At 39.1% G+C, this 72089-nt stretch overlaps 1 pseudogene across 1 annotated transcript; it reads left to right on the top strand.

The window, feature by feature from the left end:
- The first annotated feature begins 46458 nt into the window (after window positions 1–46458).
- On the top strand, window positions 46459–46945 carry LOC122425561 (annotated as a pseudogene). Its single transcript, XR_006264901.1, has one exon. The product of XR_006264901.1 is annotated as a protein S100-A11-like (transcript).
- The last annotated feature ends 25144 nt before the right edge of the window (window positions 46946–72089 follow it).

Here is a 72089-nt window from a genome sequence, read left to right as displayed (position 1 = left end):
AGCTAGAGAGGAAATGAATAGTGTGAATCTTATCTTTAGAGTCACTGAACTAGATGTTAATCTCTATAAAGTTTGGTATTAATGAGGACAGTTAGAAGGACTTCTCAAATTTAAAAACTAAGGTATACTGAAAAACTGTACATTTTTCCTCTCCATGGTTTGGACAGCAAGTTTATCATTATGACATTGGATAAAAAATTCAGAATTCAAATAGTTTTAATCTTATTCTAAGATAGTTCCCCACATTGGAACAAAGGGTCCTGTCTTGAAGCTAGAAGCAAAAGAGACAGTCCTCATTATATGTATTCAATATAGTTTTAGGACTTCAGTGGGACAATTGGCAAGCAACTGGGACCAAAGAACCCATTTATATGTTCTCAGGGATTACATTATCAAAGATCCTAAAGAATTATCTAGTTTCCTAAGAAAACTTCTTTTCCTCTGAGAGTGAGGAAACAGTCTTCCCTTTCCTCTGCCTGTCAGTTTCTCAGCTTGGCTCAGGGCTTATAATTATTGGCACCTCAGTCTCTATCACATGAAGATGAACCATGGAGGGACAGGGGCATAATTTCCTTGGGTGGCTCTTCCATTTAAGATTTCTAAGTCTTTGGATTCTAACTCAAGAACTTCTATTGACTCATCCAGGGTCATGGATTGATTAACCCATTGATATATGTCCTGGTTATGTGATAGGGGATACACAGGGCTATCCGCACATGGTTTCATCATTTCACAGTGGTGAACCTGATGGGATTAGAGATTTTAAAACCTCATTGTTAATACTTTAAAAGATAGTACACCAATAAGTAAATATCAGATAACTTATGCAAAGCACTGTTGAATGATCAGTGATTGCCTGTGGGAAATAAAGAAAAGCTTAAGCTAGAACACATCCATTTGATCCTGAGTCAAATGATTAAATAGATTGAGTAAAATCATAGGGTATTGGGAAATGAGAACCTAGTCTACATGGAAATCTTATTTTACAGAGTGGGTAGTAGAATTTGGGAAATTTTTTCCCTTGTATAAGGAACAAGCTATGTGGAATAGATCTATTGGGAAATCAGAGATGCTTAGTATACGTACATATCCTGACATATGTAAGCATGATGACAAAGAGTGAATACTAGCCTGAAATCAGAAGATTTATAGTCTTGGTTCTGAGATTTCTTAGCTGTATATTCTTGAGCAAGATGCCCCCTCTTTGAATTATGGTTTATTTACATATAAATCATATGTAAACTTTGGGCACCTGATACGAAGAGCCGACTCATTGCAAAAGACCCTGATGCTGGGAAAGATTGACAGCAAAAGGAGAAGTGGGCAGCAGAGGATGAGATAGTTACATACCATGACTGACTCCATGGACATGAATTTGAGCAAACTCCAGGAGACAGTGAAGGACAGGGAAGCCTGGTCTGTTGCAGTTTGAGGGGCCGCAAAGAGTCGAATGCAAATTAGTGATTGAATAACAACAATAACAACACAAATAAGAGGTTTAAATTAAATATAATTATTTTCTGAATTATTATTACTTTTATGATTCCAAATCAATCTAATTTTCAGACCTGAATTTAAACTATTAAGTACCTAAATTTATGCTAAGAATTTTACATAAATTATCTGACTCTTACAGTAATATTCTGAAGATTGTATTAATTATCTCATTATAAAAATAAGAAAATTAAGCCTCAAAAAGAATAAGTGACAGATACAAGGTCACACAGCTAATATGAGATTAAGCTGGGATTCAAATTCACTTTTGACTCCAAGTCCCATGCTCTTAGCCTTCATGTAATAAGGATTCTCCTGTGGGAATATATGAATCTTTAGAAATTATAGCCACAAGCAGCATATTTCTTGGTTCTTGTTGCATTCAGAGATTAGCTGGAGATATTTTGTCCTTTAAACAAGAATTTTCTTAAGGGTGGAAAGTTTGTTCTTTGAACTTATGCCGATCCTTTGCATCATCACAATTTAGAATACCTCTTGACTTCCCTGGTAGCTCAGACAGTAAAGAATCTGCCTGTAATGTAAGAGACATAGGTTCCATCCTTGGGTTGGGAAGATCTCCTGGAGAAGGGCATGACAACCCACTCCAGTATTCTTGCTTGGAGAATTCCATGGACAGGGGATCCTGGGGGGCTACAGTTCATAGAGACACAAAGAATCAGACAGACTGAGTGACTTTCCTGGTAGCTCAGTTGGTAAACAATCCGCCTGCAATGCAGGAGATTCCGGTTCAGTCCCTAGGTTGGGAAGATCCCCCAGAGAAGAGAACATCTACCCACTCCAGTATTCTGGCCTGGAGAATTACATGGACTGTATCGGCCATGGGGTCATAAAGAATTGGACACAAGTGACTGACTTTCAGTTTCACTCTTAGATTACCATGCCACTATGCCACCCCCTTTTTTCTCCCAAAGAAGTTTCCTCTAGTGAACATCCTAGCCATAGAAAGGCCATCATCTGGTCAACTTTAAATTGCTCCCAGTCATTATTCAGTTTCTATTATACCCAAAAGGAAGGTCAAGGGAGGCTGTTGTTGTCACTCTTTTCCTATGCCCCTTAATTGGAAGGGGATGACGGTTCCAAAAGAGCCTAATCTTCTCTTAAGAGTTTGTTATGAGTTTGTAAGCTGTGACTACCTCTACACTTTTGTATATATCTATCTGTATCACATAAACTGAGGCTTAGAATAGTTTGGGTAAAATGACTTGCTAATCTGAAATTTGTTTGCCCTATGAACTAGTCACCTTAATTAAAAGATGATACTGTTTATAAACCAGACACCTCATATCTTGCTTTACAAAAATCACAAGTTGGAATGAGAACACCTGGTTTCCATTCACAGCCTAGCTAGAGTGTCTGTCACATTTCACAAGCCAAAGTCTCTCAGAATGATGGAATGTTAATTTGGAAATAGCCTTAAAGATCTTCTACTCCAACTTTCCATTATCTTCTGCCTCAGAGGTGTTCTCTTTTATGCTTTTATAAATGGAACCTAACCCACCTGGCCCTCCCTAGGGAAACTGTGGGCTTTGAGTTGGGCTTCTGTTTTGGTATTGGTGACAGTGCCCACTTAGTATACAATTTGGAAGGAAATAGATGTGATCAGCAGTGAAAAGTACAAATTAGATTTTGGCTTTCAGAACACTGTAAGTTTTAGAACCAGAGAAGTATAAAACAAATATTATTTTAAGTCTAGTAAAAATTATTAATATTATGTTCAGGAGAAAAAAAATTTTCTGGTGATTGATTCAGATAACTTTTTCTAGATATAAAATTAGATATAGAATGTTCTAATAATGCTAATTTCTCCAAAGTAACACTATACATCATTTTATTCACAATCTCCCTCTTTTTTTCTTATACCCTCCCATGGAGACTGAGAGATAGGGGTGCTGTTTATTTCAGTGTTTATGTTTCAAGGAGGTGGTTCACCTGTCCTTGAGAAAGACATTTCCTGGATTGCAAAACTGGCAAGAGACTGGGAGAAGATATTCCAGACAAAGCTTGCAGCAGGTACAAATATTATAAAATAAAAACATGCTTATCATGTCTAAAGAACAGGGAGGAAGCTAACGTTTTGAGATTGGGGACAGAAGAGTAACTACTGACAAAGAAGGACTAATCATTTCCCCCAGCTTAACTAAATTTTGGACAGGCTTCTTTCTGACTCTAAGTCCCTGATCTCCCTTTTCTAAAAGCATTTTTTTAGAAAACTCACAATTGTAAATTCTTTCTGTTCTTCTTTGAAATATATGTAAATCTTCTCCCTCCTTTTTAAACACAGATTTCTCCAGAATTAGAAGCATGAATTCGATGAATTCACTTTATAATAGCTACATGACCTAACGTAGCTAACTGAAAGCTGCTTGAGAGAGTAGGAATATTTTTCTTCATATTTACATCATCTTCCATGTAGTACAGTGCCTGGAACTCAGTAGGAGCATAAAGCATGCTTGTAGAATGAGTGGATAATCAGAAAATTTATGTACTGATAATAGAAGTTAATGACAGTTGCCTTTTGCTATGTGCTCATATGGCCTTTCCTTGGTGTGTGTGCAGGGAGAGGAAAGACCTGGCATCTTTTTGTCTTTTTCTTTTATTGGGGTACAGTTTCTTTCCAATGTTGTGTTAGCTTCTGCTATATGGCAAAATGAATCAGATACACACACACACACACACACACACACACACACACATACCTTCCCAGGTGGCACTAGTGGTAAAAATCCACCTGCCAATGCAGGAGATACAAGAGATGTGGGTTCAATACCTGGGTTGGGAACATCCCCTGGAGTAGGAATTGGCAACCTACTCCAGTATTTGTGCCTGGAAAATTCCATGAACAGAGGAGTTCCCTGTGTTATACAATCAATTCTCATCGATTATCTATTTTGTACATAGTAGTATACATATGTGACCATCCAAGGTCAGGGGCGGCGGCCTAGAGGAGCTACCACACGCCCGAGGTCAGGGGCAGCGGACGAGACGAGCTACCCCACATCCAAGGAGCAGTGGCTGCGCTGGGCACAGGAGGGCTGAGAGGAGCTACTCCACGTTCGAGGTCAGGCAGGGAGGCTGTGAGGAGATACCTCTCGTCCAAGGTAAGGAGCAGTGGCTGCGCTTTGCTGGAGCAGCCATGAAGAGATACCCCACGTCCAAGGTAAGAGAAACCCAAGTAAGATGGTAGGTGTTGCGAGAGGGCATCAGACGGCAGAAACAATGAAACCATAATCACAGAAAACTAGCCAGTCTGATCACATGGACCACAGTCTGGTCTAACTCAACGAAACTAAGCCATGCCGTGTGGGGCCACCCAAGTTGGATGGGTCATGGTGGAGAGGTCTGACAGAATGTGGTCCACTGGAGAAGGGAATGGCAAACCACTTCAGTATTCTTGCCTTGAGAACCCCATGAACAGTATGAAAAGGCAAAATGATAGGATACTGAAAGAGGAACTTCCCAGGTGGGTAGGTGCCCAAAATGCTACTGGAGATCAGTGGAGAAATAACTCCAGAAAGAATGAAGGGATGGAACCAAAGCAAAAACAATACCCAGTTGTGGATGTGACTGGTGATAGAAACAAGGTCTGATGCTGTAAAGAGCAATGTTGCATAGGAACCTGGAATGTTAGGTCCATGAATCAAGGCAAATTGGAAGTGGTAAAACAGGAGATGGCAAGAGTGAATGTCAACACTCTAGGAATCAGCGAACTAAAACGGACTGGAATGTGTGAGTTTAACTCAGATGACCATTAAATCTACTACTGTGGGCAGGAATCCCTTAGAAGAAATGGAGTAGTCATCATGGTCAACAAGAGTCCTAAATGTAGTACTTGGATGCAATCTCAAAAATGACAGAATGATCTCTGTTCATTTCCAACACAAACCATTCAGTATCACAGTAATCCAAAGCCAATGCCCTAATGAGTAACGCTGAAGAAGCTGAAGTTGAACGGTTCTATGAAGACCTACAAGACCTTTTAGAACTAACACCCAAAAAAGATGTCCTTTTCATTATAGGGGACTGGAATGCAAACGTAGGAAGTCAAGAAACACCTGGAGTAACAGGCAAATTTGGCCTTGGAGTACAGAATGAAGCAGGGCAAAGTCCAATAGAGTTTTGCCAAGAGAACACACTGGTCATACCAAACACCCTCTTCCAACAACACAAGAGAAGACTCTACACATGGACGTCACCAGATGGTCAACACTGAAATCAGATTGATTATATTCTTTGCATCCAAAGATGGAGAAGCTCTATATAGTCAGCAAAAACAAGACCAGGAGCTGACTGTGGCTCAGATCATGAACTCCTTATTGCCAAATTCAGACTTAAACTGAAGAAAGTAGAGAAAACCACTAGACCATTCAGGTATGACCTAAATCAAATCCCTTATGACTATACAGTGGAAGTGAGAAATAGATTTAAGGGACTAGATCTGATAGACAAGAGTGCCTGAAGAACTATGTACGGAGGTTCGTGACATTGTACAGGAGACAGGGATCAAGACCATCCCCATGGAAAAGAAATGCAAAAAGGCAAAATGGTTGTCTGAGGAGGTCTTACAAATAGCTGTGAAAAGAATAGAAGTGAGAAGAAAAGGAAAGATATTCCCATTTGAATGCAGAGTTCCAATGAAGAACAAGGAGAGATAAGAAAGCCTTCCTCAGCTATCAATGCAAAGAAATAGAGGAAAACAACAGAATGGGAAAGACTAGAGATATCTTCAAGAAAATTAGAGATACCAAAGGAACATTTCATGCAAAGATGGGTTTGATAAAGGACAGAAATGGTATGGACCTAACAGAAGCAGAAGATATTAAGAAGAGGTGGCAAGAATACACAGAAGAACTGTACAAAAAAGATCTTCATGACCCAGATAATCATGATGGTGTGATCACTCACCTAGAGCCAGACATCCCAGAACGTGAAGTCAAGTGGGCCTTAGAAAGCATCACTACAAACAAAGCTAGTAGAGGTGATGGAATTCCAGTTGAGATATTTCAAATACTAAAAGATGATGTAAAAATGCTGCACGCAACATGCCAGCAAATTTGGAAAACTCAGCAGTGGCCACAGGACTGGAAAAGGTCAGTTTTCATTCCAATCCCTAAGAAAGGCAGTCACAAAGAATGCTCAAACTACTGCACAATTGCACTCATCTCACACGCTAGTAAAGTAATGCTCAAAATTCTCCAAGCCAGGCTTCAGGAATATATGAACCGTGAACCTCCAGATGTTCAAGCTGGTTTTAGAAAAGGCAGAGGAACCAGAGATCAAATTGCCAACATCCATTGGATCATCAAAAAAGCAAGAGAGTTCCAGAAAAACATAATTTCTGCTTTATTGACTATGCCAAAGCCTTTGACTGTGTGTATCACAATAAACTGTGGAAAATTCTAGAAAGAGATGGGAATACCAGACCACCCTACCTGCCTCTTGAGAGACCTGTATGCAGATCAGGAAGCAACAATTAGAACTGGATATGGAACAACAGACTGGTTCCAAATAGGAAAAGGAGTACGTCAAGGCTGTATATTGTCACCCTGCTTATTTAGCTTCTATGCAGAGTACATCATGAGAAACGCTGGGCTGGATGAAACACAAGCTGGAATCAAGATTGGCGGGAGAAATATCAATAACCTCAGATATGCAGATGACACCACCCTTACGGCAGAAAGTGAAGAGGAACTAAAAAGCCTCTTGATGAAAGTGAAAGAGGAGAGTGAAAAAGTTGGCTTAAAACTCAACATTCAGAAAACTAAGATCATGGTATCCGGTCCCATCACTTCATGGCAAATAGATGGAGAAACAGTGGAAACAGTGTTGGAGTTTATTTTTTTGGCCTCCAAAATCATTGCAGATGGTGATTGCAGCCATGAAATTAAAAGATGCTTACTCCTTGGAAGGAAAGTTATGGCCAACCTAGACAGCATAATAAAAAGCAGAGACATTACTTTGCCAACAAAAGGTCCGTCTGGTCAAAGCTATGGTTTTTCCAGTGTCAGGTATGGATGTGAGAGTTGGACTGTGAAGAAAGCTGAGCACCGAAGAATTGATGCTTTTGAACTATGGTGTTGGAGAAGACTCTTGAGAGTCCCTTGGGCTACAAGGAGATCAAACCAGTCCATCCTAAAGGAGATCAGTCCTGGGTGCTCATTGGAAGGACTGATGCTGAAGCTGAAACTTCAGTACTTTGGCCACCTCATGGGACGTGTTGACTCATTGGAAAAGACCCTGATGCTGGGAGTGACTGGGGGAAGGACGAGAAGGGGATGACAGAGAATGAGAGGGCTGGATGGCATCACTGACTCGATGGACATGGGTCTGAGTAAACTCCAGGAGTTGGTGATGGACAGGGAGGCCTGGCGTGCTGCGGTTCATGGGGTCGCAAAGAGTCAGACACAACTGAGCGACTGAACTGAACTGAACTGAACTGAAGCATGTTAATGTAGGATATCTCAGGTAATTCTGCAATAAGCTAGAGAGGTAAGCAGGAATAACAACTTTATCCTATTTTAGATATGGAGAAACTGTGTCTCAGAGGAACCATATGAATTACCCAAGGTAATTTACAAATCAGTGGATCTAGGAGTTTAATCCAGATTTCCTGTTTCTAGCTTTCAGGTTGTTCTGAGATCAGTCTAGATAAGGAAAGCAAAACTCAACCAACAAACCAATTAATCAGGTCCATCAAAAAGGGATAATGACTAATAAGACATTATTTTCTAAGTTAAAGAGACTGTTATAGAATGGAAATTTTTTGCTTTGACTGTTGAAAATTTTAAAATAGGCTAAAAAACTCTTTTAAATGTAACAGGAATTTCTGACTAGACTCATGAAAACTCAAAGCTCAAATAAATTCAGCCTCTCATTCACCTTCTGTTGAATATTGGAAACTAAGTGGAATTTAATTTATGGTTTAAGATAGTATATTTCTATTAAAAATCCTTATGTTTCATACTTCCATCTTTTCTTATTTTGGCCACACTTTACAGAAAAATAGTACATATACTTCTTTGCTTGGAGAAACTGACACTGTGCAATGTCTAATTTATTGTTAGAAATAAATGTGAAATATAATACAGAAGAAACAGTTCAGGATTTTTGCTTTAACCAGTTAGGAAGATGAACAATTTTTAGTCAGTCATTTCAGTTACTCAGTCCTGTCTGACTCTCTGTGACCTCATGGACTGCAGCATGCCAGGCTTCCCTGTCCATCACCAACTCCTGGGGTTTGCTCAAACTCATGTCCATTGAGTCGGTGATGCCATCCCACCATCTCATCCTCTGTGATCCCCTTCTCCTCCCACCTTCAATCTTTCCCAGCATCTAGGTCTTTCCCAGTGAGTCAGTTCTTCACATCAGGTGGTCAAAATATTGGAGTTTCAGCTTCAACATCAGTCCTTCAAATGAATATTCAGGACTGATTTCCCTTAAGATTGACTGGTTGGATCTCCTTGCAGTCCAAGGGACTCTCAAGAGTATCCTCCAACACTACAGTTCAAAAGCAGCAATTCTTCGGCGCTCAGCTTTCTTTATAGTCCAACTCTCACATCCATACATGACTACTGGAAAACCATATCTTTGACTAGATGGGCCTTTGTTGGCAAAGTAATGTCTCTGCTTTTTCATATGCTGTCTAGGTTGGTTTTAGCTTTTCTTCCAAGGAACAAGCATCTTTTAATTTCATGGCTGCAGTCACCATCTGCAGTGATTTTGGAGTCCAAAAAAATAAAGTCTCTCATTGTTTCCATTATTTCCCCATCTATTTGCCATGAAGTGATGGGACCAGATGCCATGATCCTTAGTTTTCTGAATGTTGAGTTTTAAGTCAACTTTTTCATTCTCCTCTTTCACTTTCATCAAGAGGCTCTTTAGTTCCTCTTCGCTTTCTGCCAAAAAGGTGGTGTCATCTGCATATCTGAGGTTATTGGTATTTTTCCCAGCAATTTTGATTCCAGCTTGTGCTTCATCCAGCCTGGCATTTTGCATTATTTGCTCTACATATAAGTTAAATAAGCAGGGTGACTATATACAGCCTTGACATACTCCTTTCTCGATTTGGAACCAGTCTGTTGTTCCATGTCCAGTTCTGTTGCTTCTTGACCTTCATACAGATTTTCAGGAGGCAGGTCAGGTGGTCTGGTATTCCCATCTCTTGAAAAATTTTCCAGTTTGTTGTGATCCACACAGTCAAAGCCTTTGATGTAGTCATTAAAGCAGAAGTGACCCCCACAAGAGACTGACCCAGACTTGCCCATGAGTGTCCAGGAGTCTCTGGTGGAGGCGTGGGTCAAGAGTGGCCTGCTGCAGGGTTGGGGGCACTGAGTGGGGCAGTGCATGCATGGGATGTTTTGAAGGAGGACTCCATTATCTTCATTACCTCCACCATAGTTTGGCCTTAGGTCAAACAATAGGGAGGGAACACAGCCCTGCCCATCAACAGAAAATTGGATTAAAGATTTACAAGCATGGCCCTGACTATAAAAACAAGACCCAGTTTCCCCCTCAGTTAGTCTCTCCCATCAGGAAGCTTCCATAAGCCTCTTATCAGCATAGGACAGACAGAATGAAAACCACAATCACAGAAAACTAACCAAACTGATCACATGGGCCACAGCCTTGTCTAATTCCATGAAACTATGAGCCATGCCATCTTGTGCCACCCAAGGTGGGTGGGTCATGGTGGAGACTTCTGACAAAACATTGTCCACTGGAAAAGAGAATGGCAAACCACTTCAGTATTCTTGCCTTGAGAACCCCATAAACAGCATGAAAAGGCAAAAAAAGATGAACAGTTCTGTGATGGCCTAATTCTTCTGATGTAGGTTAAATTCTAAGTGGAATTTTATTGTGAATGAGTCTGTTTAAGATAGAAAAGTAGGCCAGATGATGATTGAGAAGACTTTCTGTATAAAAGTCCAGATAATATGGTTTTGATGAAAAATCCTGATCAATTCAGATTAGAAAGGACTGGCTCCAACTGCCAGTTAAGACAACTCCCTTCCTTCCTTCCTTCTATTACCATATGTCAAGAACAATTCTAGACACTGAATTTTCAGAAATAAGTCATTTCTTCACAAAATCAACAATTTCAATTTGTATAGCTCCATGTATTAGAAAGTTCTCACTTATACACAGCAAAATGGTTATGTCCACAGTTTCTAACAAGTGAACTTGGTTAGGTCTTTTGAAGTCACAGACAACATCTCTTTTTTTTCCTCTCCCCTACAAGAGCCATTTTATTATTTCTATCCTCCAGTCTAGAAATCCCTGTTTATAGGTCTCACTTGACAAGAGTTTTAGACTTTTTGTAGTCTTGCTTGGTCAGTTAAAACCAGATATATCCTGTCATCACAGTAGAGTCAATTTAGATTGTCTCATGATGTTGGCTTCATAGATATATAAATGTGACTGATCTAATTTTGTGTTAGCTTTTGAAACACCCATAGCTTGTGGTCAGTTAATACTGTCACATATTTTGCAGGTGAGTATTATCAAAACAAGCATCACATTCTATTTAAAAAATTGGTATTTTTATCCTAAGTGTATGACTTTATTCTGCTGAAATACATCTTGTTGGCTTTGACCCCAGTGACAAGGTCACTATTAGCTAGTCACCTATGCAGAGGAAATTTAAGAAATTTAAAGCTACCTTGGGATTCCCTGGTGGCTCAGCAGTAAAGAATCTGCCTTCAGTGAAGTAGCTGAAGGAGACATGGGTTCAATCCCTGGGTTGGGAAGATCCCCCCTGGAGAAGGGCATGGCAACCCACTCCAGTATTCCTGCCTGGAAAATCCCATGAATAGAGGAAACTGGTGAGCAACCGTCCATAGGGTCGCAAAGAGTCAGACTTTACTGAAGGGACTTAGTATGCACGCATAGATGTTTTTAAACCTAAACTTTCTCTCCTACTGGCTTTCTACCAGCTTAGATTTACCAGTATTATAATTTTTAAGACTATTAAGATTAAATATACTCTTAAGGGTAAGATATCCTAGTAAGATATGCTAGTTTAACATGGAAATATTTAATTACAGAGGAGTGATCTGTTAAAACACCAGAATGAAAAGTTATGTTATTAGATAAATGCTGGACCCTAAGAGGATGACAAAGGAGAAAGTTACTTTATAATAGAAGAATGGAATTAAAAAGGTTTAGAGCAATAGGCTTTCTTGGGGATGACAGATCTGTTTCCCTAGGGAAAAAACTCAGATGTTATTTTAGATGAAAGCCTATTAATACTTAGATTAAAAATATATACATATATAGCTGAAAATGATGTATAAAAATGTTTCCACTACAACATACAAAAATGTAGAGTAAGCACTGTTACTGAAATTTTACAGGTGAAGAAACCGAGACTTAAAGGAAGTAATTTGTCCAAAATTGTAGGATTTGGAGGTGACAGTTCAGTTCAGTTCAGTTCAGTCACTCAGTCGTGTCCGACTCTTAGTGACACCATGAACTGCAGCACGCCAGGCCTCCCTGTCCATCACCAACTCCCGGAGTCCACCCAAACCCATGGTCATCAAGTCAATGATGCCATCCAACTGTCTCATCCTCTGTCGTCCCCTTCTCCTCCTGCCCTCAATCTTTCCCAGCATCAGGGTCTTTTCCAATGAGTCAGCTCTTTGCATCAGGTGACCAACGTATTGGAGTTTCAGCTTCAACATCAGTCCTTCCAATGAACACCCAGGACTGATCTCCTTTAGGATGGACTGGTTGGATCTCCTTGCAGTCCAAGGGACTCTCAAGAGTCTTCTCCAACACCACAATTCAAAAGCACCAATTCTTAAAAAAAAAAAAAAAAAGCACCAATTCTTCTACACTCAGCTTTCTTTATAGTCCAATTCTCACATCCATACATGACAGAGATACTGTTTGAAGTCAGACTTCCTTGCCTCTTCCTCCTCTTTCACAGAACTCAAATTCAGCATGTGAGTCTTCTGAAGGATGCATTATAATTGATACGTGGATATTTTAGTTAGAAAAAAGTGACTGAAAGATTTTTAATAAAAGGATTTTTCAGGGCCAGGGTACATTCTAAAATTCTGTGATCATTAAGCTTTCCATTCCATTTTAGTTCATGTCCAAGAACTTGACTCAGTAATTGGCTACCAGTGTACCCGGGGAGTAGGGGTTTTGGAATAGCACTGGAGAGGTGAAGTTGACATCATGATAAATACCCTCCAGAGGGGAAACTTCATTAAATTTATCTTTGTAGTGTCACATTGGAGAAATATTCACATTATCTTGGATCCTGTACATGAGAGAGGCCAACTTGCAGCTAACACCAGGACGTCGGCAAGGTGCAAAAGATCAGTTCATCTCTGGAATGAATGGAGCAGAGAGTAGCTAATTCATTTGCTTATTTATTCTTCACACAATTAAAGCACACACTGAGCTGACACACTGAGGATATCAAGAAAAATAGACTAAGAACTATACTCTCAAATGACTTGCTGTCTAATAAAGAAGCCATGAAAAATGTTAATATTATTTAGAATATTACAGATGTCTCCACAACCAGCCTCAAGTTCTCATCCTGGCTTTCTGGGCTCTTCATAATTTGAGACAGTACTGCTCATTTGTCCTAATATCCTCAACACAGATGCACATTGTTCTCATTAGTCAAGTTTCTTCACCATTCCACAACAATGCCTGGCCCACTTTTGCTTTCTTCCTTTCTTCCTTTTTTCCTTTCCACTGCTTGTCTTTTCTTTCCTCCTTCCTTCCTGCCAGGGACCCATCAGAACAGATGTCCAGATTTCCTATCCTCCCGGGCTGCAAGTCAGTATTTTAGGATTTAACTTATGTCACATTTTCCTTTCTGAAGTCTTTTCTTGATTATTTTTGTTCTGAGTAGTCAATGACTGTTCTGCAAATGGATCACTCTTATGTAGTGTGTACCTTACAATCAGAAATGTATTAATTTTCAGAATTAGAGTATTACAGGAGTTTAAAGAGTGGAAAGTGTCAAGGCCTGAGACAGCCTGGAAAAGCCTTGTGGAGGAAGTGTGACTTGAGATGACCCATGAGGGAGGAACAATTGAACCTGATAACTGAGATGGAGAAAAGATTTAAGAAAGGGGATAGAATGAGAGTAAGCAAGAGAGCAAGCACAAGAGAGGAATTCTTTTTTTCAGGAATGATAGTTGGTTTTGTTTCTAAACTATTGTTTTAAGAAATTGATTAGCTTCCAGTCAGTGTGGAGTTACCATGGAGGGCAATGCTTGTCAAAGGCTGTCCTCACTTGTCATTTACTCAGATCTGTTGGTTATCAAATTGTAAAATTTCAGAACAGTCATAATTTTAGGGACTCAGGACAGAAAGCCCCCTTGAAACTAACCAAAACCCTGTGGGGTTCCTGGGCACACAAGCCATTCTGTGTTCCTTGTTTGTAGTAAATAGGCTTCAGTCTCCATGACTTTCCCTGAGTTCCAAAGGGCAGGTTCAAACTGTTGCAAGTCAGGGAAGGGAAGGGATGTGGAGACAAGGGAGGAACAGTCAAGGCCTTGGGGCAGGGTCCTGGTTCTGACTCAAGGAATACACATAACAATATTTTTGAGCTCTTCTGTAGAACTAAAACCTATAACACATGGAAGATGTTAACTACTTGATGAAGCATTCTTTATTTCAGAGAGAAGGTCATAGTTTGATAACCTCAAAAACCACGAAAGTTCATCAGAAGACCACCTAAGTCCAGATTAAAGAAATGCAGGCCTTGCACACAGTCTGATCCTTAACAGAAATACTGCCCTTGAGCCATTGCAGTAAATCTCCTCACCAAAGCCCTGAGATTTTTCATGGCATGAGCCCACTGTGTTCCCTTTTGCCTGGCAAAGCAATAAAGCTGTTCTTTTCTACTTCACCCAAAACTCTGTTTCTAAGTTTCAATCTGGTACTGGAATATAGAGGCCGAGTTTTTGGCATCACAACCTCTGTTTGAACAATAACTTCTGCTTGCTATATTCATAAAATAGCTAGTTCCATTCATTGCAGCATTCCAATGAATACAAAATTCATTCCCACATTAAGCTAAAATCTGGCTGTTGATATTTTTCAGCCATTGAGCCTCTTTTTTCCTGGTAAAGCCATACAGAGTAAATTTGATTTCTCATCAACACAAGAGTTTTTTAAATATTTGTAAAAGTAGTATTGTGCATTTGAAAAGTAACTTGAGTGATTCATTCCCTGGAACAGGTGGCTTGAAATTGTAGCTTAAGGTAATGAAACAGTTTGGCAGAACATAGGAAAGCAATATGGCAGGGTGCTAAAAGTTCAAGCTCTAGCATTTTTTGTTTTTTTCTTTAATTTGAGGAAAAATTGATTTACAATGTTGTGTTGATTTCTGCTGTACAACAACACAAATAAGTCATAATTATACATATATCACCTCCCTCTTGAGCCTTCTTTCCATCTTCCCATCCCTCCCCTCTGGGTCATCACAGAGTGTCAAGTTGAGCTCCCTGTGTTATGCGGCAACTTCTTACTAGCTGTCTATTTTATACATGGTAGTATATATGTGTTGAGGCTACTTTTTCTATTTGTCCCACTCTTTCCTTCCCCCACTGTGTCCACAAGTTCAATCTATATATTTGCATCACCATTTATTCCCTACAAATAGGCTCATTAATATGATTTTTCTAGATTCCATATATGTGTGTGTTAACATATGACATCTGTTTCCCTTTCTGACTTACTTCACTCTGTATGTAGACAAGATTCTAGGTTCATCCACCTCACTAGAACTGACTCAAATTCATTCTTTTTATGGCTGAGTAATATTCCATTGAATATATGTACCAAAACTTCTTTATATGTTCATCTGTAGATGGACATCTAGGTTGTTTCTATGTCCTGGCTGTTGTAAATTGTGCTTCAATAAATATTGGGGTTCTTGTGTCTTATTCAGTTATGGTTCTCTCAGAGTATATGCCCAGGAATGGGATTTCTGGGTATATGGTAGTTTTAGGTGGCTCAGACAGTAAAGAATCTGCTTGCAATGTGTGAGACCTGGGTTCGATCCCAGAGTGGGGAAGATCCTCTAGAAAAGGGAATGGCTACTCATTCCAGTACTCTTGCTTTGAGAATTCCACGGACAGAGGAGCCTGGTGGTCTGCAGTCCTTGGGGTTAAAACGAGTCAAACATGACTAACACTTTCACTTCACTTTCATGGTAGTTTTATTCCTAGTTTTTTAAGGAATCTCCATACTGTTCTACATAGTGGCTGTATCAATTTACATTCCTACCAACAGTGTAAGAAAGTTCCCTTTTCACCACATCCTTTCCAGCATTTGTTGTTTGTAGGTATTTTGATGATGCCCATTCTGACTGGTGTGAGTCAACACCTCACTGTAGTTTTGATTTTAATTTCTCTAATAATTAATAATAATGAGCATCTTGTCATGTGCTTATTGGTCATCTGCATGTCTTCTTTAGAGAAGTATCTGTTTAGGTCCTCTGTCCATTCTATGATTAGGCTGTTTGCTTTTCTGATATTGAGCTGTATGAACTGCTTGGGTACTTTGGAGATTAAGCTTTTGTCAGTTGTGTCATTTGCAATTATTTTCTCCCATTCTGAGAGTTATCTTTTCATCTTATTCAATGTTACCTTTGCTGTACAAAAACTTTTAAGATTAATTGGGTCCCATTTGTTTATTTTTGTTTTTATTTCCATTACTCTAGGAGATGTGACAAAGAGGATCTTGCTGCGATTTATGTCAGAGCATACTATCTATGTTTTCCTCTAAGAGATTTATAGTTTCTGGCCTTACATTTAAGTCTTTAATTCATTTTGAGTCTATTTTTGTGTATGGTGTTAAGAAGTGTTCTAGTTTCATTCTTTTATGTGTAGTTGTTGAGTTTTCACAGCACAACTTACTGAAGAAACTGTCTTATCTCCATTGTATATTCTTGCCTCCTTTGTCAAAGATAAGGTGCCCATAGATGTGTGGGTTTATTTCTTGGTTTCTCCCTTGTTTCATTGGTCTATATGTCTGTTTTTGTGACAGTACCATACTGCCTTAATGACTGTAGCTTTGTAGTATAATCTGAAGTCAGGAAGTTTGATTCCTCCAGCTCCATTCTTCTTTCTCAAGATTTCTATGGCTGTTTGGGGTCTTTTGTATTTCCATAAGAATTTTGAAATGTTTTGTTCTAGTCCTGCGAAAACTACTCTTCTTTTCTCAGCTATTAGCAAGGCCTCTACAGACAACCATATTATCTTTCTGCATTTCTTCTTCTTGGGGATGGTTTTGATCCCGGCATCCTGTACAATGTCACAAACCTCCATCCATAGTTCTTCAGGCACCCTGTCTATCAGATCTAATCCCTTGAATCTATTTCTCACTTCCACTGTATAATCATAAGGGACTTGATTTAGGTCATACCTGAATGATCTAGTGGTTTTCCCTACTTTCTTCAATTTAAGTCTGAATTTGGCAATAAGGAGTTCATGATCTGAGCCACAGTCAGCTCCCAGTCTTATTTTTGCTGACTGTATAGACCTTCTTCATCTTTGGATGCAAAGAATACAATCAATCTGATTTCGATATTGACTATCTGGTGATGTCCATGTGTAGAATCTTCTTTTGTGTTGTCAGAAGAAGATGTTTGCTATGACCAGTGTGTTCTCTTGGCAAAAGCTGGTTAGCCTTTGTCCTGCTCTTTTTGTATTCCAAGGCCAAACTTGCCTGTTACTCCAGGTATTTCTTGACTTTCTACTTTTGAATTCCAGTCCCCTATGATGAAAGAACTTTTTTTTTTTTTTTTTTGGTGTTAGTTCTATGAGGTCTTCTAGGTCATCATAGAACTATTCAGCTTCAACTTCTTTGATGTTAGTGGTTGGGGCATAGAGTTGGATTACTGTGATATTGAATGCTTTACCTTGGAAACAAACCAAGATCATTCTGTCATTTTTGAGATTGCACCCAAGTACTGCATTTCAGACTCTTTTACTGACTATGAGGGCTACTCCATTTCTTCTAAGGTATTCTTGCCCACAGTGGTAGGTATAATGGTCATCTGAATTAAATTTGACCATTCCAGTCCATTTTGGTTCATTGATTGCTAAAGTGTTGCTTGTTCACTCTTGCCATCTCCTGTTTGACCACTTCCAATTTACTTTGATTCATGGACATAACATTCCAGGTTCCTATGCAATACTGCTTTTTATAGCATCAGACTTTACTTCCAACATCAGTCACATCCAAAACTGGACATTGTTTTCAATTTGGTTCTGTCTCTTCATCCTTTCTGGAGTTATTTCTTCACTCTTCCCCAGTGGCATATTGGGCACCTACTGACCTGGTGAATTCCTGGGGAATTCATCGTTCAGTGTCCTATCTTTGCCTTTTCATACCGTTCATGGGGTTCTCAAGGCAAGAATACTGAAGTGGTTTGCCATTCCCCTCTCCAGGGGACCACGTTTTGTCAGAACTTTCCACCATGACCTGTCCATCATGGGTGGCCCTACACAGGATGGCTCATAGTTTCATTGAGTTAGACAAGGCTGTGATCCATGTGATTAGTTTGATTAGTTTTCTGTGATGCCTGCCATAAGGCATAATAAATATTTAATCAAGAAGAGACTTCAGGAAACCCAAGTCACAGGTGTTTTTTTTCTGCATTCTTCAAAAACATGGTGAAAAATAAGGAGTAGTAAGATATTAGGAGATATGAATTTTTTCTATGAATACTGTTATTCAATATTTTTTCTGACAGTTCTAGCCAGTGTGATAAGGAAAGAAAAATCAATAAAAGGAGTGAGTACTGGAAAAGAATATATGAAACTGTCCTTATTTGCAAATACCATGACATTGCATGTTTAATACAATGATCAAATTATCATCTGCTCTGCTGGAACTCTGCTAGTGTTATAGCCCTTGGGCTTTTGGGAGCTGTGATTAAAAGCTGTCTCCAAAACTAAGACCTAGAATGAATACATGTGAGTGAATATTGACAGACAAAGGTGCTCAAAACTTGTTGAATTCAACAGAATCTATTTTTACTGATTAATGTGGACAGCATGAACAAAGAAGCAGCATTTTAGTGGAGATACATGAATATGAATAATGAAATAACATATTATATTATTTACTAGGAAGTTCTTCCAAATTATCTTGAGTCTCATAGCAATCTTGTAAGGTGGATAAGAAATATACTGATATTCTCATTGTCAGATGAAAAACTACCACTCAGAGAGCTTGAAATATTTTCCTTAAATCACACTGTTAAAAGGCTATGCAGTTGGGAGCAGGACCCAATACTATAGGTCAAGAATTCTTTCTTTGTTCTTCACTTATTTGCTGTATGAATCAGCACCAGATTTCCCAAACCACTCCTGAAATATCAAAGTTAACTAGATAATGAGTACAAAGGAAGACTTTTTGCTGAAATTGTTTTATGTCTAGTTAAATTGCCTTATGTAGGACCCAATAGAATGTTGTTTATGGAGACATAAAAGATTAGAAATAAAATATAAAATTATAAATGTCACCCAAAGAATATTTAGTCTTTTTTATATCTAAGACTCAATATTCTCCATTACCTTTTAAAAATAACTTCAGTTTCCTAAAGCTATCTGGGGAGCCTTTGTGTAATTCACTCTACCAAAATTGAGAATTTTATAAGTATTTTAAATCAATCCTACATTTCTAAACTAATCAACTGGCTTTATATCCAGAAGATATATAAAAATAAAAACAATTGCTTGTTTTTCATTTTCTTCACAGCTTTCAAGTTTTTAAATTATTTCCTCCACATCCTTATAATATTCAACATCTTATTCATGTTTCATATGTAAGAAGCTTAGCAACTGTTTGAAGATGCTTCTTGATCAAAAGCCTAGGTGGGAGAATCTGACCCAGGGGAGAAACATGTTTTTGTTATGAAAATGCAGCAGACTAGCTCTGGACCAAATCTCACATCACCCCAGAGCCTGTCACTGTCAGACACAAATAGGAAGGTGCCTTCTTCCTATTGGGCACTGGTGGCAGAGAGGTTCTTCCTGTGTTTCCATCACTGGGTTGACTGAGCTGCCTCAGAGCACAAAGTCCAAGGCACCCAGGAGGGACCCATAGGCTACCACTTCGGCTGTACTGGGGTCTGATTTTTGTTTTTGACAGACTCATCTTGGAGTTCGTGTGATCTAACTTCTATTTTCCATGTATTTGAGAAATTTCCAGTGAGGGAGGGTTCCTTAATGTCAGTGTTGACAAATGTAAAACCACATATTTTACTCCAAATGACTTAATACTTGAAAATTTACACAAAGAGAATTGAAGTATTATCACAACATTGTGTACATTTAGTAAATCTTCAAAGAGGCTTAAATTGTACCAACGATAGTGGTTATTATAATAGTAGACAGCAGAGCTGGAGCTAGGAGGCTGACATTAAGTTAAGGAGAATTTTTTTTTCTCTCACTTTTATAGCTCTTGGATAAAGGGCAAGATATTTAGGGGACTATCCTGTTTGTACCTCAGCTGTGAGATAAGTGTTATATTTTCTGGCACCAGTACATACTGTTAAGGCTTAAACAGTGATAAAGAGATGAGTTTAGTGACAAAGAAAATACCAAATTGGAATTCAGTGAATCTCTGGATTATTGTAAGCTCTGGAACAATAAATGAAATGAAGAATGTTTGGAAAAAGACTGAGGAACTAATTTGACAGGGACATTACTGTTCTCAATACTTCAGGAAGGTAGGGAACAAGGAGCCAAAAACTGGAAACAAGATGAGTGAATATGAGATAAATTTGGGAAAAGATCAAGAAGAGTTTCACTGGCAACATAGACTGACAAAATGATACTTGGTTGTTATTTTGTACTTTTGATGGAACATCTCTAAGCAAACACATTAACTGCATACCCTGTTGAGCTAGGCTAATGTTTCCGGCTGGGGTAATGTTAAAATGTGGGCAGCCAGAGGGGACTACCAAGATACTGTGACAGATTCTTGAAAGAACAACTATTTTGGAATTAAATACATCAATAAAAAAAAATGTAAAAACCATCCAGAAACTCCAGACTTCCTCTTCTTTCCTCACGTGTGTGGTTAAACTGACTTTCAACAAGAAGCATAAAAGAATAGGATGCCTTCTTTGATGTGTGAAGGAAATTATTTAGAACAAATTAAAGAGAAGCCCTCAGTAGGAGATACCATTCTTTGTATGCAAGGAACAACATTCGTTGGGACACTCACTTTATTCTTTTTTCAGAATAGTGTGATATGAAACCATCTATTGGAAGACATTTATTGGCTGACTGGGGCTAGGCATTTAATCTCTGGAAAAATAACCATTTCTACATGCAGTCACGGGACTCATGATTTTGCCTATTACTTGTGAGGTGACAGTTAAGGTGAGGAGAAATAAACAACATGTCTTTAATACATTGGAGGATTGTCTGGCTGCCGAGGGGAACATAATGCAAAATATTGCTCTCAAGGAGCTTAGAAAGGATGATAAAATGATAAATATATCTGAAAAGGCAAAGCATGCTAATTATTGTTGTTGTTAAGTCGCTAAGTCGTGTCTGACGCTTCGCAACTCTGTGGACTGCAGCGTGCCAGGATTCCCTGTCCTTCACTATCTCCCGGAGTTCACTCAAACTCATGTTCATTGAAGCAGTGATACCATCCAAACATCTCATCCTCTGTCACCCTCTTCTCCTTCTGCCCTCAATCTCTCCCAATATCAGGGTCTTTTCCAGTGAGTAAGCTCTTTGCATCAGGTGGCCAAAGTATTGGAGCTTCAGCTCCAGCATCAGTCCTTCCGCTGAATACACAGGGTTGATTTTCTTTAGTATTGACTGGTTTGATCTTCTTGCTCTCCAAGGGACTCTCAAGATTCTTCTCCAGTACCAGTTTGAAAGTATCAATTTTTCAGCACTCAGCCTTCTTTGTGGTCCAACTCTCACATTATTACACGACTACTGGAAAAACCCTAGTTTTGACTATACAGAACATTGTCAGCAAAGTGATGTCTCTGCTTTTTAATATGCTATCGAGATTGGTCATAACTTTTCTTCCAAGGAGCAAATGTCTTTTAAATTCATGGCTACAGTTACCATCCACAGTGATTTTGGAGCCAAAGAAAATAAAATCTGCCACTTCTTCCATTTTCCCCCCATCTTATTTGCCATGAAGTGATGGGACCAATGCCATGATCTCAGTTTTTTGAATGTTGAGTTTTAAGCCAGCTTTTTCACCCTCCTTTTTCAGCCTCATCAAGAGGTTCTTTAGTTTCTCTTCACTTTCTGCCATTAAGATGGTATCATCTGCATAGCTGAGGTTGTTGCTCTCTCTCCCAGCAATCTTGATTCCAGCTTGTGCTTCATCCAGCCCGGCATTTCACATGATGTACTCTGTATAGAAGTTAAATAAGCACAGTGACAATATACAGCCTTAATGTACTCCTTTCCCAATTTGGAACCAAACTGTTGTTACATGTCCAGTTCTACTGTTGCTTCTTGACCTGCATACAGGTTTCTCAGGAGGCAGGTCAGGTGGTTTGGTATTTCCATCTCTTGAAGAATTTTCCACAGTTTGTTGTGATCCACACAGTCAAAGGTTTTAGCATAGGCAATGAAGAAAAGTAGATATTTTTTGGAATTCTCTTACTTTTTCTATGATCCTATGGATGTTGGCAATTTGATCTCTGGGCCCTCTGCCTTTTCTAAATCCAGCATGCACATTTGGAGTTTTCAGTTCATAAACTGTTGAAGCCTAGCTTGAAGGATTTTGAGCATAATATTGCTGGCATGTGAAATGAGTGCAATTGTACCATAGTTTGGACATTCTTTGGCATTGCCTTTCTTTGGGATTGAAATGAAAACTGCCCTTTTCAGTCCTGTGGCCACTGCTTAGTTTTCAAAATTTACTGCATATTGAGTATGTCATAGTGACTTTAATAGCATCATCTTTTAGGATTTGAAATATGTCAGCTGGAATTCCATCACCTCCATTAGCTTTGATTGTAGTAATGCTGCCTAAGGCCCACTTCACACTGCAGGATGTTTGGCAGTATCTGAGTGACCATGCCATTATGATTATCCAGTTCATTAAGACCTTTTTTTATTAGTTCTGTGTATTCTTGCCTCTTCTTAATCACTTCTGCTTCTGTTAGGTCCTTGCTTTGTCTGTCCTGTATTGTGCCCATCTTTGCATGAAAGGTTCCCTTGGTGTCTCCCATTTTCTTGAAGCAATCTCTAGTCTTTCCAATTTTATTGTTTTACTCTATTTCTTTGCATTGTTCACTAAAGAAGATTTTCTTATCTCTCCTTGCTATTCTCTGGAACTCTGCATTAAGTTGGATATATCTTTCCCTTTCTCCTTTACCTTTTGCATCTCTTCTTTTCTCCACTATTTGTAAAGCCTCCTCAGACAACCATTTTGCCTTTTAGCATCTCTTTTCTTGGGGATGATTTTGGTCACCACCTCCTGAACAATGTTATGAACCTCCATCCATAGTTCTTAAGGCACTCTGTCTATCAGATCTAATTCCTTGAATCTATTTGTCACTTGCACTGTATAATTGTCAGGGATTTGACTTAGATAATACCTGAATGGCCTAGTGATAGTCCTACTTTCTCCACTTTAAGTCTGAATCTTGCAATAAGGGGCACATGATATGAGTCACAGTGAGTCACATGCCTTGTTTTTGCTGACTATATAGAGCTTCTCCATCTTTGACTGCAAAGAATATAATCAATCTGATTTCAGTATTGACCATCTGGTGATGTCCTGTGTACAGTCATCTCCTGTGTTGTTGGAAGGGGGTGTTTGCTATGACCAGTGTGTTCTGTTGACAAACTCTGTTAAATAAGAGTCAGTTGCCCTGACTCATTTGTCCTCCAAGGCCAAACTTGCCTATTACTCCAGGTATCTCTTGACTTCCTACTTTTGCATTCCAATTCCCTATGATGAAAAGGACATCTTTTTTTTTTTTCCTGGTGGTCATTCTAGAAGGTCTTGTAGGTCTTCATAGAACTGATCAACTTCAGCTTCTTTGGCATTAGTGGTAGGGGCATAGACTTGGATTCCTGCAATATTGAATGGTTTGCCTTGGAAATGAACCAAGATCATTCTGTTGTTATTGAGATTGTACCCAAGTACTGCATTTTGGACTTTTTTGTTGACTATGAGGGTTACTTCACGTCTTCTAAGGGATTCTTGCCCATAGTAGTAGCTATAATGGTCATCTGAATTAAATTCACCATTTCCGTTCATTTTAGTTCACTGATTCCTAAGATGTTGATGTTCACTCTTGCCATCTCCTGTTTGACCACATCCTCAATTACTTTGATTCACGGACCTAATATTCCAGGTTCCTGTGTAATACTGTTCTTTATAGCATTGAACTTTACTTTCACCACTACACACATCCACAATTGGGTGTGGTTTCTGCTTTGGCTCAACCTCCTCATTCTTTCTGGATCTACTTCTCCACTCTTCTCCAGTACCATATTAGGCACCTACTGACCTGGAGAGTTACTCTTTCAGTGTCATATCCTCTTGCCTTTTCATATTGCTCATGTTAATTATTAACCAATACTAATTCCAACCCTGTGCCAGGCACTGAAATTACAAGCAAGTAAACTCATTTCTTCCTGCTGCCTAGAATCTACTGGAGAATACAATGAAGAACTTGAAAATTCATGGCCACGTGGAAAAAAACAGTTCTGTGCATTTGAATCAGACTCATTTTGAGTTGATTCATTGTTCTATTGGTTTTAAAGTTGGCCAAAAGATTTAACCTTCTTTAGTCTCATTTATCTCATCTGTTCACTTGAGTGTGTGTGTGTGTGTGTGTGTGTGTTTAAAAATCAAAGATGATCCTTGAAATGTTTAAAAAAAATGTAAAGTACAAAGTGGATCCTCAGAAAATGGTAGCTCTGAGGATAAGCGAGGCAATGTTTCATGTACATGTGAAAACACTCAGATGGCTAGGATTCCACAGAAGTGATGGACCTCTTCTTTCATCTCTTGTGACTGCTAAGACATAGATAGGTAAGATGGCAGCATATTTGGCTCTCTGCAGTATCTCAGACCCATTCTTTTCACAGGTGGACTATTCAGGAAGGAAACATTCTTTTTTAGGTTGAATAGACTTTGCCAATAATGAGAGAAAACTTCTCTGAATGGAAGTCAAGGTTGGTAGGCATTGATGAAGCGCAATGGGAACAGAAAAGCCTAGTAAGTGACACTGAAAACATGCCAGTGGGAAGGGATATATAATGTTTAGCTCTGTCAGCTTCCGCAACAGGTTGTACATTATTAATCTCCCCAAGGCTTATAGGAGCATCACCAGAGAAAAGAAAAGGAGGAGTATAAATAACTTTTGTCTCACAAATTTATTAGTTCTAAGCCTAAGTTCCACTAACATTATTATTTATAGAAATAATAATTATAACAATTTAACTTTGCAAAGAAGCAATGGTTAGAACCAGACATGGAACAACAGACTGGTTCCAAATTGGGAAAGGAGTACTTCAAGGCTGTATATTGTCACCCTGCTTATTTAATTTATATGCAGAGTACATCATGTGAAATGCCAGGCTGGATGAAGCACAAGCTGGAATCAAGATTGCTGGGAGAGATATCAATAACCTCAGACATGCAGGTGACACCACCCTTCTGGCAGAAAGTGAAGAGGGACTGAAGAGCATCTTGATGAAAGTAAAAGATGAGAGTGAAAAATCTGGCTTAAAACTCAACATTCAAAAAACTAGTATCATGGCATCCAGTCCCATCACTTCATGGCAAATAGATGGTGGAAACAATGACAGACTTTATTTTCTTGGGCTCCAAAATCACTGCAGACGGTGACTGCAGCCAAGAAATTAGAAGATACTTACTCCTTGGAAGAAAAGCTATGACCAACCTAGACAGCTTATTAAAAAGCAGAGACATTACTTTGTCAACAAAGGTCCATCTAGTCAAAGTTATGGTTTTTCCAGTAGTCATGTGTGGATGTGAGAGTTGGACTATACAGAAAGCTGAGTGCTGAAGAACTGATGCTTTTGAACTTTGGTGATGGAGAAGGCTCTTGAGAGTCCCTTGGACCACAAGGAGAACAAACCAGTCAATCCTAAAGGAAATCAGTCCTGAATATTCATTGGAAGGACTGATGCTGAAGCGGAAACTCCAATACTTTGGCCACCTGATGTGAAGAACTGACTCCTTGGAAGAGACCCTGATGTTGGGAAAGATTGAAGGCAGAAGCAGAAGGGGACAACAGAGGATGACATGGTTGGATGGAATCACCAACTCAGTGGACATGAGTTTGAGCAAGTTTTGCAAGTTGGTGATGGACATGGAAGCCTGGTGTGCTGCAGTCCATAGGGTCGCAAAGAGTCGGACGCAGTTGAGCGACTGAGCTGAACTGAACTCTGAATAGGTATCATTTTATCTCTTGTAAAACATTTTCACTTTTTAGATTGCTCTAGTTTCTCAGATCTCTGTTGAGATAGAACTGAACAGAACCCTCCACCCATCATCCTCAAATAGAAATGTTCCTCCCAGTACCCTGCCTCTTGTTTGCAGAAAAGCTGAAGTCTCCAAATCTCCCAACTATAATAAAAGAGTAGGTTTAAAGAGTTAATGATTAAGACAGGAAAGTCACAGATTCAATATCTGATGCACATTTCTGAGTCATTTTATAAATACTATAACTGCCACCAGAGGGAAAAAACTAGCTGCAAGATAACCAGATTTCAACCATGATAGAAGCTGTGCCATCTTGAGCAGTACTGACTATATTGCTTTCGTGATTCTAAGACATGACCTTAAGAGAATAGTATTAGCACTATTGCTCATAATAATAATTTGCATATTTGTGGGCATCAAAATAATTGTAGCTTATTCTACCTTTACAAGGGCTCCCCAGGTGGCACTAGTGGTAAAGAACCTGCCTGCCAAAGCAGGAGAGGTAAGAGATGCAGTTTCAATCCCTGGGTCAGGAAGATCCCCTAGAAAAGGGCATGGCAACCCACTCTGGTATTCTTGCCTGGAGAATCCCATGGACAGAGGAGCTTGGTGGGCTACAGTCCATAGGGTCACAAAGAGTAGGACAATTTTGAAGCAACTTAGCAAGCAAGCACACATTGCCCTTATATGTAATGGCAAGTAAGTTCCATTCAGTTCAGTTCAGTCACTCAGTCATGTCCAACTATTTGCAACCCCATGGACTGCAGCATGCCAGGCTTTCCTGTCTATCACCAACCCCCAGAGAGTGCTCAAACCCTAATCCCATAGAAATGAAATAATGTTTGATGAGGAGGTGAGGTGCGGGCACGCATGTGTGCTTAGTCGCTCAGTCACATCTGACTCGTTTCCACCCCATGGGCCAGAGCCCGCCAGGCTTCTCTACCCATGGGATTCTCCAGGCAAGACTACTGGAGTGGGTAGCCATCCCCTTCCCCATGGGATCTTCCTGACACAGAGATTGAACCCAGGTCTTCTGGATTGCAGGTGGATTGTTTACCATCTGAACCACTAGGGAAACCTGGGGTGTGAGAATACGGGTGTTAGCATTTCATTGCAGGAAGCCATTCTCAGCAAGAAATCCCTTTTCATATTAATTTAGCAAAGCTACATTGTAACTCACTTTTAAATCAGGTTCCTCCATGCTCTACTCATTCTTGGCCCTAGCATATCTTTCCAATCTTTTAATTAAAGAATAGCTTGCCAAATCTGTTGATACTTTCCATAGGTTATAGAAGTAGAAATGAAGAATAAGTAATTAACAGATGACCAGATCTCTTTCCTAGCTTCCCCTTTAGTAATCTGGCAAACAAACTGTGAGGAAAAAAGAAAACAAAACTGTATGAATGAGATAGGAACTAAAGAAAGTTACAAGGAGTCAACAAACCTATATGCAGTGTGGGGCAGAGACTAATCTGATCCCCTAACTCAATGATTAAATGAGATTACTTCCCTTTTCCCTTTAAAATCTTTCATGGCTGAGCAGAAACTTTGGAGCTGATTTTGGGGGACACTGAGTCTACCATCTCTCCAAATTGCTGGCATTCTGATTAAAATCAACTTTCCTTTCTGCCAACACTTGCCTTTCTCTTGGGTATTGATTTTTGAGTGGTGAGCTACTGGACCTGTGTTCCGTAACAGAGGGAGAAAGACAACCCCTGAGTTACTAATCCCATTTTACAGATGCATATACTTAGGTAGGCTGCTGCTGCTGCTGTCGCTGCTGCTAAGTCGCTTCAGTCGTGTCCGACTCTGTGCGACCGCAGCCCACCAGGCTCCCCCGTCCCTGGGATTCTCCAGGCAAGAACACTGGAGTGGGTTACCATTTCCTTCTCCAATGCATGAAAGTGAAAAGTGAAAGCGAAGCTCCTTGGTCATGTCCGACTCACAGCGACCCCAGGGACTGTAGCCTACCAGGCTCCTCCGTCCATGGGATTTTCCAGGCAAGAGTAGTGGAGTGGGGGGTACACTGCCTAGTCTCTATTAAATAATTTTTGCCACCAGGTGCTGTGTGATCTGGGGAAACACATTTAAGCCTACAAGAACTTAGTTCTGTTATTTTCAAATATGGAAATCAAGTAATATCTTAGAATATTTCTAGGATTCTAATGTTTTTATTAATAGCTGAAATTAACTTCTTCTTACAATCTTCCATGATCTTGGCCTCCTGATATTCACATTATTCTGTAATCAGCTCCCCTTGTGTGTGAGTTGGACCTAGCAACTCATTTTTAGCAAATGGCATACACCAAAGGTGATAGGATGCTGTTTCTGAGATTAGGTTATAACTACTGTGACTTGTACTGTGACTTCTGTCTTGCTTGTTCTCTCTCTTTGGGTCTTCTCATGTACTTGCTATAAAGAAGCAAGTTACAGAAACATCTTTATATGTTTCTTATTGGGTATACCTTATATGGGAGTAAAAAAAAAAGCAAAACAGGACAACCTTACCTATTAGCAGACAGGCTGCCCAAAGACAAAACTGAGAGACACCTCAAAACACACCACTGGGTGTGGCACTCCCCTTAAGAGTGTTACCTCCCCTTAAAAGTGCACTCCCCTTAAAAGAGACTTTTAGTATGGGAGTCTCTGGGCTTCCTAGACTTGGGTGGCTATTTCCTTTCTCATGTTAGAGAAGTTCTCAACTCTAATTTCCTTAAATATTTACTCATTCCATTTCTTTTTCTCTTCTTCTTTGACCCTATAATTCAAATGTTGGTGCACTTATAGCTCTTCCAGTGGTCTCTAAGGCTGTCCTCATTTCTTTTTATTCTTTTTTCTTTATCCTGTTTTACTTCAGTTATTTCCACTATTCTATCTTCCAGCTCACTTATCTGTTCTTCTACCTCAGTTATTCTGCTATTAGTTCCCTCTTGCATATTTTTTTAATCTGTGCTATTGTGTTGTTCATTGGTGATTGTATATTATTTATTTATTCCAGTCCTTGTTAAACATTTCTTGTAACTTCTTGATTCATGCCTCATTCTATTTAGCTGTGCCTCCATTTTATTTCTGAGATTTTGGATCATCTTTACTATCATTTTTCTGAATTCTTTTTCAGGTAGATGGCATATTTCCATGTCATTTGTTCGGTCTTGTGAAATTTTACCATGTTCCTTCATCTGCTGCTAGTTTCTCTGTCTTTTCATTTTATTTCATTTACTGTGTTTGGGGTCTCCTTTCTGCAGGCTAGAAGGTTGTAGTTCCTCTTATTTGTGGGGTCTACCCCCTGGGTGGGGTTGGACTAGTGCTTTGAGAAGGTTTCCTGGTAGTGAGGACTATTGCCTGTATTCTGGTGGGTAGAGCTGGTTCTTGTCTCTCTTAAGGGGTGCCACATCCAGTGCTGTGTTTTGAGGTGTCTCTCAGTTTTGTGTCTTTGGGCAGCCTGTCTGCTAATGAGCAGGGTTGTTTTTCTGTTTTGCTACTTTTTTACATGAAGCATTTGGCACTGGAGCCTGTTGGCCTTGGTGTGGGGCCAGATCTTAGTGTTGAGACGGAGCCCTTTGGGAAAGTTCTCACCGATTAACATTCCACGGGGTCAGGAGATCTCAGGTTGTCCAACGTCCTGAATTTGCTTCTCCAGTTTAGAGGTTCAGGTCTGCCCCCTGGTGGAGACCCAAGACTCCACAAGCCACACATCATGGAAGAAAAAGGGAAAGAAATAAATAGAAAAAAAGAAAAAAGAAATCAAACCAACATACAAGCAAAAAAAGAAGAGGCAGATAAAACTCCAAAACACATGGTAAAGTAAAACTAAACAGACAAAAGCACACTAAGAAACTCACACACTCACACTCACAAAAAGAGAGGGAATAAAAGAAATAACAAAAAGAGGAATCAAAAAGAAGGAAGCAATCAAAGCAATATACAAACCCATAAATTAAAACAAACACTAAAAAGTAGACCAGCAAAAATACAAAATCAAAAACATGGGAAAAATGCAATATAATGAAAAATTTCTATGAATATAAGAAAAATTATTTAAAAATAAAAGCATAAAACAGAAAAAAATTATGAAAATAGAATAAAAAAGAACAATAATACAATAAAACAAAAAGAAAGAAAAAATCAAAATATGTATGAAGAATATTTTCCTGTGTCCTCAGTTGTATCCTTTCCCTCGCATTGATCTAGAGGAAATCTGCCTACACAGGAATACAACCAATATTTCAAGGAGGGGCTTTGGACCTGCTGTAGGCACTGTGGGGCAAATCAGATTGAGTTTTGACTGTGTACACTCCAGCTTGCACTTGCTTCCAAAGTCATCCATTGCCCCCAAAGTCCTCAGTATCAAGTCAACAGCAGTGAGTTAATCTGTTGCTTCTGTGGCTACAGGAGTGAATTCCCTTCCTCTTCTTTAGATACACAGCCACTGGTGCTCAGCTTTGGTTTTGGCCCCACTTCTGTTTGTAGGCTGCCCTCTGGGGTCTGCTCCTCATCCAGACAAGAAGGAGTGAAAGCCATGGCTGCTTATGGCTCACTTGGTCAGTTGGGCTGGTAGAGGGAGGGATGTGGCAGATAAAATTAGGATGTGTTGGGGATGCTTCATATTTCATAGGCTTGTGGGAAGTTGCTGCAACCTGAGATGGGTAGTGTGCTTTCTCAGGGGATTTGGCTCTGGGTCATCAGTCCCTCAGTTCAGTTAGTCAGTTCAGTTGCTCAGTCCTGTCTGACTGTGACCCCATGGACTGCAGCACACCAGGATTCCCTGTCCATCACCAACTTGCAGAGCTTGCTCAAACTCATGTCCACTGAGTCAGTGATGCCATCCAACCATCTCATCCTCTGTCATCCACTTTTCCTCCTGCCTTCAATCTTTCCCAGCATCAGGGTCTCTTCCAGTGAGTCAGTTCTTCACATCAGGTGGTCAAAGTATTGGAGTTTCAGCTTCAGTATCAGTCCTTCCAATGCATATCCCTTAAGATTGACTGGTTGGACCTTCTTGCAGTCCAAGGGACTCTCAAGAGTCTTCTCCAACACCAAAGTTCAAAAGCATCAATTTTTCAGCACTCAGCTTTCTTTATAGTCCAACTCTCACATCCACACATGACTACTGGAAAACCATGGCTTTGACTAGATGAACCTTTGTTGGCAAAGTAATGTCTCTGCTTTTTAATTAGCTGTCTAGGTTGGTCATACCTTTCCTTCCAAGGAGCAAGCATCTTTTAATTTCATGGCTGCAGTCACCTTCTGCAGTGATTTTGGAGCCCAATAAAATAAAGTCTGTCATTGTTTCCATTGTTTCCCCATCTATTTGCCATGAAGTGATGGGACTCTGATATGGCCATAACTCTTGCAGCAGAGGTGGTTCGTGTCCCTGCACATTTTGTGCTGCCAGGGTCCCTGCAAGGCAAGCAGCAGTGCCACCTTCATGCTCAACTCTCACAGGATCAGAGCTGCCACAGGTAGAAAAAAAATCTTGCATCTATGTGTGCAAGGTTGCTTCAGTCATGTTCAACTCTTCGCAACCCTATAGACTGTGGCCTGTGAGGCTTCTCTATCAGGTGAGTTCTCCAGGCAAGAATACTGGAGTGTATTGGCCAATACTGGTTGCCATACCCTTCTAGAGCACTGTATTTGAAAAGCATCAATTTTTTGGCACTCAGCTTTCTTCACAGTTCAACTCTCACATCCATATATAACCACTGGAAAAACCATAGCCTTGACCAGATGGACCTTTGTTGGCAAAGTAATGTCTCTGCTTTTTAATATGCTATCTAGGTTGGTCATCACTTTCCTTCCAAGTAAAGGCCATATAGGATAAGCCTACAGCAAACATTATTCTCAATGGTGAAAAACTGAAAGCATTCCCCCTAAGTACAGGAACAAAACAAGGGTCCACTTTCACCACTATTATTCAACATAGTTCTGGAAGTCCTAGCTATAGCCATCAGAGAAGAAAAAGAAATAAAAAGAATCCAGATCAGAAAAGAAGTAAAGCTCTCACTGTTTGCAGATGACATGATACTGTACATAGAAAATCCTAAAGATAGTATCAGAAAATAACTAGAGCTAATCAGTGAATTTAGCAAAGTTGCAGGGTATAAAATCAATACACAGAAATCACTCGCATTTCTGTATACTAACAACAAAAAATCAGAAGGAGAAATTAAGGAATCAATCCCATTCATCATTGCAACAAAAGGAATTAAATATCTAGGAATAAACTTACCTAAGGAGACAAAAGAACTGCACACAGAAAATTATAAGACACTAATAAAAGAAATCAAACATGACATAAACAGATGGAGAGATACTCCATGTTCCTGGGTAGAAAGAATCAATATTGTGAAAATGACTATACTCCCACAGAGTTCAAAAGACTTTTGAACTCTGTGGGAGAAGGTGAGGGTGGGATGTTTCAAAAGAACAGCATATACTATCTATGGTGAAACAGATGACCAGCCCAGGTGGGATGCATGAGACAAGTGCTCGGGCTTGGTGCACTGGGAAGACCCAGAGGAATCGGGTGGAGAGGGAGGTGGGAGGGGGGATCGGGATGGGGAATACATGTAAATCTATGGCTGATTCATATCAATGTATGACAAAACCCACTGAAATGTTGTGAAGTAATTATCCTCCAACTAATAAAAAAAAAATAAAAAAGAAAATGACTATACTATCAAATGCAAACTATAGATTCAATGTGATCCCTATCAAATTACCAATGGCATTTTTCACAGGACTAGAAGAAAAAATTTCACAATTCATATGGAAACACAAAAGACCCTGAATAGCCAAAGCAGTCTTGAGAAGAACAGAGCTGGAGGAATTAACCTTCCTGACTTCAGATTATACAACAAAGCTACAGTCATGAAGATAGTATGGTACTGGCACAAAAACAGAAACACAGACCAATGGAACAAGACAGAAAGTCCAGAAATAAACCCATGCACCTATGGGTACCTTATTTTTGACAAAGGAGGCAAGAATATACAATGGGGCAAAGACAGCTTCTTCAATAAATGGTGCTGGGAAAATGAGACAGCTACATGTAAAAGAATGAAATTAAAACATTTCCTAACACCACACACAGAGATAAACTCATAATGGAATAAAGACCTAGATGTAAGACCAGAAACTATAAAACTCTTAGAGGAAAACATAGGCAGAACACTCGATGATATAAATCCAAGCAAGATCCTCTATGACCCACCTCTGAGAGTAATGGAAATAAAAACAAAAGTAAACAAGTGGAATCTATTAAACTTAAAAGCTTTGCACAGCAAAGGAAACTATAGGCAAGGTGAAAAGACAACCCTCAGAATGGGAGAAAATAATAGCAAATGAAACAACTGACAAAGGATTAATTTCCAAAATATACAAGCAGCTCATACAACTCAATACTAGAAAAACAGACTACCCAATCAAAAAGTGGGTAAAAGGCCTAAACAGACATTTCTCCAAAGTAGACATACAGATGGAGAAGGCAATGGCACCCCACTCCAGTACCCTTGCCTGGAAAATCGCATGGATGGAGGAGCCTGGTAGGCTGCAGTCCATGGGGTCGCTAAGAGTCGGACACGACTAAGCAAATTCGCTTTCACTTTTCACTTTCATGCATTGGAGAAGGAAATGGCAACCCACTCCAGTGTTCTTGCCTGGAGAATCCCAGGGATGGGGGAGCCTTGATGGGCTGCTGTCTATGGGGTCGCACAGAGTCGGACACGACTGAAGTGACATAGCAGCAGTAGCAGCAGCAGACAAAAAGATGGCTAACAAACACATGAAAAGATGCTCATCATTGCTCATTATTTGAGAAATGCAAATCAAAACTACAATGAGATATCACCTCACACCGATCAGAATGGCCATCATCAAAAATTCTACAAACAATCAATGTTGGAGAGGGTGTGAAGAGAGTGGAATGTTCTTGCACTGTTGGTGGGAATGTATATTGATATAGCCACTATGGAAGATGATATGGAGATTCCTTAAAAAACCAGAAATAAAACCACCATATGACCCAGCAATCCCACTCCTAGGCATATACCCTGAGGAAATCAAAATTGAAAAAGACACATGTATCCCATTGTTCATTGCAGCACTATTTACAATAGCTAGAACATGGAAGCAACCTAGATGTCCATTAACAGATGAATGGATAAAGAATTTGTACATATACACAATGGAATGTTACTCAGCCATAAAAAGGAATGCCTTTGAGTTAGTTCTAATGAGGTGGATGAACCTAGAATCTATTATACAGAGTGAAGTGAGTCCAAAAGAGAAAGATAAATATTGTATTCTAACACATATATATGGAATGTAGAAAAATGGTACTGAAGAATTTACTTACAGGCAAGCAATGGAGAAAAAGACAGAGAATAGACTTATGGACACGGGGAGAGGGGAGGAGAGCATGCGATGTATGGAAAGAGTAACATGGAAACTTACATTACCATATGTAAAATAGACAGCCAATGGGAATTTGCTGTATGGCTCATGAAACTCAAACAGGGGGTCTAGAGGGGTATCAACCTAGAGGGGTGAGATGGGGAGGAAGATGGGAGGAAGGTTCAAAAGGGAGGGGATATATGTATACCCATGGCTGAATCAGGTTGAGGTTTGACAGCAAACAAAATTTTGTAAGCAATTATCCTTCAATTAAAAAAAATAAATTAAAAAAAATGAGACATTACTTTACTGACAAAGGTGCATATAGTCATTGCTATGGTTTTTCCAGTAGTCATATATGGATGTGAGAGTTGGACCGTAAAGAAGGCTGAGCACCAAAGAATTGATGCTTTTGAATTTGGTGCTGAAGAAAACTCTCGAGAGTAGTTTGGACTTCAAGGAGATCAAACCAGTCAATTTTAAAGGAAGTTGCAGGGAAAGAGCAAAGTAGCCAAGATGGCATTGTCAGGCTCTCTTGCCCCGTGGCCTCTCGCTCTTGTCCCACTTTTTGTAAATATTGATTATATAACAGCTGAGATCACTTATAGCACTGCTCATGCATGTCACAAGGTTAAAGTCACAGCTGAAGTCTCTTTTAGTACTATGCATATGCATCACAAGGTACTTGCTTGGTCATAGGCTACTTTGTGTGGTACACCTGTGTGAGCTTCACCATGAAAGCCCTGGCTGCTGCTGCACTGGGGCTACATTGGAGCAACATCATGGTTATGGTATGTGAGGTTAGGCTATGGCTCCATTACGGCTGTGTTACGGTTATGTTACGGCTGCTGCTAAGACTGCTGTGTCAGCTAGCAGAGAGGCTGTGTTACGGCTGCTGTGCCAGCCAGGAGAGAATAAATGTGTCTGCAGTTCCTACAGTTCCTCAAGTCTTATTCCAGCCTTTTAGCTCACACCTTGCCCACTCTGGGTGCAGCAAACAGTGCAGACAGTGTGAACAGGATCAGCAATGCAGAAATCAACCCTTGAATATTCATCAGCTGGACTGATGCTGAAGCCGACGCTCCAATACTTCGGCCACCACATGTGAAGAGCTTACTCATTGGAAAAGACCCTGATGCTGGGAAAGACTGAGGGCAAGAGGAGAAGAGGGTGGCAGACAAGAGATGGTTAGAGAGCACCACTGACTCTATGGACATGAGTTTGAGCAAACTCTGGGAGACAGTGAAAGACAGGGAAGCCTGGTGTACTGTAGTTCATGGAGTCACAAAGAGTCAGACACGACTTAGGGACTGAGCGACAGTGACACCACTCCCTCGATGACACCACTCCCTCTCACTGTGCTAGGCTGCACAGGCTCCCAAGAAGGTGTGGTCAGTGACCTGCACATGTTCATAACTTGGTAGCAGCTGTGGTGGCCATTACAACACCAGCATGTCCACCTCTTGGATTGGAGACTGACCACAGCTGTGTCCTGCCCTGCCTCTGGCACCTGCTCAGTGCAACCTGTGTGCTCACCTCTGTGGTTGAAGACTGACTGCAGCCATATCCCTCCTTGCCTCTCGCACTTGTGTTTATGACTAGTGCTCCCATCTTTGGGGTTGGAGACTGACTATAGCCATTTCTTACCCTGCCTATGGCACTCCTCAAGGTGGTGTTTTGCCATCTGTGAGTACATGGAGTTAGAGCATCCCTGTGACAATGATCTCTTGCCTCTCTGGCAGGCTTAGCCTTTTTCCTGGACCCCCAGGAAAGTTGTGTCATATTAGTCCTCTCAGACTGTCTTTTTTTTTTTTCATTTATTTTTATTAGTTGGAGGCTAATTACTTTACAATATTGAAGTGGGTTTTGTCATACATTGACATGAATCAGCTATGGAGTTACATGTATTCCCCATCCTGATCCCGCCTCCCACCTCCCTCTCCACCCAATTCCTCTGGGTCTTCCCAGTGCACCAGGCCTGAGCACTTGTCTCATGCATCCCACCTGGGCTGGTGATCTGTTGCACTATAGATAATATACATGTTTTGATGCTGTTCTTTCGAAACATCCCACCCTCGCCTTCTCCCACAGAGTCCAAAAGTCTGTTCTGTACTTCTGTGTCTCTTTTTCTGTTTTGCATATAGGGTTATCATTACCATCTTTCTAAATTCCATATATATGTGTTAGTATGCTGTAATGTTCTTTATCTTTCTGGCTTACTTCACTCTGTATAATGGGCTCCAGTTTCATCCATCTCATTAGAACTGATTCAAATGAATTCTTTTTAATGGCTGAGTAATATTCCATGGTGTATATGTACCACAGCCTCCTTATCCATTCATCTGCTGATGGGCATCTAGGTTGCTTCCATGTCCTGGCTGTTATAAACACTGCTGCGATGAACATTGGGCTCTCAGACTGTTTTCATGACACTTAATCCCAGTGCCCTCCCTGGGTTCCAAAGTTTGGCCTCAGCACTCAGCCCCCACCCTCCCTGGTAGGCATGCAGACACACATCTCAGGATGGGTATTGGAGATCAGCTTTGATCTCTGTTCCGAAATCTCTCCATTTTGCCTTCTGCACACCAGTTGCTGTGCTCTCCTCTGGGTTTCTGAACTGCACCCTTGTCCCTGTGCAAGAGAGGGCTTCCATGTGTGCAGAAACTTTTCCTCCTTCACAGCTCCTTCCCAGATAACCAGGTTCTGTCTGGATTCCTTTGTCTCTCTCTCTTTTTTTTCCTTATGTATTTTACCCTATCCCTTTATGTGGCGATTAGCATGCCTTTTTGGAAGACAGACATCTGCCAGCATTCAGTAGGTGTTCTGTAGCAGTGGTTCACATGCATATGTATTTTTGATGTAGGGAGGAAGGTGATCTCTGTCTTCAGTTCAGTTCAGTCACTCAGTCATGTCCCACTCTTTGCGACCCCACGAATCGCAGCACGCCAGGCCTCCCTGTCCATCACAAACTCCCGGAGTTTACCCAAACTCATGTCCATCGAGTCAGTGATGCCATCTAGCCAGCTCATCCTCTGTCGTCCCCTACTCCTCCTGCCCCCAATCCCTCCCAGCATCAGGGTCTTTTCCAATGAGTCAACTCTTCACATGAGGTGGCCAAAGTATTGGAGTTTCAGCTTCAACATCAGTCCTTCCAATGAACACCCAGGACTGATCTCCTTTAGGATGGACTGGTTGGATCTCCTTGCAGTCCAAGGGACTCTCAAGAGTCTTCTCCAACACCACAAGTCAAAAGCATCATTTTTTCGGTGCTCAGCTTTCTTCACAGTCCAACTCTCACATCCATATATGACACTGGAAAAACCATAGCCTTGACCAGACAGACCTTTGTTGGCAATGTAATGTCTCTGCTTTTTAATATGCTATCTAGGTTAGTCATCACTTTCCTTCCAAGGAGTAAGCGTCTTTTAATTTCATGGCTGCAGTCACCGTCTGCAGTGATTTTGGAGCCCAAAAAATATAAAGTCTGACAGTTTCCACTGTCTCCCCATCTACTTGCCATGAAGTGATGGGACCAGATGCCATGATCTTAGTTTTCTGAATGTTGAGTTTTAAGCCAACTTTTTCACTCTCCTCTTTCACTTTCATCAAGAGGCTTTTTAGTTCATCTTCACTTTCTGCCATAAGGGTGGTGTCATCTGCATATCTGAGGTATCTCTCTGTCTTACTCCTCACCATCTTGCCTGAAATCCCTCCGAAATGTGTCAAAAGATTTCTCTACATCTACTGAGGTGATTGTATTGTTTTTATCCTTCAAGTTGTAATATGGTGTATCACATTGATAGATTTATGTATATTAAAAATTCTTGCATCCCTTGGATATATCCCATTTGATCATGGTCTGTGATCCTTTTAATGTGTTGTTGGATTTGGTTTGCTAGTATTTTGTTGAGGACTTTTGCATCCATAATTACCAATGATATTGGCCTATAATTTTTTTTTTTAGGTATATCTTTGTTTTTTGGTATCAGGGTGATAGTGGCCTCATAAAATGAGTTTGGAAGTGTTTCTCCCTCTGCAATTTTTTGGAAGAGTTTGAGAAATATGGGTGTTAGCTCTTCTCTAAATGTTTGATAGAATTTCCCTGTGAAGCCATCTATGCCTGGACTTCAGTTTCTTGAAAGATTTTTAAACACAGTTTCAATCTGAGTGCTTGTGATTGGTCTGTTCACATTTTCTATTTCTTCCTGCTTCAGTCTTGGAAGATTGTTCTTTTCTAAGAATTTGTCTATTTCTTCCAGGTTGTTCATTTTATTGGCATATGATTATTTATAGTAGCCTCTTATGATTCCTTGCATTTCTTGCAGTGTCAGCTGTATCTTCTTTTTCATTTCTAATTTTGTTGATTTCAGGCTCCTTCCTTTTTTCTTGATGAGTCTGGCTAAAGGTTTATCAACATTGTTCATCTTCTTAAAGAACCTGCTTTTAGTTTCATTGATCTTTGCTATTGTTCTCTTAATTTCTATTTCATTTATTTCTGATTCTTTTGTTTGACATGAGATGTTTGAGACGTGTACAAAAATAAATACCAAGGTACGTGTCAAGGAAATTTTTTTCCTATGTTTTTCCTCAGAGTTCATGTCTTCAGATCTTACATTTATGTTTTTATTTAGAGTTAATTTTTGTGAGTGGTGTAAGATATGAACCAACTTTTATTATTGTGCATGTGAATGTCCAATATTCCCAGAACTATTTACTATCTTTTCCCCATTAAGTATTCTTGACTCCCCTGTCAAATATTAGTTGATTGTATATGCTTGAGTATATGTGGGGGCTCTTGATTCTGTTCCATTTCTTTGTTTTTATGCCAGTACCATACTATTTGAGTTACCATAACTGTATAGTTATGGGGCTTCCTTGGTGGCTCAGACTGTAAAGAATCCGCCTGTCAATGTGGGAGACAGCAGTACCACACTATTTTAATTATCATAGCTTTATAATATGACTTTTAAAAAATGTCTCCTGCACTGTTCTTCTTTCTCAGTATTTCTCTGGGTATTTGGGGTAATTTTGTGGTTCCATATAAATTGTATGAGTGTCTTTTCTAATTTTTTAAAAAATGCCATTGGAACCTTGATAGGAATTGTTTCGAATCTGTAGATGGTTTTTTGTACTATTGACGCTTTAACAGAATTCTTCCAATCCATGAGTACAGGATACCTTTTCATTTATTTTGTCTCCTTCAATTTTTTTCCATCAATATCTTGTAGTTTTCCTCAATGTTTTGCAGTTTAACCTCTTTGTTTAAATTTATTCCTTGGGTTTTTTTTTATGCAAGTGAGATTAATTTCTCTATTTCTTTTTCAGAAAATTTCCTTTTAGTGTATGGAGACACTACTGATATTTATATGTTAAACTGTATACTGCAACTTTACTAAATTCATTGATTAATTTCAACAGGTTTTTTTTTGTTTGTTTGTTTAAATTTTTGTTAAAAATTTCTAGGAGAGAGGTGAAAAAATAAGGCCATTTAGGATCCTGTGATTTCTGGAATGACTGGAAGAGAGGGCTTACAGTCAGGTGTTCACAGACATGAAACACAGGAGCAAGCATAAAAATGAAATTCTAGGCTTAGATCTTGATGCTCCTGAGCCATGTGTCTGATCTAGCCCGGACTATGTTTTTATGTATATTATATTTATATGTGGTATATTATTTTCAAAGATGACTGCAGAAATTCCTCTTATGTGCCTTGAAGCATGACATTGTCACTCCTCAAATCAGAAGATGGAGCATATTTTCCCCTGTCCCTTGAACCTAATCTTGTGATTTGCTTTGACCAATAAATAGAATGTGACACAATAATGTTTTGTGACTTCTAAAGTTAAACCTTAAAAGACCTCAGAATTTTTGCCCTCACCCTTAAAACTTTAAGAGTTCCATGTTCTGAAGAAGTCTAGTTTATCCTATTGAAGAATGAGCATTCTTCCAGAGGAGGCATGACAGCAAGCTATCAGATAGATAGGTTAGCCAGTAAGCTATCAGATATTCAGACAAGCTATCAGATACTGTAGCCACATGGCTGATTGTGTCCAGCAAAAATGAAACCATCCAGATTGATAATCCACAGAATTGAGAGTAGTAATAAATATTGACTTGTATATCTAACTTTTGGGGTGTTTTTTTGCACAACAATAAAGAACAAAATGCTCAAACTACCACACAAATTGCACACATCTCACACGCTAGTGAAGTAATGCTCAAAATTCTCCAAGCCAGGCTTCAGCAATACGTGAACCGTGAACTTCCAGATTTTCAAGCTGGTTTTAGAAAAGGCAGAGGAGCCAGAGATCAAATTGCCAACATCCACTGGATCATCGAAAAAGCAAGAGTTCCAGAAAAATATCTACTTCTGCTTTATTGACTATGCCAAAGCCGTTGACTGTGTAGATCACAGTAAACTGTGGAAAATTCTGAGATATCGGAATACCAGACCACCTGACCTGCCTCTTGGGAAATCTGTATGCAGGTCAGGAAGCAATAGTTAGAACTGGACATGGAACAACCGACTGGTTCCAAATAGGAAAAGGAGTATGTCAAGGCTGTATGTTGTCACCCTGCTTATTTAGCGTCTATGCAGAGTACATCATGAAAAACGCTGGGCTGGAAGAAGCACAAGCTGGAATCAAGATTGCTGGGAGAAATATCAATAACCTCAGATATGCAGATGACACCACCCTTATGGCAGAAAGTGAAGGAGAACAGAAGAGCCTCTTGATGAAAGTGAAAGAAGAGAGTGAAAAAGTTGGCTTAAAACTCAACATTCAGAAAACTAAGATCATGGCATCTGGTCCCATCACTTCATGGCAAATAGATGGGGAAACAGTGGCTGACTTTATTTTTCTGGGCTCCAAAATCACTGCAGATGGTGATTGCAGCCATGAAATTAAAAGACGCTTACTCCTTAGAAGGAAAGTTATGACCAACCTAGACAGCATATTAAAAAGCAGAGACATTACATTGCCAACAAAGGTCCATCTAGTCAAGGCTATGGTTTTTCCAGTAGTCATGTATGGATGTGAGAGTTGGACTATAAAGAAAGCTGAGTGCCGAAGAATTGATGCTTTTGACTTGTGGTGTTGGAGAAGACTCTTGAGAGTCCCTTGGACTGCAAAGAGATCCAACCAGTCCATCCTAAAGGAGATCAGTCCTGGGTGTTCATTGGAAGGACTGATGTTGAAGCTGAAACTCCAATACTTTGTCCACCTGATGCGAAGAGCTGACTCATTTGAAAAGACCCTGATGCTGGGAAAGATTGAAGGCAGGAGGAGAAGGGGACGACAGAGGATGAGCTGGTTGGATGGCATCACCGATTCAATGGACATGAGTTTGGGTAAACTCCGGGAGTTGGTGATGGACAGGGAGGCCTGGCGTGCTGCAGTTCATGGGGTTGCAAAGAGTGGAACACGACTGAGCGACTGAACTGAACTGGAAAAACAAAAACATCATACAGTACCTATATAGAAATACTATAACTGAGTGTTTGTATAATGCTTTATAGTTGGCACAGGTTTTTTGTATAACATCTTATTTCCCTGGATCCACAAGACAACCTTGTTTTCCAACTCTCTAAAGTAGCTGTGTTAGCTTCCTGCTCTAATTTTAAACATTACATGGAATATGTGTAGTATTTACCCATATTATAGATGAAGAAGCTGAGATACAGAAAGAGTCCAGGATTTATGCACAATCACAGGGCTGATAAGTGAGCAGAAGTGGGTCTAAGAGAAGTTACCTCCCTTCAGACTTGCTCTTCGGCTTTCAGTGGTTGTATATATCATATTTTCTCTCTTGAGAACACACATAGATGACTGGTAAAAGCCAGGGGAATGATCTTAGCTCTGATAGTTCCCAGAACACACTACTGTGATATGGATGGCTACTGAGCAAGGAAAGCAGCTTTGCCGAGGATGCTGGCCACTACACAGATGAGGAATCCTCTCTGAGTGCAGAAAACTCAGTTTGGCTGTCATGCCAAGAGATCTCCTATAGCCTCTAGTAAAATCTGAGCCCAGCCTGCAGGAGTTCATTAATTGGTGTGCAGCTGTGACAGATTTTCATAAGAAGCTTAAAGGAAATAAAGTAAAATATATTCTAACCACAATCCTAAATTAGCACAATAGAACTGCACTGCCCTGTGGAAATAGTAGGCGGTGGTGGGAGGGACTTCTTGTCCATTATTTCTTGGACAGTATCCTTGCCAAGTGAAATAATTCTTTTTCTACACCCACCTCATTGCCTTTCAATTTAAGTCCTCATTTCTCACCTAGTTGGCTATGACAGCTTTCCAACTGTCATATTCATGTTTTAACACAAAACTCTTCCTCCTTTCAACCACACTGGCACCAATTCTGTGTCCTGGAGCCATCAGTAAACCAGGCTTATAAAGTAAAGCCCCGTTGTAGGAATATTTGTCATTACTTAAACAAACGTTGAAAAATTTTAGAACCTATCATTTATCGAATTAATGCAAGAGCCACCACACCATAAGCACTAGCTAATTATCCGATTTGCCTCATCCCCCTGTTTATACTCAAGGTAAACTGAGCAACATCCACTTCTATAGAAGCATTGCAATTTCTTATATTCTCCATGCCTTTGCTCACAATTCTGGCTTTGTCTGAAACCTTTCCTTTTATTGTCTATTTATTTACTAATCTAGCTTCTACCCATAGCCTAACATGAAGCTTACACTTCAACTCCATTGGGAAGCCTTGTTTGTGCTCTTCATGTCCCTGAATAGAATCTCTCATAATATATTTTCTATAAGAAATTATTTATTTATTTTTATTTTTGGCTATGCTGGGTCTTCATTGCTGCACATGGGCTTTCTCTAGTTGTTGCAACTGGGGGCTCTTCTTCATTTTGGTGCATGGGCTTCTCATAACAGTGGCTTCTCTTGTTGGGGAAGACAGGCTCTAGGTGCATGGGCTTCAGTATCTGTGGCCCATGGGCTCAGTAGTTGTGGCTCATGGGCTCTAGTGTGCTGGTTCAGTAGGTATAACAATAGGCTTAGTTGCCCCGTGGCATGTGGGATCATCTCACACCAGGGACTGAACCCATGTCCTCTGCATTAGCAGGTGATTCTTAACCACTAGACCACCAGGAAGGTCCTCTCTCATAATCTATTATGACTCTATGATAGAGATAAGTCTCAAGTAGTTAGATGTGTGAAGGCTATATAAGCAAGGATTCTATTTGAGGAAGGCCAGTATTATGAAGCCCATATTTGAAATCTACCAATTTAAATTTTTCATTTACATTTATGTAATATTGAGCTGGAAGTAGGAGTTGAGGTCGAGTACATGGTGAAGAGAAGAGGTGGGGTGTGAGGTTGAAATCCATTTCCTAAGATCAAGAGTTTCTGTGTGTGTGTGTGTTAGTCACTCAGTAGTGTCCAACTCTTTGCGACCCCATGGACTGTAGCCAGGATCCTCTGTCCATGGAATTCTCCAGGCAAGAATACTGGAGTGGGTTGCCATTCCCTTCTCCAGGGCAAGAGTTCCTAGACACTCTCATCTAGTATCTCCATTAGGTAAAGGGAGTAGTATTAGATGAGAGTATAGATCTTTTGCCTGTTAAGCTAGGATATTTCATATCAGTCTAGGCTGATTATTTTTTGTGAAGATGGTTAAAACTAATAATTAGTCTTTCCAAGTAAAGAAATACATATTTTCCATGAAAAAAATAGAAAAGAATCTGTCTTCACAGCATTATTGAATCAACCAATTCAAATTCATTAACTATTAGACAACCAGAAATACAGTCAAGCAATTTACACTTGCCAATGAATCAATGAATTGGTTGGCTACACGCCATAAGTTAGTCTAGTCATGTGGGTTTTGTGTAGACAGATATAGCCTGGCTTTCTCTGAGGTGGTAATCTAGCAAACAAACAGACCCAAGAGAATCCTGTGCACACAGGCTAGTTCCCACACATTTCCCACTAGCTGAAGTAGATTAAATTAATAAACTTTCTCTGTTTATGGACATTATAAGCAATGTAGGCATCTCAAGTGACAGTCAGCCAGGCAGAGAAACCAATTAACTAGTAGATCTAAATCACAAGGAAAAGGAGCCATTTCTTAAATGACCTGAATACATTCCGGGTACAAATTACTAAGTTAAATAATGAATAAATTCCAAGTCTTTGTTGTTTGTAACTTCATTCATTCATTTATCAAAAATTTTAACTTCTTTTTCTGTATTAGACTTTAAGAAACAATGATAAGTAAATTGTGCTTCTTCCAACATAAAACAGAGAGTAGCTCTAAGTAGATATTTTCAAGTTGTTTCTTTTGAGCATTTCTTAGATCAAAATCTTGGACAGTGAAAGAGAAATAAAGGGAAAGAGAATCATCTTTTGTCAAACCTGATTACACCTACTTGGTGATTTTATATACAGAAGCTTTGGCCTTTCATGAAAGAAAGTTGAAAAACAAGTGACTCACATGACTGTCACACACATTTTTAGATAACAGCTGCAATTCCTTCTAATATATCAGACAAATAAGATAATAATTTCTTACACTTACCCCAGTTCTTTCCCAGTGTTTCACATGTATTATCTCATCTGACCTTCACCTTCACCCTAAGAGAGACAGGACAAGCATAATTATTTCAGTTGTAAAGATAAGGAAATCAAGGGCTAGGAAGTTTAATTGATTTTCCAAAGAGACATAACTAGTGTCATTATCAGCATTCCTTTTAAAGGTGTGGTCATCCTCACATTGAAACATTCTTACCAAATGGAGACGATTTCTTGGTTGAACAATATTTATAGACGTTATCTTGATTTATTTAGGGTAGTGTTGATGAAATAGGCTACAACCTCTTTGAAGACACTGAATAGACATTTTATTAATATTTTTGTTTGGGCAATCCTCTATAATGCCCTCCTTCCTCCTCCTATCTTTTATTCTATGGAGACACACTGGGATCTGGGATCTGGGATCATTTGCTACAGTGCTTGCACCTGAACAAATGTCTTCTCAAGCAACAAAATACAAAGACACTATAAGGGACTGAAAATAACTGTGTGCATGAGCAGTTGGGGCAAATTATGGACAAGATACAAAAAAAAAACAAACACTGAGCTACCATTTCTCAAAATCCAGGAACAAAACCAGGGTATTGCATGTGCCCTCTGCACATAACACCACCAAAGGGGTGGGCAAACCACCTAAGCTGTCCCTCTGGCCTGCCCCTGGACTCATCCCCTATCTTCATCATATATAAGGAAACCAGCTTGCCTCTGTCTTGGGAAATAAGCAAGGGAAACTGTTACTTGTTTCTGCTCCCCACTACTGCAACAGGGACCCCAATAAAACTTTTCTTAATTTTTTTGTCTGGCCTTTTATCAATTTCTATTGATTAACGAAGGCCAAGAACCCTGGTCAATAACACAACCACTGGAGTCTATTTCAGGTCCTTTGTGAGCCCTGAAGCCTTGTCTGGCTTCTCAAATCTACTTTATTCAACACCTTCTCTGAATTCTTTTAGCATTGCAACAGAAACGATTTCTGAAGAGCTAATTTTTTTATTTTTGATTTACTAATTAAGATATATGCTGGATCTTGATGTAAAGAAGAAAGAGTAATGCCTTGTTACCCGTCCAGCAAGGCAACTCACTGCTACAGGATCTAGGGCATGTTTTGTTGGAGTTTCCCAACACAATGGAGCTCTAAAGGGAAAAGATCTGCTCTGTATATGGAGTGAAGAATATAAAGACATTCAACAATTCTTTTATGTACCTTTTAGCCTACCATCTAATATTTCACTTGCCTCACTATTATAATCCCAACTAGAATGCTTCAGGCTGGAAGGATTCCCAACCAAGAAAGTATCCCGAGTCTACTGGTTAGGACAAGCATAGGGAAGGAAAAATTATTTAACACAGAATAAAGTAACCATCAGCTATCTACCCCCTAAAGGATAAACCTACCTGGGAGAAGAATAGTTTTCAAGGGCAGCAATTTGCTAAGTTTTTCATAAGAATTCCTTGGGGGAGCCAGGTGGGGCCGGCCCGGAGGCCCGGGACCCGGCCCGCCGCCCAGTGCCCGCCGCGCAGCTCCCCGCTCGCATCCGCGCGCCTCGCTCCTCTCCGACATGGCAAAAGTATCCAGCCCTACGGAGACTGAACATGCATCGAGTCTCTGATTGCTGTTTTCCAAAAGCATGCTGGAAGGGATGGTAACAACAGCAAACTCTCCAAGGCCGAGTTCCTAATCTTCATGAATACAGAGCTGGGTGCCTTCACAAAGAACCAGAAGGACCCTGGTGTCCTTGACCGCATGATGAAGAGATTGGACCTCAACTCTGATGGGCAGCTAGATTTCCAAGAATTTCTTAATCTTATTGGTGGCCTGGCCATTGCTTGCCATGAATCCTTTATTAAGTCCGCCTCTGGCCCTAAGTAAACTGGAGGAACCTGTGGGCCTACCCTCCAGACCCACTCCCTTTCTTTCCAGCCTCTCAGCTATCTGCTCTTCACAGCCCCCACATACCCTGAGCCCAGCACACCCACCTACCCAGGCAGGCCACTCCTGTTAGTAATAAAACAATATTGTTTTTTAAAACAAAAACAAAAACAAAAAAGAATTCCTTGGAAGTGAAGAGTGTTTGTTTGCATTGTTAAATCCCGATATATTTATACAAATCATTCACATTGTCATTTTTCATTTGACTACCATCCTGTGCCAGATCCTCACATTGGTTGAGGATGAGGATAGGGTTAAGAAGTGGAGTGGGGGTGAACATAAAAAAATTTTTTTAAATGCACAGTCCCTGTCCTTTCATTTTAATTTGGAGACAGGCATGTGCAAGGAGGTATATTTCTTCACGCAGAAATATCAACAACCTCAAATGTGCAGAAGTTGCCACTCTAATAAAGGAAAATGAAGAGGAACTAAAAAGTCTCTTGATGAGGGTAAAAGAGAAGAGTAGAAAAGCTGGCCTGAACTCAACAATCAAAAAACTAAGATCATGGCATCCAGTCCCATCACTTCAAGGCAAATAGATGGGGAAAAACTGGAAATGGTAGCATATTTCAATTTCTTGGGCTCCAAGATAACTGTGGATGGTGACTGCAGCCATGAAATTAAAAGATGCTTGCTCCTTGGAAGGAAAACCATGACAAACCTAGACAGTGTGTTAAGAAGCAGAGACATCACTTTGCCAGCAAAGGTCCATAAAGTCAAAGCTATGGTTTTTCTGGTAGTCATGCATGGATGTGAGAGTTAGACCATAAAGACAGCTGAGTGCCAAAGAAATTATGCTTCCAAATTGTGGTGTCGGAGAAGTCTTGAGAGTCCCTTGGACTGCTGGGAGATCAAACCAGTCCATCCTAAAAGAAATCAGTCCTGAATATTCATTGGAAACACTGATGCTGAAGCTGGAGCTACAGTTGTTTGGCCACCTGAAGCAAACAGCTGACTCATTAAAATTGAGGGCAGGAGGAGAAGGGGGCAGCAGAGAATGAGACGGTTGGATGGCATCACTGACTCAATGGACATGAGTCTGAGCAAACTCCAGGAGATAGTGAAGGACAGGGAAGACTGGTGTGCTGCAGCTCCTATGGTTGTAAAGAGTCAGACACAACTTAGTGACTAAACAACAACATATGCAAGGGATGTAGTTAAATAACAATGGAAGTTAGGATATGATCTAGGGCTAAAGAATTGTATGAGGGATTCTATTAAACTTAGAAATCAAACTGGCATCTTCAGGGAAAGCTTCTTGAAGAAAGTTGAACTGATTTGACACTGAAGAACAGGTTGAATTTGGCCTGTCAGGAAGTTAGGGAAATCCATAATCACCCAGTAGCTGCTGTAAGCCAGAAGCCAACCCTTGTAAACAAGGCAGTTTCCAATATAACATATTGTTTTTCCTCTTTTGTGACCCTAAATGACATCTTTATGCTCATTAGTACCAAATGAGCCAATCAGTCCAGTTATGTGGGACATAGAAGACCCTGTCTCTGCCCTCACAGTATTTACTATATAATTAGTCAGAAAACGTGAGGGTTAAGAGAAGGAAGGAAATGCTTTCAAGGGCAAAGTGATTTGCGGGGTGTGGGGAGAGTGGCTATCTACAGGGATCAGCCTCATAGGTAATTACCCAATCCCCTTTCCTATTTGTCACAGCAGATGTGGCCTTGGCCTCAAGTTGTAAATTGCCTGAAAGATGCTTCCTGTTGTCATTCTCTGCGGTTGTCCTCTTTCACGTTAAGAACAACTGTTCTCTACCCTATCCACATACTGGAAAACAGTTGTAATTAATGTATATAATTTTAATTGCGAAAAATGTCAGTCCAGGCTTAGAGGCTGCCTGGTTTAGGAGAAAGAAGATGGATAATATTTTTCCATTTGTAAAGTGAGAATGGTAACTGATCCTTATTGAGGAAGAAGAAATACTATATTTACAAATTAAAGATTTCTTCAAAAGCAACAGTGACTCATATTTATTAAGCACATACTAGGTGTCTAGATTTATGCTACAAATTGAAATGTGCACAAAAAGATTAAAAAGGGATAAAGAACAAGAATAAACTATAATTTCTAAACTTGCAATTGATTTTGCAAAATAACAATAAAAAAGTGACAATAATAATCTTATAAACTCTGTGCGATGCCTATATTTTTTTATTTCCTATACTAAATTCTATATGTACTAAAATTTTGCAACTTAAGTTTGCAATCCAAACTCTTCATGAACATTCAACTAGAAAAGAAATATACAGGGATTATTTCACTCTTGGTGGTAGTAAAATATTATGTTTGGAGGAAACATTGGATATTTATAAACCATGATCATTTGTAAACAAATATGGTAAAATTATTTTTGTTGAGAATAGAGGGACTAAGATGTCGGTTCTGTACAAAATTAATCTAAGACATGTAGTAAATAAATGGAAAATTGGTTCTATGTCACTAACTTTAATTCTTACCCATAAATGGCAAATTCCCATTTTCTAGCATTATCTATTTAATGTTTGTAGAGATTTTTAGCTTACCTTGTACCTTCACATTCGATATCTATACCCATATCTTTGAAACAATAGTAATAGTACTTCTATTACTTTAGATACTACATAAATTCCTTAGCTTCAAATTCTCTATGAATAATACTGAGGGAATGATTAGCTTACTATTTTAAAGAATAATATGAAATTATATATTAATATATAAAGTTTATAGCCATTCTTGACATATTATAAGAACATGATGATCATGGAAATATATCAGCTATCTTTTATTCTACCTTATACACACATTATTGAGATAACCTCTTACTGCTTTCTCTTATTTCAAAGTTTTCCATCATCAGTAGATCCTGAACCCTCTCACCAGATGAACACTTCTAAGTTAATGCTTTGCTCATATGATTTGCCTGTTTAGAAAACTTCTCTGTGTTGCTTTCAGGATGAGTGTTAGCATTTTTTGAAGTCATTAATAATGTATCCTTAGGATATTTAGCTAACCTTACTTTTTAAAAATCCTTTATACAATAGCATATCTGAATTCCTGCTTCTGCTTGTTTCTGCCACATTAACAAAAATAACAACAAAATTCATCACATCACATTTAGCCTTCCTCCTCCCCACCTCCTTTCCTCCAAAAGAAGGACATAGTTTTATCTCTTGAGAGGATTATTATAATTTTACTGAAGGTCAAGACTAAAATAAGCCTAAGCCTAAGCACATATGAGATAGAAAACAGTGCAAGTTAGCCAGATTCATGCATATATTAACAATCAAATATTGTTGAATGCTTACTACGTTAACTTATGCAGATCAGATGCTCACTACATTTGGCATTCATATATTGAAGTGATTCTCAGGATGAGAAAGGAAAAGAGGGTAGAGGAAAGTTAAGACCTAAATAAAGCTTGTAAAATATATAGATTGTACACTGACAGGAGAGAGTTAAAAGTCAAGAAGGTAGAGAAGAGGATATATGTACCAAATATAATAAATCCAATTCTTTTTTTTTTTAATTGAGATATAGAAAAGACAATCCCTTTAACAAGTGGTGCTGGGAAAACTGGTCGGCCACTTGTAAAAGAATGAAACTAGAACACTTTCTAACACCATACACAAAAATAAACTCAAAATGGATTAAAGATCTAAACATAAGAGCAGAAACTATAAAACTCCTAGAGAAAAATATAGGCAAAACACTGTCTGAAATAAATCACAGCAGGATCCTCTATGACCCACCTCCCAGAGTAATGGAAATAAAAGCAAAAATAAACAAATGGGACCTAATTAAACTTAAAAGCTTTTGCTTAAGTTTTTTTGCTTAAAAGCTAAAAAAACTTAAAATCTTTTGCACAACAAAGGAAACTATAAGCAAGGTGAAACGACAGTCTTCAGGATGGGAGAAAATAATAGCAAATGAAGCAACTGAAAAAGAATTAACCTCAAAAATATACAAGCAGCTCCTGCAGCTCGATTCCAGAAAAATAAATGACCCAATCAAAAAATGGGCCAAAGAACTAAACAGACATTTCTCCAAAGAAGACATACAGATGGCTAACAAACACATGAAAAGATGCTCAACATCACTCATTATCAGAGAAATGCAAATCAAAACCACAATGAGGTACCATTACACGCCAGTCAGGATGGCTGCTATCCAAAAGTCTACAAGCAATTAATGCTGGAGAGGGTGTGGAGAAAAGGGAACCCTCTTACACTGTTGGTGGGAATGCAAACTAGTACAGCCACTATGGAGAACAGTGTGGAGATTCCTTAAAAAACTGGAAATAGAACTGCTATATGACCCAGCAATCCCACTCCTGGGCATATACACTGAGGAAACCCGGATTGAAAGAGACGCATGTACCCCAATGTTCATCGTAGCACCGTTTATAATAGCCAGGACATGGAAGCAACCTAGATGTCCATCAGCAGGTGAATGGATAAGAAAGCTGTGTCCACACTGAGGAAACCAGATCTGAAAGAGACACGTGCACCCCAATGTTCATCGCAGCACTGTTTATAATAGCCAGGACATGGAAGCAGCCTAGATGCCCATCAGCAGATGAATGGATAAGGAGGCTGTGGTACATATACACCATGGAATATTACTCAGCCATTAAAAAGAATTCATTTGAATCAGTTCTAATGAGATGGATGAAACTGGAGCCCATTATACAGAGTGAAGTAAGCCAGAAGAAAAAGAACATTACAGCATACTAACACATATATATGGAATTTAGAAAGATGGTAATGATAACCCTATATGCAAAACAGAAAAAGAGACACAGAAGTACAGAACAGACTTTTGAACTCTGTGGGAGAAGGTGAGGGTGGGATGTTTCGAAAGAACAGCATGTATACCATCTATGGTGAAACAGATCACCAGCCCAGGTGGGATGCATGAGACAAGTGCTCGGGCCTGGTGCACTGTGAAGACCCAGAGGAATCGGGTGGAGAGGGAGGTGGGAGGAGGGATCGGGATGTGTAATACATGTAAATCTATGGCTGATTCATATCAATGTATGACAAAACCCACTGAAAAAAATAATAAATAAATAAAGGAAAAAAAAAAAAGAAAGCTGTGTCCATATACACAGTGGAATATTACTCATCCATTAAAAAGAATACATTTGAATCAGTTCTAATGAGGTGGATGAAACTGGAGTCTATTATACAGAGTGAAGTAAGTCAGAAAGAAAAACACCAATACAGTATACCAACGCATGTATATGGAGTTTAGAAAGATGGTAACAATGACGATCTTGCGATACAGCAAATGCGATACAGCAAAAGAGGCACAGATGTAAAGAACAGTCTTTTGAACTCTGCGGGAGAAGACGAGGGTGGGATGATTTGAGAGAATAGCAGTGAAACATGTATATCATCATATGTGAAACAGATCGCCAGTCCAGGTTCGATGCATGAGAGAGGGTGATCAGCGCTGGTGCACTGGGATGGCCCTGAGGGATGGGATGGGGAGGAAGGTGGGAGGGGGGTTCAGGATAGGGAATACATGTACGCCCATGGCTTATTCATGTCAATGTATGGCAAAACCACTACAATATTGTAAAGTAATTAGCCTCCAATTAAAATAAATAAATTACCCTTGGGCCCTCCGGTGTAATAAACTGCACTCCACTATCAAAAAATAAATAAATAAATAAAATAAAATAAATAAATTTCAAAAAACCAAAATAAATAAATAAATTGAGGTATAATTGACAGACAACATTATATTCATTTTAGTTGTATGACATGATACAATATTATTGTGTTAGTCACTCAGTCGGGTCTGACTCTCTGTGACCCCACTGACTGTAGCCCACCAGGCTCCTCCATGGAGGAAGAATGGAATTCTCCAGGCAAGAATACTGGAGTGGGTTGCCCCTCGCTTCTCCAGGGGATCTTCCTGAACCAGGGATCAAACCTGGGTCTCCTGCAATACAGGCAGATTCTTTACCATCTGAGCCACCAGGGAAGCAATTTGTATTGTGAATTGATCATCACAAGGTTAATCAACATCTGTTACAATACTTAGTTAAATTTTTTTTCCCCTAATGGCTTTTAAGATCTGGTCCCTAGCAACTTTCAAATATACAATACAGTATTATTAACCACAGTCACCAAACTGTACATTGTATCCCTATCACTTATTTATTTTATAACTGGAAGTTTTTACCTTTTGACTCCCTTGGCTCTTTTCCCCCATCCTTCACCCTCCATCTCTGACAACTACCGATACGTTCTCTGTATCTATAAGTTTGGGGGTTTGGTTGTTTTTAAAATTCTCCATATAAAGATTGTACAGTATTTGTCTTTCTCTGTCTGACTTATCTTACTTAAGTTCCAATCATGTTGTTGTAAATGTAGGACTTACTCATTTTTTTTAATTATATATATATATATAATTTTATATATAAAATTATAAACTATATATAATTATATATATAGAGAGAGATTACATTTTCTTTATCCATTAATCCATCAATGAACACTTAGATTGTTTCTGTATCTTGACTACTGTAAATAAGGCTGCAATAAACATAGAAGTGTATATATCTTTTTGAGTTAGTGTTTTCATTTTCTTTGGATAAATACCCAGAAGTGAAATTCCTGGATCATATGGTAGTTCTATATTTAGTTTTTTGAGAACTCTCCATACTGTTTTTATTTCCCATAGTGGCTGCACCAGTCTACATTTCCACCGTGCTTTTGAGTTGTATGTGTTCTATATAACTATTTTGGATATATGATTTGCAAACATTTTCTCTTGTTTATAAATTGCTTTTTCATTTTCTTGATGGTTTCTCTGCTGTGCTCTCAGTTCTTTTCATTGTCACAGACAAAACTCTAGTCTGCATAACAAACATCTCTCCTTCAGGACACTGCATAGATCAAATATGTCCCCTCCCACTACTGCCACCCGTGCAGTCCATTCTCCACATAACACACAGAATGGCTTCTACAAAAGTGGAAAACCTAACTTAACATCTACTACTCTCCCTACCAGCATTGAATACAGCTCATGCTCCTTCTTTTGTTTTATAAGTTCCAGGTAATCGAAACCTGGGCTTTGCAGGTGGTGCTAGTGGTAAAGAACTCATCTGCCAATGCAGGAGACATAAGGGACACAGGTTCGATACCCTGGGTAAGGAAGGTCCCCTGGAGGAGGGCATGGCAACCCACTCCAATATTCTTGCCTGGAGAATCCCATGGACAGAGGAACCTGGAGGGCTACAGTCTATAGGGTTGCAAAGCGTCAGACACGACTGAAGTGACTTAGCACACAAACATACTTCCCTTCACCACAACCACCTATTATCAATAGGTTGGCTTTGCTATGAGCTAGAGGAGCAGACACAAGTTTGATTTAGCAACACAGGTGCACAATTGTTCTCTTGTTTTGAAATTTATTCTACAAACATCTTCATGGCTAACTCTTTCATTATTTTGTTCTTATCCAGAGATGCCACGTCTTCTGACAGTCCTTTCCTGCTTACTAAGGCTAGAAACTAATCAATCAGAAAACTAATCAAACTGATCACATGGATCACAGCCTTGTCTAACTCAATGAAACTATGAGCCAAACTGTATAAGACCACCCAAGAAGGACAGAGATCTGACAAAACATGGCCCACTGGAGAAGGCAATGGCAAACCAAACCACTTCAGTATTCTTGCCTTGAGAACTCCATGAACAGTATGAAAAGGCAAAAAGATACGACACTATGAAAGATGAACTCCCCAGGTCGGAAGGTACCCAAAATGCTACTGGAGAACAGTGGAGAAATAACTCCAGAAAGAATGAAGAGATGGAGCCAAGGTGAAAGCAATGCCCAGTTGTGGATGTGACTGGTGAAGGAAGTAAAGTCCAATGCTGTAAAGAATAATATTGCATAGGAACCTGGAATGTTAGGTCCATGAATCAAGGTAAATTGGAAGTGGTCAAACAGGAGATGGCAAAAGTGAACATTGACATTTTAGGAATCAGTGAACTAAAATGGACTAGAACGGACAAATTTAATTCAGATGAACATTATATCTACTACTGTGGGCAAGAAACCCTTAGAAGAAATGGAGTAGCCATCATAGTCAACAAAAGAATCCGAAATGCCGTACTTGGATGCAGTCTCAAAAACAACAGAATGATCTCTGTTTCCAAGGCAAACCATTCAACACCACAGTAATCCAAGTCTATGCCGCGACAAGTAATACTGAAGAAGCTAAATTTGAACAGCTCTATAAAGACCTACAAGACCTTCTAGAACTAACACCCAAAAAAGATGTGCTTTTCCTTATAGGGGACTGGAATGCAAAAGTAGGAAGTAAAGAGATACCTGGAGAAACAGGCAAATTTGGCCTTGGAGTACAGAATGAAGCAGGGCAATGGCTAATACAGTTTTACCAAGAGAATGCACTGGTCATAGCAAACACTCTCTTCCAACAACACAAGAGAAGACTCTACACATGGACACCACCAGAAGGTCAACATCAAAATCAGATTGATTATATTCTTTGCAGCCAAAGGTGAAGAAGCTCTATACAGTCAGCAAAAAGAAGAGAGTTGAAAAAGCAAGAAAGTTCCAGAAAAATATCTACTTCTTCTTTATTGACTACACCAAAGCCTCTGACTATGTGGATCACAAGAAACTTTGGAAAATTCTTCAAGGGTTGGGAATACCAGACCACCTTACCTGCTGTCTGAGACATCTGTATGCAAGTCAAGAAGAAACAGAACCAGACATGGAAAAACCGACTGGTTCCAAATTGGGAAAGGAGTATATCAAGGCTGTATATTGTTATCCTGCTTATTTAACTTATATGCAGAGTACATCATGTGAGATCCTGGGCTGTATGAAGCAAAAACTGGAATCAAGATTGCCAGGAGAAATATCAATAACCTCAAAGGTGCAGATGACACCACCCTTATGGCAGAAAGTGAAGAAGAACTAAAGAGACTTTTGATGAAAGTGAAAGAGGAGAGAGAAAAAGCTGGCTTAAAACTCAACATTCAAAAAGCTATGATCATGGCATCTGGTCCCATCGTTTCATGGCAAATAGATGGGGATACAATAGAAACAGTGAGAGACTTTATTTTGGGGGGCTCCAAAATCACTGTAGATGGTGAGGGCAACCGTGAAATCAAAAGACACTTGCTCTTTGGAAGAAAAGTTATGATCAACCTAGCAGCATATTAAAAACCAGAGACATTACTTTGTCAGCAAAGGTCCATATAGTCAAAGCAGTCATGTAAAGAAAGCTGAGCGCCGAAGAATTGATGCTTTTGAACTGTGGTGTTGAAGAAGACCCTTGAGAGTTCCTTGGACAGCAAGGAGATCCAACCACTTAATCCTAAAGGAAATCAGTCCTGAATATTCATTAGAAGGACTGATGCTGAAGCTGAAGCTCCAATACTTTGGCCACCTGATGCGAAGAACTGACTCATTTGAAAAGACCCTGATGCTGGGAAAGATTGAAGGCAGGAGGATAAGGGGATGACAGAGGATGAGACAGTTGGATGGCATCACTGACTTGATGGACATGAGTTTGAGCAGCTCCAAGAGTTGGTGATGGACAGGGAAGCCTGGAGTGCTGCTGCAGTCTATGGGGTCGCAAAGACTCAGACACGACTGAGCAACTGAACTGAACTGAAGGCTAGAACAACAATCTCCCCTAATGTCACTCTCTATCAGCCCATTCTAGTTTATCTTCTTTGTAATACCTTTTCATTTTTTCTCCACATTTTTCTTATTTACTTGTTCATAAAGCACAGTTGTCACTCTGTATCCATGGGGAATTGGTTCCAGTTCTCCTGGATACCAAAATCTGCAGATACTCAGGTGCCTTATATAACCTGTTTCAGTATTTGCATATAACCTATGCAATCTTCCTGAATTCTTCAAATCATTTCTAGATTATAATATCTACTACAATGTAAACATCTATATAATAAAATAATGCAAATACTATATAAATAGTTGTGTGTACAATATAAATGCTATGTAAATAATTTCTAAAACGTGGCAAATTTTGCTTTTTGAAGTTCCTGGAATTAAAAAAATATTTTTGATCTGCAATTGTTTGAATCCACAAATGTGGAAACACTGGATATGGATGACATGCTTTAATTACTAGTGTCTCCTAAAATGAATCTCCCTAGGTGGTGAATTGCTAATGAATCCACCTGCCAATGCAGGAGACCCAAGAGACATGGGTTCAATCTCTGGGTCTGGAAGATCCCCTGGAGAAGGGAATGGCAACCCACTCCACTATTCTTACCTGGAAAATTCCATGGACAGTGAAGCCTGGAAGCTACAGTTTACAGGGTCTCAAAGAGTTGGACACAACTATGCATGCACACATACATGCAGCTAAAGTGAAAGCTCTTCAGGGACAAGAACTATTTTTATTTTGTCCACACCTGTTTTCTTAGAGCCTAGAAAAGACCCTGCCTAACAGCTGGTTTGTGTTCAATAAAATATTGAACTGGAGTTCAATATTGCCCACTCTTGTGGGCAAGTGTGTGTGTGTGTGAATCTGGGCTCTGAAAAGAATGGAGAAAGAAAGTTTCAGGGACAGAGAAGAAAAAAGAGTTGTTGGACAAGAATGTCACAAGGTGATCAAACTTGATGCAGGAGTATCAGGAAATAGAATTTATATATTCTCTCTCTGAAGATATATATACATATATATATATATTCTTTTTTATGTATTTATATTAATTTATATATCTCATATATTTTTCATCTATCTACACACATACATGTTATACATACCCAGAGCAAAGTTGGGTTGAAATGGCTGTTTAATATAGCTGAAGAGATGTATATGAAACATACTAAGGACACATGTGAATTTTGCTGGTGAATGAGAATATGTTTCAACATACAGTAGAGAGCCATTTTGAGTTCCTGAATATAGGAAAGGGTGGAGTCACAAGAGGAGTTTCTACTAAAGACTAACAAATGGGTTCAGGGACTTCTAATTATTATTCCAATGGCACTATAATATTAACCAAAATGTCAGGCTCTGAAGTCACATATGCCAGGGTTTGAATTTTGTCCCTTCCACTGAAGACTGCAAATAAAGACAAGTTACTTAACCTCTCTAAGCCTTAGTCTCATTTTTTAGATGTAGGGAAAAAATAACATCTACTACATAGAGTAGTTGCAGGAGTAAAATAATATGTGTCAAAAGTATTCCCTGATAGCTGGGCTTCACTGACAGCTCAGCTAGTAAAGAATCAGCCTGCAATGTAGGCAACAGCAGTTTGATTCCTGGGTTGGGAAGATCCACTAGAGAAGGGATAGGCTACCCATTCTAATATTCCTGGGCTTCCCTGGTGGCTTAGCTGGTAAAGAATTTGCCTACAATGCGGGAGACCTGGGTTCGATCTCTGGGTTGGGAAGATTCCCCAGCGAAGGAAACAGTTACCCATGCCAGTATTCTGGCCTGGAGAATTCCATGGACTGTATAGTCCATGGGTCACAAAGAGTTGGACACAACTGAGTGACTTTTTAAAAAAGTATTTAGCAGAGATTCTAGCACTTAGTAAATATTCAGTGAAAGATAACGATTTTTATTCTTATGTGAAAACAATATTTTAGGGCATCTGCTTTGGTAGGTGGAGCAGAAAGAAAATATTTGAGCTAAGAGCAATTAAAAATATTTTTCTTTCAGGAATCCAGACATGGGGCTTAAAGTGTTTGTCTGGATGTTGGATATTGAAAATGGAAGACAAATGATGGAATTCAGAAACAGTGTGAAACTAAAAACAACTGGTCAAAATTCAAGCTAAATTTTGAAAGCCTAGTGGTGATGCCATTAGCTGAAATGGAAAATCTGAGAATGTTTAGATTATGAATTATCATGAAAGTGTTTGTCACCATTGTGTTGCCTACTAGATTACGATGTTCTGGAAGAGCTGACTTTGAAATGCATCACCAATTTACAAATAAAGGTATTAACAACAACAACAAAAAAAAAACCTTCTAGAGTCTTATTCATGTACTGTTATTTGAAGAACTGAGAAGCAATTCTCTCTGTCTTGTCAAAAGCTAGTGCTATAGAAAATGGTGACAGTTCTCGGAAACTTCTGCACAAATTCTTTGATTAGATCTTTTAGGTCTGGTTCTTTCTTTTGGCCAAGATTTACACTAGCCAATCAGTATAAAGACTGGAAATTTTGTTTATATAATTTGTTTCAAATCTGATTTATTTCTTAAATCATAAAAACACTGAAGGAATTTTATATCCATTATCTGAGAAATTTTATATTTAAAATTATATTCTTATTTATTAAGGAGTTATTTTATAGTAATGTGTCTTTTTTAAAAAACATGCAAAGTCAGGGTAAAAGAACAATTTATTTATGTGCAATTTTGACAAATTATACCCCCTTTGATCTTTATCATATTCCTATAATTTTCAAATAAGTTTGTACTTTATGTCAATCTTGCAACATGGAAATGATTTTTGATTGGTTAGGACATACTAAGCTACAGTAATAAATAGCTTCTCAAATTTCAGTGGATTACATGTTAACCACTTCTAGGGCTAATATTTAGGTTGGCAGGATGATTGTTTTCTACCCAATCATTCGGGAACTCAGGTTAATGGCAACTCTGTCACCTTTAACCCATGGTTTCTAGAACTATTCTGATATCATTTTTCCAAAAAGACATACACATCTGTCAACAGGCACAGGAAAAGATGCTCAATATGACTAATCATCAGGAAAATGTAAATTAAAACCACTGTGAGGTATCACCTCACATCTGCCACAATGGCTATTATCAAGAGGACGACTATCAAGTATTGGCAAGGATGTGGAGAAAAAGGAGCCTTGTGCACTGCTGGTGGAAATGTAATTTGGTGCATCCACTGTGGAAAATAGTGTGGAAGATTCTCAAAAATGTAAAAATAGAACTATCTTATGATCCAGTAATTCCAGTTCTGGATATTTATCAAAGAAAATAAAAACACTAATTTGAAATGATACTTGAACCCTTCTGTTCATTCCAGCATTATTTACATATAATAAATAAATAAAGAGCAATAAATTTATAATAGGAGCAAATAAATTTATTTTTATAAATAAATAATTCTATATAACATATAAATAATATATGTATAATGTAATATTGCTGTTTATATGCTAAGTCATGTCTGACTCTTTCGTGACCCCATATACTGTAGCCTGCCAGGCTTCTCTGTCCATGGGATTCTCAAGGCAAGAATACTGGAAGAGGTTGCCAGGCCCTCCTCCAGGTAAGTGAAGCCAGTCAAAGACAAATATTATATGATCTCACATGTGGAATCTAAAAAAACAAAACAAAGGAACAAACATAACCAAACAGAAACAGAGGACATAAATACAGAATAAATAGGCGTTTGTCAGAGGAGAGGAGGCCAGGTGGTAGGAGTGAAATAAGTGAAGGAGATTAAGAGGTACAAACTTCTGTTATGAAATAAATGAGTCACATGTCTCTTTCTTTCATTTGTTCTTGTCAGTAAAATAACTCTTCTTCCACTCTTTGCCTCTTTGAACTGGGAGCAAAAATCTAATCTATAGCTTAATATTCCCAGTATTAGAAAGTTAAGTCAGATTCTGGAATGAGGACTGTGTCAGCAACCTCCAGAGATCTTGGATGTAGCTGAAGTTCTTTTAGAATCTCCAGAGAAGTATTTCTTTTCATTTATCTCTAATCAAATTACCTCTCCTCAAGCACCAGTATTCGAGATAAATTTTTTATAAAATTACTATGACAGTCATAAAAAGAGATGTAAGATACATGCCATAACTTGAATGGGTCTTGAAGACATTATGCTAGATTAGAAAAGCCACAAAAGTCTACGTATTATGATTTCATTTATATAAGAGGTCCAGTACAGGGAAATGTATAGAGAATGGAAGTAGATTAGTGGTTGTTTAGGGAAGGGAGCAGGGAATGAGGGGGTGGTAAGTAGAAGGGTGATAGTTAAAGGTCTTTCTTTCTGAGGTGATAAAAATATTCTAAAATTGATCGAGGTGTTGGTTGCACATACTAGTTCATATGTTGGTCACATGTGAGTATACTAAAAACTACTGAATTGTATGCTTCAAATTAGAGAATTGTAACATGAATTATATCTCTCTATAATTATTTAAAGAAACAAAATATTTATCAGATATTCTCTGTGGGCAAGATATTGAGCTATGTATAAAGTGTTAATTCATTCAATGGATTATTGTGCAATTATTTTTAAATGTTTTATTTTGAAGCCTACATGATAATCTAAAAATGCATTTATGATTGTTTCTTTATTTTTTAGTTTAATAACTTGGATTTTTTTAATCTGGAAAGACTATTTTTAATGAATTTCAGACATATAGGATAAAATAATGGATACCCATGTGCCCATCACCCAAATTAAGAAACAAAAATAAAAAACACAGATGAAGTCCCTTATGTTCGAAATTCCTGAGATAGTTCAATGTCTTTAAAATCCTAGCTAGGTAAATAAATAGATAAATAATAAAAAATTAAAAAAAATAAAATCCTAGCTAGGCAGACTTCACATAGGACATATCTTGGTTTGGGCTGCTATCACATAGTATCAAACACTGGGTTGCTTTTTTGTTTTTTTCATTTATTTTTATTAGCTGGAGGCTAATTACTTTACAATATTGTAGTGGTTTTTGTCATACATTGACATGAATCAGCAATGGATTTACATGTATTCCCCATCCCGATCCCCCACCCCCACCTCCCTCTCCACCCTATTCCTCTGGGTCTTCCCAGTGTACCAGGCCCGAGCACCTGTCTCATGCATCCAGCCTGGGCTGGTGATCTGTTTCACCATAGATAATATACATATTTCGATGCTGTTCTCTCGAAACATCCCACCCTCGCCTTCTCCCACAGAGTCCAAAATTCTGTTCTGTACATCTGTGTCTCTTTTTCTGTTTTGCATATAGGGTTATCGTTACCATCTTTCTAAATTCCATATATATGCATTAGTATACTGTATTGGTTGCTTTTATGTAACAGAAATTTATTTTTCATAGTTCTGGGGGTAGGGAAGTTCAAGATCAAGGTGCCTGTAGAATCAGTGTCTAGTGAGGGCCTTCTTCCAGGTTCATAGGTGGCAGTTGCCTCTTCTCACTATATTCTCACAGGATGGAAGGGATGAGGGAGTTCTTTGGGGTTTCTTTTACAAGAGCACTAATCCCATTCTTTTGTTGTTGTTTAAATTTTATTTTTAACTGGAGGATAATTACTTTACAATATTGGATGGTTTCTGCCATACATCAATATGAATCAGTCACAGGCATACACATGTCCCCTTCCTCTTAAAAACTCCTCCCTGCCTCCCTCCCCATCCCACTCCTCTAGGTTGTTACAGAACACTAGTTTTGGGTTCCCTGCATCATACAGCAAATTACCACTGGCTATCTATTATATATATGATAATGTATATGTTTCAATCTACTCTCTCAAGCATCCCACCGATTTCCTCCCTGACTATGACCAGAAGTCTGTTCTTTATGTCTGCGTCTCCTTTGCTGACCTGCAAGTAGGATCATGAGTACTGTTTTTCTAGATTCCATATATATGCACTAATATATGATATTTATCTTTCTCTTTCTGACTAACTTCCCTCTGTTTAATAGGCATCAGGTTCATCCAGCTCATTAGAATTGACTCAAATACAATCCTATTCTGTTGTGCATATGTATCACAACTTCCTTATCCATTCTTCTGCCAAAGGACAGTTAGGTTACCTCCATGTCCTAGCTATTGCAAATAGTGCTGCAATGAACATTGGGGTACATGTGTCTTTTTCAACTATGATTTCTTGAGGGTATGTGTAGTGGGATTGTTGGGTCACACAGAAGTTTCATTCATAGTTTTTTTCAGGAATCCTCATACTGTTCTCCATGGTGGCTGTATCAATCTGCATTCCTATCAACAGTGCTAGAGGGTTCCCTTTTCTCCACACCCTCTCCAACATTTATTGTTTGTAGACTTTTTCAGGATGGCAATTCTGAGTGGTGTGAGATGATACCTTGCAGTTTTTATTTGATTTCTCTAATGAGAGCAATGTTGAGCAGCTTTGCTTGTGTTTATTAACCATCTGAATGTCCTCTTTGGGCTTCCCTGGTGGCTCAGACAGTATAGAATATGACTTATTTGGAGAAATGTCTGTTTCAGTTTTCTGTCTGCTTCTTGCTTGGGTTGTTTGCTTTTCTGGCATTGAACTACATGAGCTGCTTGTTTATTTTGGAGATTATTCCACTGTCAGTTGTTCCATTTGCCTTTATTAATATTTTCTCCCATTCTGAGTGTTGTCTTTTCACCATGCTTATAGCTTCTTTCATTGTACAAAAGTTATTAGGTTTAATTAGGTTCCATTTGTTTATTTTTATTTCCATTACTCTAGGAGGTGAGTGTTAGGGGATCTTGATGTGATTTATGTTAAAGAGTGTTCTGCCTATGTTTCTGTCTAAGAGTTTTAGAGTGCCTGGTCTTACATTTAGGTGTTTAATCCATTTTTAGTTTATTTTTGTACATGGTGTTAGTAAGTGTTCTAATTTCATTCTTTTAAATGCAGCTGTCCAATTTTTGCAGCACCATTTATTGGAGAAACTGTCTTTTCTCCATTGTATATTTTTGCCTCCTTTGTCAAAGATAGGATACCCATAGGTGCCTATAGATAAACTGGGCTTTCTTTCTTGTTCCATTGGTTTATATTTCTATTTTTTGTGCCAGTGCCATAGTGTTTTGATGACTATAGCTTTGTAGTATAGTCTGAAATCAGGAAGGTTGATTCCTCCAGCTCCATTCTTATTTCTCAAGGTTGCTTTGGCTATTTGGGAGTCTTTTGTGTTTCCATGCATGCATGCATGCTAAGTCGCTTCAATCCAAGAATATGGTATATCTCTCCATCTGTTTGTGTCATTTTTTTAATTCTTTCATCAGTGCCTTATAACTTTCTGAATACAGGTCTTTTGTCCCTTTAGGTAGGATTATTCCTAGGTATTTTATTTGTTTTGCTGCAACTGTGAAGAGGATTGTTTTCTTAATTCCCCTTTCAGATTTTTTATTGTTAGTGTATAGGAGTTCAAGGGATTTCTGTGTATTAATTCTGTATCCTGCAACTTTACTGTTTGTTTTTGTATCTTCAGGCAATTTGTGTCTTTTGCTTGGAGCATTTAGCCCATTTACATTTTAGGTGATTAATGATATATATGATCCTATTGTCATTTACTTTATTATTTGGGTTTGTTTTGTAGGCCTTTTCTTTTTGTATTTCCTGTCTATAGAAGTTCCTTTAGCATTTATTGAAGAGCTAGTTTGGTGGTGCTGAATTCTCTTAACTTTTGCTTGTCTGTAAAGCATTTGATTTCTCCTTCCAACCTGAATGTGATCCTTGCTGGATAGAGTAATCTTGGTTGTAGGCTTTCCCCTTTCATCACTTTAAGTGTATCCTGCCATTCCCTTCTGGCCTGCAGAGTCTCTGTTGAAAGATCAGCTGTTAGTCTTATGGAGATCCTTTTGTATGTTATTTTTTGCTTTTCCCTTGCTACTTTTAGTATTTTGTGTGTGTGTGTTTAATTTTTGTTAGTTTGATTAATATGTGTCTTGGTGTGCTTTTTCTTGGGTTTATCTTGTATGTAACTCTCTGAGCTTCTTGGACTTGGGTGGCTATTTCCTTTCCCATATTTAGGAAGATTTTTGACTATTATCCCTTCAAATATTTTCTCATGCCCTTTCCTTTTGTCTTTTTCTCTGAGACTCCTATGATTCAAATGTTGGGAGTGCTTAATATTGCCTCAGAGGTCTCTGGGACTCTACTCATTATATTTTATTCTTTATTGTGCTCTGCTTCAGTTATTTCGACCATTCTATATTCCAGCTCACCTATCCATTCTTCTGCCTCACTTACTCTACTGTTGGTTCTCTCCAGTTCAGTTCAATCACTGAATCATGTCTGACTCTTTGTGACCCCATGGACTACAGCATGCCAGGCTTCCCTGTCCATCACCAATTCCCAAAGCATGCTCAAACTCATGTCCATCAAGTCAGTGATGCCATCCAACCATCTCATCCACTGCCGTCCCCTTCTCCTCCTGTCTTCAATCTTTTCCAGCATCAGGGTCTTTTCCAATGAGTCAGTTCTTCGCATTAGATGGCCAAAGTATTGGAGTTTCGGCTTCAGCATCAGTCCTTCCAATGAACATTCAGGACTGATTTCCTTTAGGATGGACTTACTGGATCTCCCTGCACTCCAAGGGACTCTCAAGAGTCTTTGCCAACACCACAGTTCAAAAGCATCAGAAAGGAGACCCCAAACACAATATACTGGTTCTCTCCAGTGTATTTTTAATCTCAGTTCTTGCATTTTTCATTGTTCATTGTTTATTCTTTAATTTTTCTAGATTATTCCTAAACATTTCTTGCATCTTCTCAATCCATGCCTCCAGTCTATTTATCCATGCTTCCACTTTATTTTCAAGATTTTGGATCATCTTTACTATCACTCCTCTGAATTCTTTTTCAATTAGACTGCCTATTTCCTCTTTGTTTGGTCTTCTGGGGTTTTGCGATGCTCCTTCATCTGCTGCATATTTCTCTGTCTTTTCATTTTAATTTACTGTGTTTGGGTGTCTCCTTTCTGTTTGCTTGAAGGTCATAGTTCCTCTTAGTTGTGGAGTCTGCTCCCTATGGGTGTGGTTAGGCCAATGCCTTATGAAGGTTTCCTGGCTGGGGGGACTTGTGCCTGTGTTCTGGTGGATGGAGCTGGGTCTTATCTTTCTGGAGAGCAGCGCCATGTCCAGTCATGTGTTTCGGGCTGTCTATGGGTTCAGTACAGCTTTGGGCAGCGTGTTCACTAATGTGCAGGGTTGTGTTACTGTTTTTCTGAAGGACTGGCCTGGAGCATCTAGCACTGGAGCTTGCTGCCTTTTGGGTGGGGCTTGGTCTTAGTTCAAGGTGGGGGTTTTGGGGAGGGCTCTTGCCTATTCATGTTGCATGGGGTCAGGTGTTCCAAAGTCCTGAAGTCGAGTCTCTTGCCTCTAGTGTTCAGACCCTACCCCTACTGTAGCATCAAGACTTCACAGGCCACACAGCACAGAAGACAAAACCCCTAGACAAATAGTGAAACAAATCTCAGTAGCCAAGAACACCCAAAGAGGTTCACACACTTATATAGAAAGGAGAGAAGGAGAAAAAGGAAAAAAAAAGATGATAAAAGAGGGGTCAAAGAAAAGAGTAATAATCAAATCAGACCAATAACCAACCCCTAAGTGAAAATGGATACTAAATATTAGACTCTCAATCATAGAAAATTATAAACAAAAGATAAAAAACCAAAGACATGGGGAAAAAATTAGATTCTCAAAGATGCAAAATCAAAAAGAAAATATCAAATCATGAAATTTATTTAAAAAATAAGATGTTTTCTTAAAGTGAAGAAGTAGGTTATACAAAATAAAAATTAAAGGAGCAACAAAGAACCATATTAGGACAATATGAGAAAAAAAGGGGGGAAAAAGGTGGAGAGAATATGTAGAGGTTTGTAGTGAGAGAAATGTCCAAGTGATTCCTGTTTCCTGATTTGCCTACTCAGAAAGTACTCCAATATATTTAGGAAGGTTTCTGGACCTATTGTGGACAGTGTGGGTTCAGCTAAGACTCAGGACTTCCCTTGCTCCAGCTTGTGCATGCAGCTTGTGCATGCAAAGTCACTTCAGTGGTGTCCAACTCTTTGCAACCCTACAGACGATAGCCCGCCAGGCTCCTCTCTCCATGGGATTCTCCAGGCAAGAATACTGGAGTGGGTTTTCATGCCCTTCTTCAGGGGATCTTCCCAACTCATGGGTCAAACCCACATTTCCTATGGCTCCTGTATTGCAGGCAGATTCTTTACTACTGAGCCACAGGGGAAGCCCCACTCCAGCTTATACTGGTTCTCAAAGTCTACAGTTGCCCCTAAAGCACACAGATTCAGGCTAATTGTGGGAATTTAAACCTGCCACTTTCAGGGCATTTTCCCCTTCTTTACTTTGCTCATGAAACCCCTGGTGTTTCACTTTGGTTTGGATACCAGTTCTGTTTTTAAGTCTCTCTCCAGTGTTTGTTCTCTGCCCAGACACCAGGGGACAAAATTGCTTATTTTTTTTTTTTAATTTTTTTAATTTTTATTAGTTGGAGGCCAATTACTTCACAACATTGCAGTGGGTTTTGTCATACATGGACATGAATCAGCCATGGAGTTACATGTATTCCCCATCCCGATCCCCCCTCCCACCTCCCTCTTTACCCGATTCCAAAATTGCTGCTTATTAGGGCTTACTTGATAGTTGAAGTTGAACGGTTCTATGAAGACCTACAAGACCTTTTAGAACTAACAATGAAAAAAGATGTCCTCTTCATTATAGGGGACTGGAATACAAAAGTAGGAAGTCAAGAGATACCTGGAGAAACAGGCAAATTTGGCATTGGAGTACAGAATGAAACAGGGCAAAACCTAATAGAGTTGTGCCAAGAGAACGCACTGGTCATAACAAACACCCTCTTCCAACAACACAAGAGAAGACTCTACACATGGACATCACCAGATGGTCAATATCAAAATCATATTGATTATATTCTTTGCAGCCAAAGATGAAGAAGCTCTATACAGTCAGCAAAAACAAGACCGGGAGCTAACCGTGGCTCAGATCATGAACTCCTTATTGCCAAATTCAGGTTTAAATTGAAGAAAGTAGGGAAAACCACTAGGCCATTCAGCTCTGACCTAAATCAAATTCCTTACGACTATACAGTGGAGCTGATGAATAGATTCAAGGGATTAGATCTGATAGACAGAGTGCCTGAAGAATTATGGTGGAGGTTTGTGACATTGTACAGGAGGCAGGGATCAAGACCATTCCCAAGAAAAAGAAATGCAAAAAGGGAAAATGGTTGTCTGAGGAGGCCTTACAAATAGCTCTGAAAAGAAGAGAAGCAAAAGGCATAGGAGAAAAGGAAAGATATACACATTTGAATGCAGAGTTCCAAAGAATAGCACAGAGAGATAAGAAAACTTTCCTCAGTGATAAATACAAAGAAATAGAGGAAAATAGTAGAATGGGAAAGACTAGAGATCTCTTCAAGAAAATTAGAGATACCAAGGGAACATTTCATGCAAAGATGGGCACAATAAAGGACAGAAATGGTACAGACCTAACAGAAGCAGAAGATATTAAGAAGAGGTGGCAAGAATACACAGAACTATACAAAAAAGATCTTCAGGACCCAGATAATCGCGATGGTGTGATCACTCAATTAGAGCCAGACATCCTGGAATGTGAAGTCAAGTGGGCCTTAGGAAGCATCACTACAAACAAAGCTAGTGGAGGTGATGGAATTCCAGTTGAGCTATTTAAAATCCTAAAGATGATGCTGTGAAAGTGCTGCACTCAATATGTCAGCAAATTTGGAAAACTCAGAAGTGGCCACAGGACTTCTTTTCAAGGTTCTTACTACAATACTTTCATTACATTTTGCAGAGTAATTGGTGAGAAGAAATGGTTTCCTAAAAGAACTATTGATTCTGAGTGGCTGTTGATTTGATACAGCTTACAAGACATAGCTACTCAGGTGTTTTTGTTGGTTTAAGATCATTACAAACCTGAAGTGACTCTAATTTTCTATTAAAGATGAAACAAAGAAATGCAACAACTTTCTTATTATCCAAGATTGATCTCACATTTTTCTATTGTTTAGAGCTGAAAATTTTAAATTAGAAAAGAAATATGCCATTTAACAAAACTCATCAAATATCAGATAGAATCTGCCCTGTGCCCATGGAGGGATTGGCACTCCACAAGTCTTTCAGGAATGACAGGTTCCTGATATAGACAAGATCAAGTTATGACAGAGTTAACATTGTGCAAAAACTATGCCCATTTCGAGTCTTGGTTGTGATGTACTATGTACATTTGGATAAATGATACGTTTTCTTTGGCTTTAGATTTCTCATTTATGGAAAAAAAAAAAAAAAGAAAGCATTGGTTCATCTAAAGGTTCTTAAATTCCTAACATTTTCCAAGTCAAGAGTTAGAAAGACATGAGTTCTACAGCAAAATTAGACTTTTTTTTTCTACTTACCTACTTTATTATTTTTTTTTCATTTATTTTTATTAGTTGGAGGCTAATTACTTCACAACATTGCAGTGGGTTTTGTCATACATTGACATGAATCAGCCATGGAGTTACATGTATTCCCCAACCTGATCCCCCCTCCCACCTCCCTCTCCATCCGATTCCTCTGGGTCTTCCCAGTGCACTTTTTTAAAAAAAAAAGTCAGTATAGTCAAGAATGGCCTATGAAAATCTTTCAGGAGAGGTAAAAGTTTAATCAGAGTCTTGGGGACTAGGAAAATAAATAAATGGGAGGAAAAGAACATTTATTTTAGAGAACAAAAGGTCACAAGCAATTTTATTTATTGTTTCAATAAATATTAAGTGTGCACTAGATGTCAGGTACTGTGCTTAATGCTAGGGATATGAGAGTTAGAAAGACAAATTTGGCTCCTGCCCTTACGGAGATTATATCCAGCAAGTGAAGGACAGTAACAATCATGCATATTTAACAGTGAGGCATTTTGCCTCCTTAAACAGTGTTAAAGATAATAAGAGATGGGGTTAGATATATGGAGGGTGCCTAATGGTGAAAATCTCAAATCCCGGGTGGAATAACGTTTCAGTTTTTGCATGCTGCTATAGAGGATTTCTGAATTGAGATAAGATATAATAATGGGAATATTGAGGGAAAGCAATATGTAGAATGAACTGGAATATCTTTTCCTCAAATTTTAAGTTAACATATTGACCTATTCTAGAGTTTACATGTATAGGATTACTCAGAGACATATGCAGTGGCTCCAATGTGTTCTCTTTACCCATCATCACATAACAACCAAAGTTATGACGGATAATCTACAACTTGGTCAGTACTAGGCCTGCTTTTTGCAATCTGCAGACATGGCCTAATAGGCAGATGCAATTCACAACACAAGCAGATTGATCTGTTTTACTGAGTGGAACCACACGTGTTTCATGGCAAAGATTAAAGAGTGATTCAGCATTCATGATAAAATGTAGCAACAAAAGGTTAGTGTAACAGTCCTAGAAGTGGAATCATATTGGGAGCAATTGTAGAAGGAAATGGTCTGGATTTATTATCTACATTAAAGATATTGTGGGTCCCATGGATACCAGGAGTGTCATAGAGACCCAGCTAATAGGTTTTTTATTGGATTATTGTCAGATTGCTGCACCTGCTTTGAAAGAGGGAACATTTGCTTTGTTTCCTGGCAGAGACTACAAGCTGTGAAACTGAGAACAATCACTGGGGTTGGAAATGGTATTTATTATTTTTTAGAACTTGTTCAAGGATTACAGGGCTGATCTCCCAACTGTGGAAGTATATGAGAAATTTAAAAATCCAGAAAATAAAAATGCAGTTTAGAAGTTCACATTATATTTTGGATTCATAATATTCACATAGAAGAAGATTGTCTGGTTAAGAACCTGAAGCACTAAATTTGGTCAGCCAGTCCATTGATTTCTGAGCACGTATGGTTCTATTCCATGTACCTTCTTCTTACCCACCCAAATAATGATAGTTTTTATTTTACTCTGAGTTCAATCACTATGTTTTGTAGATAGCCAAGGTACAGTTTCTATATGAGTCCTTCTTGGAATTTGGGGATTAATATGGATGAAGAAGGTTGTGTCACAACTGAACTGAAGTTTGAAGTTTGTTCAATAACTCTAGCACTGGTCTAGAAAAACTACAAAAGCAATTGTAGCTTTTGGTCTAGCCTAGTAATTATATGAGGTAATTATCTAAGTCACCTAATTACTTAAATGAAGTGATAGCTCAGATACCACATTCTTTTTCCTTTTCACTAATTATCAAAAGTCTTATTAAAATCCATTGGTTCAATGGATGAATGAACAGATAAAGAAAGAAAGAAGGTAGTGACAAGTCATACTGCAACTGAAACAGTGACTGATGGCTTTTTAAGTCATTTTCAGGCCTAGCCACAAACTTGTACCTGGAAAAAGACTAATTTCAAATGAGGCCCTACTCAGGGACAGTCAGTACTACCACAGGTTTCCACGTAGAAGAAGCTGATCTCACAGATTTCTACCTCCTCTGGGATCTTTCTTAATAAGCAGAGACATTACTTTACCAACAAAGGTCCATCTAGTCAAAGCTATGGTTTTTTCCAGTAGTCATGTATGGATGTGAGAGTTGGACTATAGAGGAAGCTGAGCACCGAAGAATTGATGCTTTTGAACTGTGGTGTTGGAGAAGACACTTGAGAGTCCCTTGAACAGCTAGGAGATCCAACCAGTCCATCCTAAAGGAAATCAGTCCTGGGTGTTCATTGGAAGGATTGATGTTGAAGCTGAAACTCCAATACTTTGGCCATCTGATTCGAGGAACTGACTCATTTGAAAAGACCCTGATGCTGGGAAAGATTGAGGGCAGGAGGAGAAGGGGATGACAGAGGATGAGATGGTTGGATGGCATCACTGACTCAATGGACAGGAGTTTGAGTAAACTCCAGGATTTGGTGATGGCCAGGGAGGCCTGGCGTGCTGCAGTCCATGGAGTCACAAAAAGTCAGACACAATTGAGCAACTGAACTGAATGGGATCTTTTTGCTTCTGTCGAAAGCTTCAAGGAGACCTATGTAGGTTTGCCCTGACAGAATTGTTTTTTGTGGAACACTCTGTTAGGCAAGTGATTCCACCTAACTTTGCTCTTTAATAACTTCCACAGACATATAGAATGATGAATTTTGAACTACAATATATATCAGAGCATATTTAGGTAGCTGTCATCTATTTTCTCAGAATAACACTATGCACTTAATTGAAACACTTAAACACTTAGTTGCAAAGTGTTTTGATTTTTCACATCTCTTTCCCCAGCTTGGCTAGTGACCCTTGGACATGAGAGCAGAGACCATGCCTTATCAATTTTGTTTCCCCCGAATGTATCTTCATGCCTCATATATATTAAGTGTTAAGTAAAAGTTAATGACAGATAAAGCACATGAATGGGGTTTCTGGTGGTTCTGTCCTTTTCCACTGCTATTTATCTTTTTTTTCCAGTGGCCTCTGCCTTTTTGGGTTCATCTCATTTCCCTTTTTAGAGAATTTGTGGTTCATCAGGAGGTTCTTAAAAGACAA

Source organism: Cervus canadensis, chromosome 23, assembly GCF_019320065.1.
Source record: "Cervus canadensis isolate Bull #8, Minnesota chromosome 23, ASM1932006v1, whole genome shotgun sequence".
Lineage (NCBI taxonomy): Eukaryota > Metazoa > Chordata > Mammalia > Artiodactyla > Cervidae > Cervus > Cervus canadensis.
The sequence above is the reverse complement of the archived record's forward strand: the minus strand, read 5'-3'. Positions and strand labels throughout refer to the sequence as shown.